Source organism: Rhinopithecus bieti, unplaced genomic scaffold, assembly GCF_001698545.2.
Source record: "Rhinopithecus bieti isolate Rb0 unplaced genomic scaffold, ASM169854v2 scaffold_16559, whole genome shotgun sequence".
Taxonomy (NCBI): domain Eukaryota; kingdom Metazoa; phylum Chordata; class Mammalia; order Primates; family Cercopithecidae; genus Rhinopithecus; species Rhinopithecus bieti.
The window spans coordinates 25,732-97,820 of NW_016808724.1; the positions used below are offsets into that span (position 1 = coordinate 25,732).

The 72,089-nt window shown below is 49.1% G+C and overlaps 1 protein-coding gene across 1 annotated transcript; it reads right to left on the reverse strand.

The window, feature by feature from the left end:
• Window positions 1-3,210: 3,210 nt before the first annotated feature.
• Window positions 3,211-20,413, reverse strand: LOC108538779 (disks large-associated protein 2-like). The gene is made up of 2 exons (XM_017887055.1): window positions 19,409-20,413; window positions 3,211-3,463 (listed from the first exon to the last, which is right to left on the reverse strand). The coding sequence occupies exons 1-2, from the start codon at window positions 20,396-20,398 to the stop codon at window positions 3,248-3,250; spliced, it is 1,206 nt and encodes a 401-aa protein (XP_017742544.1). The 5' UTR covers window positions 20,399-20,413; the 3' UTR covers window positions 3,211-3,247.
• Between the last annotated feature and the right edge of the window lie 51,676 nt (window positions 20,414-72,089).

The window sequence follows — 72,089 nt, forward strand, 5'->3', positions numbered from 1 at the left end:
AATGTGCCCAGATGGAAAGAGCTCCCAGGAGTGAACGTTGTGAAAGGGCTGTGCGTAATGGAACAGGATGCAGAGACGACATCACGGTGCCAGCTACAGTCATGGGTGGTGCTGGGAGTTCACGTGGGTGAAACCCAAGTCGTTCCCAGCACAGTTAACACACTCTGGAGGCCAGCAGAATGAAGACAGCACATGGATGTGTATGTGCCTCCCCGGTCTTGTCTTTCCTGCTTCATTTGAGGTCCCTGTGATGTGCTTCTGACATCTCCACTGTTAAAATCCTTCAAGGGAATTTTGTCCACACTCACTACAACTTAGTGTGCCCGTGCTTCCTGGAAACACAGGGTTACAGAGTGGTAACTATGGGAGTTCTCCCAGTCCTGGCCGTTTTCTTCCTTTTTCTCCTCTCCCCATGGTATCTACTCTGGCCTCAGCCACTGCCCTCCACAGAGCAGTGCCGTGGGGTGAAGGCCATGGGGCTTGCAGCTGAGTTACTTTCAGCTGAGAGCCTTGGTGGCTTGTGCAGCCTCCAGCACCTCACCTCCCTGAGCCATGTTTCTGTCCATAAAACAGGCATCATCAGAGCTTCCCTGAGTTCCGTGGCTGAGCTGCGGCAATGTCATTTAAAATGTGTAAATGAATTGCATTGGAATCCATAAAACGTAAAAGAATATAAGATAAACTAAGGTGCTAACAGGCAATAGCAAAAATGTGTTGATACCTCCTGGTAACATAATTTTTTTTTTGCAGAAATTTTCATTACATTAACCCCAAAGAGTGACCCATGGGAGTTTCGGGGACTTTCAGGTTAGTTCCCGGCAGGCAGGGCGCTATCCAGACCCATCACACGGCTGCTGTCTGTGCTTTGTCATCCATACCACGGTGTCAGATTTAAGGAAAAAGAATGATTGGGGCATGCATAAATCGAGTTTGGCAGAATGCCTGACATTTGTTGGACTGATCAATGAAGCAATAAATCCTGGATAAATGGAAGAATGGACCCAACTGTTGCACCATCTCTGCTGAGTGGACAGCGGCATGGGTGCCACGGGCAGAGACGAACCTGGGTCTGCCGAGTGGACGGTGGCATGGGGGCCACGGGCAGAGATGGATTTGTGTTTAGAACAGGAGTAACTTAGGCAGCACGTCTCACCCGTTTTCCCCACATCTGATCAGATTTGAGGCTGTGGAATGCTTTTTGGTCAGGTGTTAAGGGTTGTTGGTGGGTGAACTCCCAGAGGGTTTTGCACTTGGGTCTGGCCAGAGTTTACATGATGCTGGTCAAGGGGCCTTGGGCTCACATCCCTCTGCTGGCTTTTCGAAGAGTTTCAACTACATTGGGTGATGGTGTGAGTTTTGCAAATGTAAAGTTCTGAGACTGTCCTCTGAACAACGTTAGTACAGGAGCCTTGTACAGGACTCTGGTCCAGTCCCTGATGTGAAGAAAGGAGGGAGACACCATCTCTACCACTGAAGAATGAGGTGATAATGATCCTGGGGGACCCACAGCAGTGATGGTGAATGAGTGGGAGAAGGAACCCATTAACATGAAAATGCCTTTCATAATTTTTAAAATTATGAAATAATTCTTAAAATTCTTAGTCCCTGCCCATGGTCTAAAAAAGGCTTTTTTTTTTTCCCTTTTTTTCATTCTTTGCTTTCAAATGTATAGAATCATGAGTAAATCACAAACATTTAAAGTGTGAAGTTATCAATGGCTGTTTAGTTGGGGGTCCAAAACCCCAGGACTGAGGCTGGCCTGGGAGCCCTGGACCCATGAAGCATAGCTTCTGCATGTGTGTGCTTTTCCCCTGGAAGAGGTCTCAGATAATTCATAATTTTCCTAATGTCTTTAAGTGCCCCAAATAAAAGGTAGGTGAGGGCCGACATCCAGTCCAATCCTTCACTTTCCTGCTGGAGCAGATGGGTCAGACAACTTGGCTCTGCTCCCAGTCCGTCCAGCTCCCCAGCCCCTTCCTGGTAATCATGTTTCCTGGTTGTTTCTTGGCTTACAAACACCTCCTCCCCATTTCCTTCCAACAAGTCTAAGAGCTTCTGCAGGGTAAGACTTTGGCTTTGTTCTCAGCCACTCGTCCCACAAGCTGGCACCGACCACCCTCTGTGGAAGAAGAGGAGATGGATGGGCCTGGGCTGGGCAGACATAGGGCCTGGTCTCAGGGCATGTCTTGTCTGGCATTCCAACACCATAGCTCTTGAATTTAGTTGAACTAAGCAATTATGATAGAGTTCAGATTTGTTAAGTTCTAATTTGTAAGATTTGGTTGCAATTTAAAATTTCACTTTTTCATCTTGTAAGCCAACGGTAATGAATAACTGGAAATATTGGAAGAGGTCACATGGTCACTGGTTCATTGCTGGGTGCACCTGGCGTGGAGAGAGACGATACAGGGAGGGCCCTGCGGCCCGGGGCTGCGTGTCTGACGTGTGGGTATGATTAATATCTCTTATGTGGCACTGGCCAAGGCTGAGAAGCAGCTCCGCCCTGGCTGTCCACTTGCCCAGGACCGCACAGCTGGCCGCGGGAGGGGGCGTGGAGGGGCTTCCAGGCAGTTCTTGGCATTACCACCTGAACTAACCTGTAGGACTCAGGATTCACAGCAGCTGGCTGTTAAGAGTAACAGTCATATTTTCATGGTTCGTAGGAACTGCTGATTTCCCAAAGAGTTTTATCTGTCTATATTTTCAAAATTAAGTTTATTAATAATAAATTTTGGGCAAATATGTAAAGTGTAGGGTTTTATCTTTATAAAGCTAGTCCACTTCCTCCCTCCTCTACAAAAAATGTGTTGCCTAGAAATGCACTTATAAAGTTATCGTCAACAACAAAATTCCCTGTTAACGATTTTTACTCACAAAGACATTCAAACACACACCCATATGCACACATTCATACAAACAGAGACGTGTGCTTGTCCTGAGGATAATCTGAATGATCAGAAAGATACAACAGATCACATTGGCTTTAAAATTTGAAATGGAAGTTGCCCAAGCATACTTCCTTAATTACTATGTAATTAATACATAGCCAAAGCTCTGGTTGTTCTAAACCAAACCAAACCAAACCAACCAAACAAAAAAACTTGAAAATTGATGGCCATGGGGTCTAATATTTCCGGCTTGGGATTTAGTTTAAATGGATGGCACTCAGCTCACGGCGAAGTGGTTTTGGAGAGGGAGCTCGCAGACAGTGGGAAAGTGCTTGGAGTGGGAAGGTAGCTGGTCTCACTTACGTCTGGTGCTCTCCAAGCGGTCTCTGTCCAATGGACTTCAGCAGCGGCTCCGGTCGGATCGCCGACTTTGGTGATGTCTTGGGGCTGGAGTCTGACTCTCCGCTCTCCTCGTCCCCCATGGCTTTAATGTAACTCCCGCTTCTCATTCTCCTGCAGGGAATCTCTTCATCTTTGCCACCGGTGGGGTACCCTCCCCACTCGTCCTGAGGCACCTGGGAGCAGACAGACATGAAACACGCGTCAACTTTATCACTGAGAACGGTGGCATCAGCTCCGTTTTGGAAACAAATCCTCTACAATTCCATCAAAATATAGCTCTTTACGGTCATTTATCGGTTAAAGTCAGATGCATAAAAATGCATGCCCTAAAAGGATATGAATAAAAATATTGGTTTTTCTTCATTATAAGTGATAGGTAAACATATGGATAAAGTGAGAACATGTGAGAAAAGTAAGGGAAGAAGAAAACTTGCGATCTTAGCAGCTGGGAGAAAGCACTGGCTAAAATTTAGTTCATTTCCCTCTGGTATAAGAAGAAACTGAAACTTGAGAAACTGAACAAAGAAAAAAAGGAAGAAAAAAAAAGAAAACAAGGGAGAAAATGCCTATCTTATTGTCCATTTATATCTTATTTGCAAGCAAATAAAGGAGGACAGTTTTAACTCCAGAAGCCAAGTTCTATCACATATGCAAATTCTCAGCACTCAGAGTTGCAAAAGAATCTTGTCCAGCCACATCACATGCCAGTTGATATACAACTAAGCACCTGTGCATGGAATATGTCTGCCTGTTACAGAACTCAGCACCCGTTCATGTTCTATACCTGTGTGGTACAGAGCTGAGCGTCCGTGCATGTTAGATATCTGCCTGGTGCAGACCTGAGCAACCATGAATGTTATATATCTGTGTGGTGCAGAACTCAGCACCTGCCTGTGCATGTTATATATCTGTGTGGTACAGAGCTGAGCACCTGTGCGTGTTACACATCTGCCTGGTACAGAGCTGAGCACCCATGGATGTTATATATCTGCTGGTGCAGAACTCAGCACCTGTTCATGTTATGTATCTGTGTGGTACACAGTTGAGCATGTTATATGCCCGCCTGGTGCAGACTTGAGCAACCATGAATGTTGCATATCTGTGTGGTATAGAACTCAGCACCCGTTCATGTTATATATCTGCATGGTACCAAACTGAGCAACTGTGCATGTTATACATCTGCCTGGCACAGAACTGGGTCCATGTACATGCTATATACCTGCCTTGCATGGAGCTGAGAGCACACACATATAATATGTCCACCTGGTTCACAGCTGGGCATGTGCACATGTTACATGCCTGCCTGGCACACCACTGGGCACCGGCACTATATGCGTCTGCCTTGTTCAGAGCTGGACGGGTGTGCATATTTTATCCTGCCAGGCATGGGGCTGAGCAGCCCCCTGTGCTGTGTATCTGACTGGCCCAGAACTGAACCCACGTGCATTTTATATCTCACCCACAACGGCCCCACAGGCTGCCTGCTGTGTGTTTGTGTTAAGTGTCTCTCTGAGGGGAGGGTAAGCCATGAAGACGACATTGCGGGCCAATATTCCGTTTCCATCCACCATCTGTGAAACTGGAAACCCAACACGGCAATGAGCAAAACGTCACGGAACTGGAACGCAGTGATTTGCGCTGCGGGAGCCGCTCCGTGCGGCTCAGGACATGGTTTCTTTTCCCCACGGTTCATTAGCTTTGAACAGCTCCCCAGAGGCTCTGGATAAAGTTCACTCCATAGGTCAAATTCACATTTACAAAAGCAAAAGAACACAGCATGCAATCGCTGAGTGTAGAGAACTCCAAAGCTTTCCATAGCAACCGGATCATCACACACCGTCGGTAGTCAGGGAACTAACGCAGTGTGTTCTTCATGTTGGAGAAGAGAATCTCCCCAAATGCTGTTTACAGAGAAAGAAAATAAAAAATTTCCATATTTAAAAAGTCTTCAGACAGGGTATTTTTTCCCCCTGCTGTAAAATATGTAGATTCTGAGGTATATTCTTTATATCATCGTAAAAGGAACCTGCTATCTTTCCAGTGTCCATATTGCCTGTGAGTCGATCGATAGGACTACCAGCAGGAATCTGCGTGGCTGGTGGTAAAGGCAGGTCTTTTGGCTGAAGGCCCTTTATTCATTCCTCAATGCCGTGCCACACCAGCGCTCTGCAGATCTGACATCTTCCACATTGCAGCCCAGGACAGGAGCCAAGGGAGAGGGAAAGCCGTGCTCATTTCTATCACTCACATATCCTGGACTTCCAGCCTGGACGAGCAGGAGCTCCCCTTACCATGGACCCCGTGTGGCAAGGGATCCTGAACACCACACAGTCCCACAGCAACAAGGCACAGACACCCCAACACCACACAGTCCCACAGCCACAAGGCGCAGACACCCGAACAATACACAGTCCCGCAGCAACAAGGCACAGACACCCGAACAACACACAGTCCCGCAGCAACAATGCGCAGGCACCCGAACAACACACAGTCCCACAGCAACAAGGTGCAGACACCCGAACAACACGCAGTCCCACAGCAATAAGGCGCAGACACCCAAACAACACACAGATACCCGAACACAACAGAGTCCCACAGTAACAAGGCACAGACACCCGAACACCACACCGTCCTGCATTAACAAGGTGCAGACACCCAAACACCATACAGATACCCGAACACAACAGAGTCACACAGTAACAAGGCACAGACACCCGAACACCACATAGTCCCGCAGCCACAAGGCGCAGACACCTGAACAACATACAGTCCCGCAGCAACAAGGCGCAGACACCCGAACAACACACAGTCCTGCAGCAACAAGGTATAGACACCCGAACAACACACAGTCCCGCAGTAACAAGGCGCAGACACCCGAACAACACACAGTCCCGCAGTAACAAGGGGCAGACACCCGAACAACACAGTCCCACAGTAACAAGGTGCAGACACCCGAACAACACAGTCCCGCAGCAACAAGACACAGACACCTGAACAACACACAGTCCCGCAGCAACAAGGCGCAGACACCCGAATACCACACAGTCCCGCAGCAGCAAGACGCAGACACCCGAACAACACACAGTACCGCAGCAGCAAGGCGCAGACACCCGAACAACACACAGTCCCGCAGGAACAAGGCGCAGACACCTGAACACCACACAGTCCAGCAGCAACAAGGTGCAGACACCCCAACACCACACAGTCCTGCAGCAATAAGGCACAGACACCCAAACACCACACAGACACCCGAACACAACAGAGTCCCACAGTAACAAGGCACAGACACCCGAACACCACACCATCCTGCAGTAACAAGGCACAGACACCCGAACAACACACAGTCCCGCAGCAGCAAGGCGCAGACACCCAAACACCACAGTCCCACAGCAACAAGGCGCAGACACCTGAACAACACGCAGTCCTGCAGCAATAAGGCACAGACACCCAAACACCAGACACCCGAACACAACAGAGTCCCACCGTAACAAGGCACAGACACCTGAACACCACACCGTCCTGCAGTAACAAGGTGCAGACACGCGAACACCACACAGTCCTGCAGCAACAAGGTGCAGACACCCCAACACAACACAGTCCCGCAGCAATAAGGCACAGACACCCAAACACCACACAGACACCCAAACACAACAGCGTCCCACAGTAACAAGGCACAGACACCTGAACACCACACTGCCCTGCAGTAACAAGGTGCAGACACCCAAACAACACACAGTCCTGCAGTAACAAGGTGCAGACACTGGAACACCACAGTCATGTAGTAACAAAGTGCAGACACCCAAACACACAGTCCCGCAGTAACAAGAAGCAGACACCCGAACAACACACAGTCCCTCAGTAACAAGGGGCAGATGCCCAAACAACACACAGTCCCTCAGTAACAAGGGGCAGACACCCGAACACCACACAGTCCCGCAGTAACAAGGGGCAGAAACCTGAACACCCTCAGGCCCCTGTGGGTCACAGTGCAGGTAGATCACAGCTGTAGCACCCCCAAGGTGGCCCAGACATACGGCAGCTCACAGTGACACCCCAGCACCATGCACACTAGAAGATCCAGATGCTGTGATGAGGAGAGGGTTGGACAGGATGGAAAGTTCCAGATTCTCTTTCCACCCAGACTCCAAGAGGCCAAAAGGCTCAGAGAAAGGATCCTGGCCTGTGACTGTGAGCTGGACAGGCAGTGTCTGCGGTCCTCTCCAGCTGGGTTCCTCTAAAGCCTTTATGACCTGGTGCCTTGTGCCCAGGTCTGCACGGTTCAAAGAGGAATACAGACCACGCTGAAAGGGAATTGGAGGTATTGTATGTGTCTGTTCTCACACTGCTAATAAAGGCATACCCGAGACTGGGCAATTTAAAAGGAAAGAGGTTTAATGGACTCACAGTTCCACATGGCTGGGGAGACCTTACAATCATGGCAGAAGGTGAATGAGGAGCAAAGTCATGTTTTACATAGTGGCAGGCAAAAGAGTGCGTGCAGGGGAACTCCCCTTTATAAAACCATCAGATCTCAGGAGACTTAGTCACTATCATGAAAACAGCAAGGAAAGACGCACCCCCACGATTCAATAACCTCCCACCAGGTCCCTCTCACGACACATGACGATTATGGAAGCTGCAATTCAAAACGAGATTTCGGCGGGGACACAAACCATATCAGGTATTAATGACCTGGTCAAGGTAAAACTCCCACAGATGACACCGCAGAGCTGCAGAGCTGTAGGTCGGGTAAGAGAGACGCCTGGGGCCTCAGCCACAGCAGGTTCTCCCAGCAAGAAATCAGCAATGAGGAAAACAGGCATACATTTGCCCATGTTTTGTTCAAATTTTGTCCATGTGAATTTTGGTTTCACATTTCCTGACAGCGAGGAAGTTGGAGCACTGAAAACAAGTGACTAAGGAAGAATCAAACATCCACAACTTCGGGGATTTGACAATTCTTATCTACGTGTCCTCAGGCCAGGTGGTGGGCGGTAAAGCTCCCAGTCTTTCTGGAGATGACTGGAGGCCTTCGGACTGGTCATGTCCTTAGACCGGGCAACTTTCTTTCCATGAAGGTTCCTCAAGACAGTGCGACCCAGGGCCAAGGACTGGGGAATTGCTAATCAGGGAGAAAGGAGAAACAACAATACTGCATCGCAGGGAATGACTTATAATATTTATTACAACCACAGGATGGATACTACCCAGCTATCAAAAATAATATTGCAGAATGTGTATTTGGTGATGAAAAGATGCTCATGAGGGGGAAAAGCAATTTTAAAGCACAGTGTCCACTTGACGTTTTTATGCCTTTTAAAGATGTAACTGTGTTATGTGCAGAAACAGCCAGAAGATGTGAAACAGGGGCCGTCACTAGGAGATGAGGGTTACGGGCTTTTCAATGACTTTTCCTTATATTTTCTAAATTGTCTACATGAACCCTTATGACTTTTGTAATCAACACCCTTATTTTTCATTTAAGAAAAGCCACAGTCCTCAATGACATTACAATTCGGTACAGGAGATGGACAAGAAATGAGTGATAGCATCATTAGGGCGGAGAAGCCAGTATGGAGGGGACACGTGTTGAAGGTCACTGTTGGCCGACGGGAGGGGCCAGGATCAGGGAAGGTCCTGGGGTGAGGTCCGGGTTCTCTTTTGTCTGAGCCGGACCAGCAGAAGGTGCAGGCAGAGGCGACGGGGCAGAGGGAGGCCCGGCCGCCAGGCTCCTGGGCACAGGGGAGCTCGCACTGCCATTCTCCCGGGAACGCATGAAGAGCTGGGTTCGGGAAGGGAGGCTGAGGCTGGCTGGCGGCAGATGGAAGAGCAGCTCATCTGCCATCAAAGAAGAGATTCACTTTGGCAGGTTTATGTGATTTTTTTTTTTGTGAATTAAAAACATGTTTCCACAAAAAACAAAGTAAAGATTTTTTTTTCAGCAGCCTGCAAATTAACTAACAAATGAGACCAGCTTGTACGTTTCTGTTTCTGATTTAAGAAGCCAATTTCGCAGGCTTTGACAGAAGAAATTTCAATACAGAAAGAATGTCAACCAGAGTCAATTTCAAAGCATGAATTCAAGTACCAAATCCCCATTCCAAAGCATATGTCTGGAGACTATCAAAAGAACAGAAGAGCAATACTAAAATGCCAGCCTGCCTCAGCAAACAAATCTCTCTCCGTTACATTACAGCGTTCGAACCCTGCAGCCCTCAGCCCAGGGTGGCCAAGTGCAAGGTCTGAAACCCAAATGGCTTTATGGCCTTCAGTGAAGGAATGAATAAATTTCTTTTCACGACAGCTACCAGACTCTGCAAATCCAGTTTGCAGTCCTTGCTGCATTTCACGGCAATCAATTACCCTAATTACCTCCTTGCACCTCGTGATGGGTGATGTTCATAATTTCTAACAAAAAGGCATTTTCATAAGGGTGACATCAGCATACATTTCGACATCTCCTGTTTCTTGCTTTAGGGATAGTTCAACACTGCACAAACTGAAATATCCTTTCTTTCTTCCAAGCTGCAAAGCCCAGGTGAAAGAGGCCAGGATTCTATCATCATATTCTCTTTGAGGCGCTGGAACCGAGGAAGAACATTATCGTCCATTGCTGCGCATTCCCGCAGGGAAATGTCTTCTGCATTCCTTCAAGACTTGTGTGTGTGTTTGTATGTGTGTATGTGTCATGTGCGTATATGTGTGTGTGTGCAGGTACATGGGTGTGCATGCACGCCTATGTGTGTGTGTGTGCATGTGTGTATGTGTCTCCCTCCTTCCAGGAGACCGTGGCAAAGGCTCCGGCCCATGCTTCCCTCCTCCCCTGCCTCCTGACCCATAGGTGCGTCCCCGGGGCCTGGGGTGTGGCCTCACCCTCCTCTGGGGCTGTGAGTTGTGAACTGTCTTTCCTATGGCTGTCTCCAAACCTGTGGGCCGCACCACAGCTGAGTCTACAAAACCCCCATCTAACCCGCCTGTGACCGGGCACACGTGACTGGGGCCCTTGGCCCCATCGTCCAGCTCCTCTCGCCTTGTGCTGATACTAGGAATGGAAGCCACGGGCTCATGGACACCAGGAGGCCACCAACGGAGGCGCTGCATGCCCAGCACGACCCCACCCACACAGGAGTCCCAGGATGCGTGGATGCCACACTCACCCCTCCAGGACCAAGGTGCCCACTGCAAGCTGCTGGGAGGTGCCGGCCGATGGCTAAGTCTCTCTAGGGCGTGCCCTCAGCCCCTCAGCGGGAGAATGCTGCCCCCCCACGTCCCTCCCTGGGAAGAACACACAGGTTATGGCCTGAATGGTGTTCCCCCAAATTCCTATGCTGAACCCTAACCCTTGGGACCTCAGAATGTGATTATTTGGAGATGAGACCTTGACAGAGGTGATGAAGGTAAGATGAGGTCCCCAGGGTGGGCACTGATCCCATCTGCCTGGCATCCTCCTAAGGAGGGGAGATGAGGTCACAGACAGGCAGAGAGGGGGCACCCCTGTGGGGATGCGGGGAGAGGACGGCGTCTGCACACCCAGGAGAGGCTCAGCAGGAGCTGGCCTTGGGACTCCATGGTCTTGGGCGCCGGGACCCTGCAGAATGAATGTGCCTTTAGACCACCCGGGTGTGGATGCCCGTCATGGCACCTGAGCTATCTCATGTACCACCCAGGCTGGCGGTACGAAGGCAGGACGCCCACTCCTTGCCTCGGTGCGGGGACCCCTGGGTTCACACAGCACCTGAGTTCTCTCAGAATTGGCTGCGACCCCTCCCCGCTGCTCACCCCTGCCCTCTGCCCCATCCTGCGTCCTCGCCCCTCTGTCACCATCTCCTTGTTGAGAGGACACCCGTGGCCATTGAGACGTCCATCTCACCAGGTCTCTTTCCGGGACCTGAGGGAGGTCAGGCAGCCATAGTCATAGCCATTTATTTCCATGGAAAGCCCCTTTGGAGAGCCCCCCAGCTGCACAGCTTGCAAGAAGAATTCCACGCGTCTGTCTTGTTCTAAAGCTCATGCTCTTTGGATGACACCAGCGGGTCCCAATCTGGTAATTCTGCCCCCAGGGGACACTTGGTGACATCTGGAGACGTGTTTGGTTGTCACTAAATGGAGGTGCTTCTGGCGGGTAGTGGGTGGAGCCCAGAAATGCTGCTCAACATCTCCCAGTGCATAAGACGGACCCCACAAACATCGCCCAGCCCCCATCCCACCGTGCTGAGCTTAAGAAACACTGGGTGAGTGGCTGCGCCTCCCGGGGTGCATATCTCAGCGGAAGAGATCTTTGCAACGCTGTTCAAATCCACCCTGGGGTCCCTACAACAACTTAGCTTGGGCGGGAAGTCTTTCCTTTCCTGTTTGTTTGTTGTGGTTTTTCCTCTGAGCAATTGAAATCAAGTCAGGATTATGTTTGGTTCAGCTGCCCACTTCATTTTCTTAAGGACAAACTTGATTCCATTTCACTCCCTAACACCCAGACAGACAAGGGATGACTTAAATTGTAGCTCACTGGCCTGAGCTCCAACAGCTCCCAGTCCTGCTGCACTTCGGGCTGGGCCAGCCCTTCCAGGATCACTCATGGACCAGCACTGTGTGTGGACCACCAAGTCCATGACAAGAGACACAGACTCAATGGGGACAGAGAACCCTGGGGCATCCACTGCCCTAGGAAGGAGGGAACATAGCCAGACTCTGCCAAAGCTGCACGCCCACAGGAGCAGACCCTTTAGCTGCCCTGGGAGGGAGAGGTCAGAGCCGGACCCCATCTACCTGCACTCCTGCAGGAGCACAGCCTCAGCTGTCCTGGGTGGGAGAGGACAGAACGGGACCCCATCCACCTGCACTCCTGCAGGAGCAGAGCCTCAGCTGTCCTGGGTGAGAGAGGACAGAGCCGGACCCATCCACCTGTACTCCTGCAGGAGCAGAGCCTCAGCTGTCCTGGGTGGGAGAGGACAGAATGGGACCCACCCCATTCCACCTGACCCTTGCAGGACAAGCCTCAGCTGCCTGGGGTGGGAGGAGGGACAGAGGACCCCACCCACCGGCACTCATGGAGGGACAGAGCCTCACGTCCTGGGGGAGAGGAATAGAACGGACCACCCGTCTACCTGCACTCCCGCAGGAGCAGAGCCTCAGCTGTCCTGGGTGGGAGAGGATAGAGCTGGACCCCATCCATCTGCACTCCTGCAGGAGCAGAGCCTCAGCTGTCCTGGGTGGGAGAGGACAAAGCCGGACCCCACCCACTTGCACTCCTGCAGGAGCAGAGCCTCAGCTGCCAAGTCGAGGGCACCATGCCCAGAACAAGGTGACCACTTGGTGACCCTCGCGGCATAAATGCAGCTGGTTCCTCAGGGTCTTAGATCACTGAATCCAAGGACCCAGTCACAGATCACAGGGTCTTTGCACCCAGTCCCCACGAGGTCTCTGCATCCACGACCATCTTAAGTTACATGGAGGCCGTGTCATTCTCACCTGGTAAACCTGGATAAAACAGCGCATGTGCTCACTCAGTGTTCCATGTTCACAAGAGTTATGATTTCCAATGTGCTTTTCGGAACACTGTCTTGCATCTCACCACGAACTGAGGCACGCAGGATCGATGAGGCAGAAAGATTTACCAGACACAAGGCTGGTCAAAAACCCGAAACCAGACACCCTTCAACATCCATCAGCGTTTCCACAAACATTGCTGGAATTTCCATCACGGGGATGAGAACGTGGTGGGTCCTAAGATGATGTCACTGAAATGTGACACAGCCCAGTGATCTCCCTGCCTGCCCAGCACCAAGCTGCTCCCAGCAGGGACATGCCGAGTCCCAGGACAACCGGCGGGTGATGGGAGGAGTCCAGCCGGGGAGACAGTGAGTGGCCTCATGTAATCCCAGAGGCTCGAAGGCACAGGCCCAGCTCCTGCACTCCTGCAGATGGTCCCTGATTACATGAATGGGCTCAGTGAGTGCCAGCGTGATCCTGCCAAGCCCCGTGTGACGTTTCTCAAGGTGGGAGAGGATTCGGTGGCAGTCAGGGCTCGGGGGAAGGAAGGGGTGGCCCAGAGGCAGGGCCGTTGTAGAGAAGCCCCTCACAACACGGGCTTTGCAGTTAGGAAATGGTGTGGCCTGGGCCACAGGATGGGGAACATAGAGCGTGGGGGGCAGGCACACGTGGCTCCTGGTGCTGGAAGCAGAGGCCACTGCTTTGTCTAAAGGAGGCGTTTTAGGACTCACAGTGGATGGAGGGGGCAGCTGGTGGCCAGGTGTTAGTGCCGGACAGATCCAGACGAGGAACTCAAGGGGCTGCAGAAGGAGTGCAGGGTTGTGCGTTTGTGTCCAGAGCAGCTTAAAAGGGGATAAGAAGCTCCTCCCAGCCCTGGTGTTCCACTACAGGATTGGAAGTGAGGTGTGACCACACCCCAACTCTCTATCTATTCACGGCCCAAGATCTATACCACGAGCCACTTAAAACAAAAGCCCTCCTTTCAAATTGCAAACGTGTGTTAGAGTGGAGCACGGCCCGACTGGCCGGTTTTTCCGTTCCGCTGAGCACTGGTATGGCTAAGGACAGGAACTGACCACAGCCATCTCCTCTCTCACTCTTTTGCCCCTAAAACTACAAATACAAAGAAGTTTTCTGAGAAGCATGTCAGAACTATTGGTTTTCTGGAGTTGAAAGCACTCCATAAGCCACAACTCCAGCCTTCCTGAACAGGTGGGGACCTTCTTGAACAGGCAGGGACACTGTGAGGGTGGCGGGGCGGGGGACTGGTACACCTGGCTCCTTCCTGCTTGCCAAGTTCTGGAACATGGGACACCTAGGTGCCCAGAAAGACCCTTATGCTCGAGCCAGCATCCTCTGGAACATTGCGGGACACAGGTGCCCCTTTGCGAATCGTTACCGAGTGTGTTGGACCCTCCTAGATACAGAGGTAAAGCGGAAAAAGACAGCACCCGGGCCCAGGAGACAGATGGCAAGCAGAGGGACCCTCAGTGAAGGCCAAGGTGGAGGCCAAGCTGAGCTGAGGGTGTGAAGGAAACAAGCAGGGAGGGGTCACCCAGTACGTGGAGGTGGCCCTGTGGCAGGAGGGCCAGAGGTGGCCCAGGCTGTCCCAACTCTGATGAAACTCAGGTTCCACCCCAGACCGGGCAGAAAGAAGCAAATGGCCAGCATTGTGCATTCCATGACAAACCACTTACTTATTTATTTTATTTTATTTTATTTAGAGATGGAGTCTTGCTCTGTCACCCAGGCTGGAGTGCAGTGGCGCGATCTTGGCTCACTGCAACCTCCACCTCCCAAGTTCAAGCAATTCTCAGGCCTCAGCCTCTTGAGTAGCGGACATTACAGGCACTTTTCACCATGCCTGGCTAGTTTTTGTATTTTTAGTAGAGACAGGGTTTTGCTATTTTGGCCAGGTTGGTCTTGAACTCCTGACCTCAGGTGATCCCCCTGCCTTGGCCAAAGTGCTAGGATGACAGGTGTGAGCCACCGTGCCTGGCCCCGTGACAAGCCTTTTAAATGCTTATTGTAGAGACAAGAAACAGGGGAGCCTGGCTCCGTTTTGTAAAAGATGGATGATTTTTCTAAACTACACCACAGGGATGACCTGGTGACTGGGGAGATGGATTTTAAGACATGGTTTTGTGCCTGACCGAAAACTTCACCAATGTAGTAGCTGAGCCCGGAAGGCAGGGACCTGCACAGCCTACAAAACAGACATGGCCTTCAGAGGAACGGCTGCGAGGAAGGGTTAGTACTCGGTGCTGGGACCCGCTGCAGAGGGCGGCAGCAGGGAGAGGCTCTGAAACACTTTACACGCGGGCGGGAAACGCGCACGGCTCCGGGTTTTCATTCCACCCCCTCCCCTCTGTGTTCTTTTCTGCTGTTTGCTTCCAACACGTGAACGGGTAAAAAGCCTGACAGGTAAAACCCAAAGCCGAACTGGCTGCTGCCTGCGAACACGCCAAATAAAACGGGGGGTCCGAACCTCTTCAAGTCAAATAAAACCTAGGGTCTGAACCTCTTCCCCAGGAGGGCCAGGGCTGTAGCCGGGCGATGCCAGGTGGGGAGGACACTGGAAGAGGAGAAAACCAGGAGTGCAGGAGGGGGTGGGAGACTGGGATGCCGCAGAGAGGAGGCCTGAGGACAGCAGGGAAGGAGGCGGGGACAGAGGCCAAGGGCTGGAGGAGCTGCCGGGTCTTCTGTGGGAGGCAGCAGGGACCCCTCTATCCCTCCATCTGACACCGCCGGGAGCCTTCCCGGGGAGGTGGCGTCTCTCCCTCGCTGCATGTCCTTGGGACTTTCTGTGGACTGTGGCATAGAGAGTCTTTTGCATCCTGAGCTAAGCCGTAAATCCCTTCTGCATTCCTACAATGCTCATTAAAAGTTTGACCTTAGATGCTTCGTCTGCTGATGCAGAAAAGGTGAAAATAAGAGCTTTGTGAAAGAATAACGTGAGGTCAGAATTGCCTTTCAATTCCACTTAGTCTCTGTCTTGACCTACTTAAGAACAAGAAAAAAATCTTCCTCTAATATGAACCACATACTCTGTACAAACCAAGGGTGAAAATAAAAAGTTATCCTGTCATTCAGCTGCAAGTCTTCCCAGTAAAAAAAGGAATGTAATTTATAAACATGACTTCTCTCTTCTAATTCTTTTAAATCTTATCCACACACTAGGACCCACAGACAAATTCCTTTAGTTTCACTATTTCCTGGCTATGAAGTAAAATCTGGGTTTGTGAGGACCCAGAAACCTAAAGTTTTCCACCAGAAAGTTTAATGCAACCGACAGGAAGGGACAGTCCTGCACAGGCATCTTTGAAAATGCCAGATGTCAGTGCAGCTGGGTCCTAGGACAGAAACAGTCTGAGGAGGTTGCACACAGCTCCTGATATTCAGCTTCATAGATCATTCCACGAGGGTCCAGCGGTGACAACTGGGGGACAGTGAGGAGGGGAGAGAAGTCACCGAGCTGCATCCCCAAAAGAGGTGGTTTCACCGGGAGGTGGATGTGGGGATGGGGGGAGCTTGCTACTGCAAGAAAGTGCCCTTGTGAACGAGCACCGTGAAAGCCGTGGCTGCAGATGTCCTCCCATCCTCCAGGCAGTGCTTCCCAATGTCGGCACGATAACGCTCTGGGTTTAGTTTCCGAGGATGTTCACCTGAGTGGACATGAGAGGAAGGCCGGTGGCCATGGCAGGTGTGCTGCACGCAGGGCCGCCGTCCCCCATGGAGAAGCAGACGGAGCTGTTTGCAGGGAAGCCCTGGTGGGTGTGAGGCCTAGTGGCTGCTTTCTCCTCTCTTTCTTGTCTCTGTCTTATGGCCACATCATTGAATTCCAGGGGGATTTCACCTCAATGTTGTGTCCCCAGAATCACAACTTTTCCTGGGGTCAAATCACAGCCTGCCATTCTTTACATGTTACTATAAAAATACATCACATTTTGAAGTCTGGAAAATGTGTTTTGCTGGGACAGCATCTCGGCCCAACCCATGTCGCTCCCTGCCCTGCCGGCTCTCCAGCGCTTGGCGGAGTTGTGGGGGGACCCCAGAAAAAGGGAGGTTTGACCTGGCCTCTGCCCTCAAGGCTCTTAGAGTCTTGCCAGGAAACCTGACTGATGAACGTAAAGGTACCTGGTGACCCACACACGTACGGTGAGAGGCCTCGGGGCAGGGAAGTCCAGCAGTGGGTGGCCGGCTGCAGAACAACAGGACCAGAGTGTCTGAAATGACCCCATGGCACGAACTCAGACTGACAGACACAATCAGACCAACCAGCTGGTTCCAAACAAAGAAAATCCAGGAGAAGGAAGAGTGGACAGACAGGAGAAGCCTCAGCCTGAACGAGATGAAGAAGCTCATCACCAGCTGCCAGGTGGGCCCCTTCTCTGGATCCTGATCCAAATAAAAGCCAACAAGAGACAGTGAGCCCTCAGGGGAATGTGACCACTGACCAGGCTGATATTGTTTTCAATATCTCATAATGCAGGTGGTTATGCTTCAAAAGAAAGCATCCTCATCGTTTCGTGTGGATCTTTTGGAGATCAACACAGGCATATTTACAGTTGTATCTGTCTGCCGTATGGGATTTGTTGCAGTGAAGCCTGGGTGGGAAGGCGTGAGTGCAGAGGGAACGAGGTCACTCTCGGAGGGATGGTGTTTGAAAGGGACTGACGGTGTGCGGGTTCATTCTGTCTCACTTCACCTTTGTGAATGATTGGTATTCCCTGCACCTACACCATGGAGTAGCTGTTGGAGGTGGAGAGAAGCGTGTTCCTGGGAGGAAGTACGTGGGAGAAACTCCTGGGAGAAGGCAGGTCCAAGGGGCACAGGACCTAAGGAGAAGGCGCGGCTAGAAGGGCTGGGGGAGAGTGGCAGGCTTTGGAGGCAGGTGACCCTGGGGCAAAACCTGGAGGCTCTGACAGCGTCCTGAAGTGTTCACTCAGGGAACAGACTATACACCCCAGTTACAGACAAAAACAAGAGAGCTGTGTGTCTGTGAAAATGAGGAGACAGATCAGAGTGAACCCCAATTCTTTATAGCAGGTTTCTCTAAACAAGCAGACACAACTTTTACATTTGGATATGATTAGGGTTTGCCAACAGCAAACAAAATTTATGCCTCTTCCATTGCTATAAAATAATATTTTATGCAAATACCAATTTGTCTCTGAATAAACCTGCCTGCAAAGGCAATTTGGTTAGCATTTCCTTTCAAAACAGAGCTGTTGAGACGTGGACGCTGGACCTGACGGCTATGGTGCCGCTGGAAGGATTTGCCACCACGACTCCCAGAAAGCATCACGGCTGCTGGTTCTCCCTGCCCCGTTAGTTGACTGCCTGTTGGCTCAGCCATCAATGTCCCGTTACTTCATGAAGACATCTCTAACCCGACGTGCGACCCACAGCTGCTGCTCTAGGCAAGCAGGAGAGATTTGTGAGTCGGGACACACAAGTTATGTTTTGTTAACAGCACTATTGACTGAGGGGAGTCATTTAGCGGCATCCTCAGAAATAGTGTGTGCCTCCCAGAGGGCTTCCCCAGAAAACTCCAGCATGGCACAATTCAGAGACAGAGAGGGAAATCACATAAAACAGACAATTCCGCAATATGCCAGATCTAGGGATCTACCGTCTTTAATTTGTTTTTGCCTTTGGTAAATTCATTTAATCCACACCCCAGAGATACAGAGGCCCTTTCCATAATCAGGCTTTTTGTGGTGGTGGGGCTTAGAGAGGCTGCGGCCAGGTGCAGGGAGTGAACTCACAAATGTCGCAGGCCCATTTCCATTAGGCCGGTCCATCAGCTTTCACGTGGAAAACATCCACATGGGCTAGTCTGTGTTTGCTGTGGTTGTTAAACCCTCCAGCCTTAGAGGCATTAAAGAAATGGCCCACTGTGTTTAGAGTGATGGTTCCCAGGAGGAATTGGGATCTCCAGAGGCCCTCCCAGAGAAGGCCAGAGTCACACGTGAGAGCTGCCTGTAAATAACGTCTTGCCATTCCTGCAGCCCCACACACAAAGCCATAGCGCGCAGTCAACCCTTGAGTCTACCAGCAAATGATGGATAAAGAAGACGCAGTACATACACAGGGGACACTATTTAACCTTTGAAAGAGGGAGACCTGCCATTCTCCACAACATGGGGGAGCTGGAAGAAACTGCAAAGCAGGATGAGCCTGGCGCACACAGAGGCCACATGGTTGCTCTCACAGGTGGCATCTGAAACAGCTGAACTCATAGAAGCAGAGAGTGGCACTGTGGTTACCAGAGGGACTGGGGATGGGGAGGAACTGGGAGATGTTGGTCAATGGACATTTCAGTGAGGAGGGGTCAGCTCAAGAGACCTGTTGGCCAGCAGTAGCATCAGTTAACAACCATGTATTGAATACTTGGAAATCACCCAGAGTAGATTTTAAGTGTTCCCACCACAAAAGAAAAAACGTGTGTAAGGTCATGTGTGTTTTAACAGCTCAGTGGAGCCGTCCCAGAACATGTTCGTATATCAGAACATCCTGTTGCACACCCTAAATATGTATGCAGTTGTTATCTGTCAATGAAAAACGGAATAACGACAAAACCACCTGCTGTGCAGAGTCGGCCTCCACAGGGCCGTGCGCCTGCTTACCTGGAGGTAGTGGCATGGCCTCAGGGCGGGCTTGGTGTCCTGGTGCAGCAGCGGCTTGTCCAGGTTCAGCGAGCTCTTGCGGTAGGCCTCCTTGGCCTGGCTGACCGTCAGCGTGGACCAGGAGCTGCGCTTCAGGTACTTGGCGTCGGGCGTCAGCGCCAAACCCTCGCAGGCTGAGCATTTGACGTCGTTGTTGCTTTTGGAGGTCTTGAGGGACAGGTCCCCGAACGGGCTCTGCAGCGCATCGGGGTAGCAGTGGGCCACCGGGCCCAGGTGGTGCCGGTTGAGCACGCTGGGCGTCCGGTAGGTGCTGTCGCTGTCCAGGTTGTCGTCCGAGCTCCACCAGCTGCTCATGCCGGGCCGGGGTTTGCCCTCGGGCTTGCGCTCCTTGCTCTTGCTCCTCTTGCTGTGCTTGGCGTGGTGGGCGTGGTGATGGTCGTCCGCCCGGCCGTCCGCCTTGGTGCCGTTGGCATTGCTCTTGGAGGAGCCCTCCAGCGAGTGCGACTTGGTGAAGAGCTTCTGCACGGAGTGTACCAAGTGGCGGATCCGCCCGGGGCTCTCGCTGCGCTGCTCGGCGGCCGCGGACGTCCTCTGGTACTGCAGAGTGTGGAAGCCGTCCCGGTGCAGCGGTAGCTGCTTCTCGAACTGGTCCAGCAGGTTGGCCGGGATGCGGTTGATCTTGGCGCCCGCGTGGGCCACGGCGCAGTCGTCGCGCGTGTCGTAGTGCGAGCTGTAGTGCATCCGCGGGAAGGTGCTGCTGGACACGTGGTCGCCCAGCACCACGGGCATCATCACGCACTCCGAGTGCACCGAGCTGCGCGGCGAGCAGCGGTGGCGCCCCCCGGGGCAGCTGTCTGCGGGGCTCAGCAGGTAGGGCGGCCGCACGTCGGGCCCGTGGTGCAGGTGCTCGCAGTCCTCGGGGGGCGCCAGACCGCACGTGTGCCCGGAACACAGCGGCTGCTGGGTCCGACTTCCGGAGAGGCCCTTCATGCTCCTGGGCGCGGGCGAGTAGCGCTCCTCATTGAAGTGCTGCGTGGGCGACCATGAGTACTGCGGGTCTGTGGGGAAACAGAAACGGCATTCAACACCCGGAAGCGCGGCGGAAACCCCCAGGTGCGGGGAAGGGGAATATGTGACCCCCAGCGTGGGCTGTTTGTTCAGCAATCAGTGTCCGTGTCTGGCCTGGGCACTCGAGAGGGCAGGTTTGTGGTTTTTGGTTTATTTCTTTCTTTCTCTCTCTTTTTTTTTTTTTTTTTTTTTTTTTTGCGACAGAGCCTTGCTCTGTGGCCCAGGCTGGAGGATAAGGGCGCGATCTCGGCTCACTGCAACCTCCGCCTCCCGGGTTCAAGCGGTTCTCCTGTCTCAGCCTCCCAAGTAGCGGGGATGACAGGCGCCCGCCACTGCCCCGGCTAATTTTTTTTTTTTTTTTTTTGAGACGGAGTCTCGCCCCGTCGCCCAGGGTGGAGTGCAATCGCACGATCTCGGCTCATTGAAACCTCTGCCTACCGGGTTCAAGCCATTCTCCTGCCTCAGCCTCCTGAGTAGTTGGGACTACAGGCATGCATCACCACGCCCAGCTAATTTTGTAATTTTAGTAGAGACGAGGTTTCGCCATGTTGGTCAGGCTAGTTTCAAAGTTCTGACCTCAGGTGATCCACTGGCCTCCCAAAGTGCTGGGATTACAGGTGTGAGCCACAGCACTCGGCCAGGCAGTTGTTTTTATATCACAAAGTGTGAGGAGTGGAGAGGGAACACTGATGTTCCCAAATGGTTAATGACCAAGATTTAGCATCTAGTAGATTCAACAGGTCTCTTGACAGCTGGATTTTGTGGTATTAAAGGAAATTAACAATTTGGGGGAAAAGCATAGTTATATTTCACTTAGATTTCAGTTGTGTGGTACAGCTTAAGAAGTTTTAAAAATAGCATCTGGTATTTGATGGGTGATATTGTCTGGTAAGCTCATGTATCACATACACACATATTAATCGTGAAATCATTTGTTCAGTTCACATTCTTATAGGCCAGTGAGGATGGGAGGGGCTTTCTCGAGGCCCCATCTGTGTGGGGGCAGCTTTGCCTCCTTCCCCAGAGGCCAGGCTGCATCCCCGCCCACCCGACTCCTCCCAGAGGCCAGGCTGCATCCCCTCCTGCCAGACTCCTCCCTGTGCCCTTCTGTGAGCTTTCCCTGAGTGCCTGGAGGACCGAGGCTGTGGCTACAACACAGCACAGCCTGTCTTACGGCCACTGAGCCACCAAGGGGCAGGTCGCTTGCTCTCTCCTCTCTCCCTAGGAAGGCAGCTGGGCGCCGGGGTGACCTACAGAGAAGGAGGATCTGCCAGCTCCACGGCCTGTTGCTCCTCCTGGTCTCTGCACCCACATCTTCCTCCTCCTGGCAGGCCCCCCTCAACCCCACACCTGACTCCTCCATCCCAGGCCCCTCCTTCCCAGACCCTCCTCCTTGTCACCAGGACCATCACGATGGCCTCCTCCTCTGTCCCCCTCTCCCCGGCCTCCACCCAGACATAGCTGTGGGGCTGCCCCCCTCAAATGCACCCCAGCCCACCCACCAACTTTTAGGGGAGCCCTGTCTTCTTGGCCTGTAACCAAGGCCACGGCTAGGACAGCAAGCTCCCTGCAGGCTCAGCTGCCTGCCTTGTGACAGCCACGGGCCACCCTGGAGCAGTGCCAGGCCCAGACCAGACGTCCGAGCTCTGTGATGACCAGAGGAGCTGCTGAGCCTCCCTCTGCCTCATGGTCCACACGTCCCTGTGAGTCTGCTGGGCCTTAGGCACACTGGGCTGCCATCATTTGTAGATGTCGCTGCCTGGGTTCTGCCGCCTCTGCTCCCAGGCCTGGAATGCATCCCCTGCATTCACTCCAAGACCCGGCTCCACACCACTCAGCCTTGCTGTGTGCTGTCCTCGAGGCCAAAGACCCAGACAGGAGCAAGAAGTGGCCTCCTCAAGGGCTGAGCATGGCCATCTCCTCAGGAAGGGAACTATCCCCCACACGTTTGTCCAACACCTGCCTCCTCTGGGCCATCTCCGTGCCTCAGATCCTGGAACGCATTCCTGCCTGCCAGCTCCCCCATCACCATAAGCGTCTCTCCCACTTGCTCCTCTCTCCCCACCACCCTCCACAGCCTGAGACGCACCCCTGCCTGCAGTCCTGGGGTGAGTCCGTCATGCCCTGCACTCACAGAGCCACCCACTCTGACTCCCTGAGCAACGTGGATGCCAGGGAAAGCAAGCGGAGTGATGGGGAGTGAGAGTTTTCCCATCGCATCCAACCCCAACCCTCCAGGTAACCAAGGCAAAAAAAGAAAAATAAATAAATAAATAAATCTCCTGCTGAGAAAGTTTACCAAATGACTAGTCCTAGGTATGGCCTCAAAACGTCCCGTTTCACGATCCAGGGCTGCCAGCCGTCCAGGCCAGCATGGCCATGGAAACATGGGATAAGGAAAGGGATTTCATGGGTCCTTGGGAAGTCAGGGACCAGCTTCTCACATCCAGGTGTGAAAGCAGAAGGGAATATAAAGATTTCCTGAAGGATCCCAAGACTGACAGCAAGGTGTGGGGTTGTTTCTCCCACTGAGGCCAGCAAAGGGATTTCTCCTGCATCCTCTCACAGTCAACAGTCTCCAGTTCAAGGAAAAACAGATCCTTTAACTTCAAAGTGAGCCTCACTGTGTTATATTTCAGGTGTCCACACTGTCTCACAGGAGCACCTGCTGTAATGGCCCGGCTGCGTCTTCCTTTCTCAAATAGTCAAATTATTAACGAGAGCACTTTAATATATTGGGGGAATATTTAGATATTATTTTAATATAATTAAAAGCAAGTTTTCAAATGAAATTCAACATTCAACTGCTAAATAGCAAAACTATGTGCTGTAATCTAGACTTTACAGCAGCATAAAGTTGTCATCCTATTATATTTTACTTTGTTTTTCCATTAACATGTAATTTAATACAATTCTAATCTCCCTTCATATTGAAAAGTGAGTCCATTACAGCCCCACTCACGTATCCTATTTCTGCCTAATGTTTAGCCTAGAAGCTATCTTATGAATGTGGCTCCATAAAAGAACGGCATAAAAGATAAAATTTAACTGAAATGAATTAAATTTGATTATGCCACATGTTGATACCACATCCTCATTTCCACTGTAGAGGACTGGATTTCCTGATGGATGCATGGAAACATGTACTTTAAAATATTATCACAACAATGACAATGGCAGCATGCTGTAAACAATGGCAACACTAGAACGTGTAATGAGCACTGAGCTAGGTTTTTGGGTTTTTTAGATGTACACGATGTATATAATAAATACTTAGGGGTGGTAATTTCTTTTGTGAAAACAAGGTCGCAAACACAAAAGGCAGAAAGCATCTTAGTTTCCTAATTTCCAGCTCTTCACGACACCATTTTGTCATTAAGAGAAAAACCAGCAATTACAGTCATTATTCATGAACGTACAACCATCTCCCCAAATTCAGAATAGAATGTAAATGCAAGTCTTACTGTTGCACTTATAGGGCGGCTGGCCTACCCAATCTAAACAGCATATTGTGAGTGTAGGAATAAAAACAGGAAGAACGCAGCGAACGTTTACAGAGTGCACACCATGCTTGTGGGACTGTTCCCAGGAGGTCCCCTCCAACCCTCCATCCCTTCATGGAGCATTTACAGGGTGCACGTAATGCTTGGGAGGCTCTTCCCAGGAGGTCCCCTCCGACCCTCCGACAGTCTTCACGGAGCAGCGCTTACCCTGTTGCAGGCTGAGGAAACTGAGGGTGGATGGGCAGCATTCCCACATCTTACGCTTGGCCGTTGATGGATGAGAAGGTAGTGTTTGGAGCCCTACTCTCCTACTTTCTTGTCCAAACCCAGCGAGTAGTTCCACACGGGGCTGACCTGAGCCAGCCAGCTGCCTGCACACCTCAGTGATAATCTCAACCCAGGGCTTTGGGGAAAGCATGCAGCTTACGCAAGGCAGCCACCAATGTGAGAGCAGAGAGGAAGAGGCCATGCACAGGGGTCCTCCCCAGTCTTCCCCTGACTACAGGCAATGGGGGGCCCTTCCCACTAGGAATGCCAGTTCCTCCTCCCTGCCTGAAGCTCATCTGACCCAGCCTTAACTGCCTGCATTTTCTTCTGCTTAGGAAAGGGAGGGGGAGACCCTCAGCATGTATCTCTCCTGCCCTCCATCCTAGAAAGAATTACCCTGCTGGAAGTGGAAGCCTGCTGAACTTAAAGCAAAAACCAAACAAACCAAGACAAAACAGAACAACAAAAGCTTTATAAAGTAGACCATGGAGTGAGTTTCTAAATAAAAACTGATATACTCTACCATAGTGTATTTTTCCCAAACTAGTTAAACATAAGCAACATTTCCTCAGAAACTGTAATTGGAGTTGTTGAAAATGGTGAGACAGCCCTGGTGGTGCTGGAATCACACTGACTCTCTCGGCCATCCTGGTCTTTTCATCTGCTCTGGTGTCCCTTTCTCTGTCCCCCAAGTGACACCTGCTCATCCTGGTTCTCTTAAAGCCCCCCAGGCCCTGGAGCCCACCCTGTCATTGGTCAAAACATTGGTCAAACACAAGTGCAAACATAGGCCAAGGATCATAGTAAGAAACAGAGATTGAACCTATTCCTGTATTTACTGTATGATGGTATGAAAGGCATAGTCCACCATATGGCAAAAGGAACCTATCTGAAGCTTCATTTTTAAAAAGTTCCTTAAAATGTTAACAAAAAGTATGAGATTTGAATGCCGACAGCTGTCAAGCATTGTTGACAGAAATTGTGACAATCTAGATAAATGGAAAGACATACCATATTCATGGATTGGAATGCTTAATCCAATGGTTAAGATGTGGTTAAGACAGAAAGAATCCCCAAATTAATGTACAGATTCTACACAATCCCTATCAAATTCCAGATGGTTACTGCTTAGAAATTCAAAAGCTGATCTTAAAATTCACATAAACAGAAAAGGAAAACTATAGCCAAAGTTAGCAGAAGGAAAGAAAGAAGATCAGCACAGAGATAAATAAAGAAAAGAAACAATAGAGAATCAATGAAATCAAAATTTTGTTTTTAAAAAATATCAACAAAACTGGCAAACCTTTACCTAGACTAAAATTCAAAATGTGAGAAAACTCAAATTATTAAAATCAGAAATAAAAGTGAGGGCTTGCCACTGACTTCTAAAAAATAAAAAGGATTATAAGAGAATGTTACAAAAAATACATGATAAAAATTAGATAACCTAGATGAAATAAATAAATTCATAAAAAACACAAATTACTTCAAGAAGAAACAGAAAATCCCAACAGACCAACAGCAAGCAAAGAGATTGAATCAATAATTGAAAAGCTCCTGACAAAGAAAAGTCCAGGACCAGATGGTGACACAAGTTAATTCTATCAATATTTAAAAAAGAATTAACACCAATCCCTCTCAAAGTCTCCCAGGACTAGAATAGGCAGGAATGCGTCCAAGCCCATTCTATGGTAATTCTATCAGGGCCAGAATTACCCTGCTAGCAGAGCCAGATAAAGACAAGAAAAGAAAACTATAGATAAATATCCCTTATAAATACAGATGCAAAAATCCTCAAAAATAGGCCAGGTACGGTGGCTCATGCCTTTAATCCCAGCACTTCGGGAGGCCGAGGTGGGTGAATCACAACGACATCAAGAGGTCAAGACCATCCTGGCCAACCTGGTGAAACCCTATCTCTACTAAAAATACAAAAGTAAGCCGGGCATGGTGGTTCGCGCCTGTAGTCCCAGCTACTCAGGAGGCTGAGGCAGGAGAATCGCTTGAACCCGGGAAGTGGAGGTTGCAATGAGCCAAGATCACACCACTGCACTCCAGCCTGGTGACAAAAGCGAGACTCTGTCTCAAAAAAAAAAAAAAAAAAAAAAAAAATCCCAAAATACGAGCAGATCAAATATAGCAGCACATGAGAATTACACATCGTGACTACATAGAATTTATCCCATCTGTGCAAGGGTGGTTCAACATAGGAAAATCAATAAATGTAATAAATCACTTTAATAGAACAAAGGGGAAAAGGCCACATACTCAACACAGTTGATACAGAAAAGGCATTTGACAAAGTACACCACCATTTTATGATAAAAACACTCAGAGAACTAGGACTAGAGGGAACTTTCCCAACATGATAATGGGCATTTATGGGAAACCCACAGCTAACATCATACTTAATGATGAAGGACTGAAAGTGCTCCCTGTGAGAAGAGAACAAGACAAGGATGCACACTTTCACTGCTGCTCAGCAAAGGAGCAGGTTACAAGAGCAAAATAAAAAATCGATTGTATTTCTATACATTAGCAATGAGAAACCCCAAAAGGAAATTAAAAAAGCAATTCCACTTAAAATAACATCTAAAATAATAAAATCCCTGGGACCACCTAACCAAGGATGTAAAAGAGGGCCAGACACAGTCACTCACACCTGTAATCCCAGCACTTTGGGATGCTGAGATGGGGGCATCACTTGAGCCCAGGAGTTTGAGACCAGCCTGGACAACATGGCAAAACCCCATCTTTACAAAAAACACAAAAATTAGCCAGGCATAATGGTAGGCACATGTAGTCCCAGTTACTTGGGACTTAAGTCTGGGATTTCAAGGCTGCAGTGAGCCAAGCTTGCATCACTGCACTCCAACCTGAGTGTCAGAGTGAGATTTTGTCTCTTATAAAGAGATATAGACCAATGGAACAGAACAGAGCCCTCAGAAATAATACCACACATCTACAACCATCTGATCTTTGACAAACCTGACAAAACAAGAAATGGGGAAAGGATTCCCTATTTAATAAATGGTGCTGGGAAAACTGGCTAGCCATATGTAGAAAGCTTAAACTGGATCCCTTCCTTACACTTTATATGAAAATTAATTCAAGATGGATTGGAGAGGAGACTTAAGATGTTTAGGCTAAAGCCATAAAATCCTGAAGAAAACCTAGGCAATACCATTCAGGACATAGGCGCATGGGCAAGGATTTCATTTCTAAACACAAAAGCAATGGCAACAAAAGCCAAATTGACAAATGGCAATCTAATTAAACTAAGAGCTTCTGCCAGCAAAAGAACAAACTAACTCATCCGAGTAGGGCACCTACAGATGGGAAAATTTTATGCAATCTACTCATCTGACCAAAGGGCTAATATCCAGAACCTTACAAAAAATCAACAATTTACAGGAAAAACGAAAAACACCCCATCAAAAGTGGCAAAGGATATTGAAGCCACTTCTCAAAAGAAGACATTTATGCCAGCCAACGCACACCATGAAAAAATTGCTGATCATCACTTGCGCCGATCAGAGAAATGCCAAATCGACCCAATGAGGATACCATCTCACAACCAGTTGAATGATCTTAAACAGTCAGGAACAACGGTGCCTGGAGAAGATGTGGAGAAAAGCGAACACTTCTATACCTGTTGGTGGGACTGTAAATAGTTCACATTGTGGAAGACGTTGTGGTTGATTCCTCAAAGGGATCTAGAACTAGAAATACAATTTGACCCAGCCATCCCATTACTGGGTATATTTACCAAAAGGGCGATATAATCATGCTGCTATAAACACTGCACACGTATGTTATTGTGGCCTATTCACATAGCAAAGATTTGAATCACCAAATCGTTCTCATGCAGACGGTCGATTAAGAAATGTGGCACATATACCCATGGAATACTATGCGGCCTAAAAAGGATGGCTTTGCTGTCCTTGTGTAGGGACAGGATGCAGCTAGAACCATCACTTCTCGCAAACTATCACAAGAACAGAAAACAACCACCGCATGTTCTCACTCAACAGGTGGAAATGAACAATGAGAAAACTTGGACACAGGAAGGGGATCATCACACACTGGAGCCTGTTGTGGGGTTGGGGGGGGGGAGGGATAGCATTAGGAGATACACCTAATGTAAATGACGAGTTAATGGGTGCAGCACACCAAGATGGCACACGTATACATATGTAACAAACCTGCACATTGTGCACATGTACCCTAGAACTTAAAGTATAATAAAAAATAAATAAATTTAAAAAAAGGAGGTGAAAGATTCATACACTGAAAACTAGAAAACATTACTACTGAAAGAAATTAAGCAAGACTTACACAAATGAAAAGACATCCTATGTTCATGGATTGGCAGACTTAATATTATTAAGATGAGGTAGGTCCTACACCAAGTGACCTACAGATTCCCTGAAATTCCTGTCAAAACCTCAGATGGCATTGTTTGCAGAAGTGCAAAAGCCAATCCTCAAATTCATATAGAAATGCAATGGGTCCTGAGAAGTGAAAACAATCTTGAGAGAGAAGAACCAGGTTGGAAGACTCACACTTACGGATCCCAAGAGTCACAAAGTGATAGTAATCAAAAGGGTGGGGCCCCACACAAGGGTGCACACACAGACCCATGGAAATGAACTGGAGTTCAGACATGCACCTGCACATGTGATACTTTTGATAAGGGAGACAAGGTCACCCAGAGGGGAAAGAATAGTCTCTCCTACAAATAATGCTAGGATAACCCAGTTTCTACACACCGAACAATGAATTTAACCCCCCATCTTACACAATCTGCAAAAATGAACTCAAAATGGCTTAAAGACAGAAAAGGGCTCAAACTATAAAGCTATTTGAAGAAAACACAGATGCATTCCTTTGTGACTGTGAACCAGGCAATGGTTTCTTAGACATGTCACCAAAGCACAGGAAAAAATATAGATAAAATGAACTACCTAAAATTAAAAACTTTTATGCTTTAAAAGATGGCATCCAGAAAATGCAAAGGTCATCCACAGAATGGGAAACATTTTTGTAAATCACATATTTGAGAAGGAACCTGAATCTAGAATATATAAATCTGACAACTCCATTATAAGACAAATAATCCAAATAAAAATGGGCATCCAAAAAAAAAGGAGCTGAATATTTCTCCAAAGAAGATGTCCTAACGGCCAAAGAGCACACAGAAAGGTGTTCAGCATCATTCACCAGTAGGGAAATGAAATCAAAACCACAGTGCGGTACCACTCAAGCCCCCTGGGGTGGACAGAGGGAAAAGGACACAGTTCCAAACCTTGATGACGATGCAGAGAAACTGGAACCTCGCACGCTGCTGGGGAAGGGAGAACAGGTTGGCGGGTCCTCAAAAGGCTGAACATAGAGTCACCAAATGCCCCAGTGAGTCCACTCCGAGGTGCACATCCAGGAGAAACACATCCAGGCAAAAGCCTGTGTAAGAATGCTCACAGCGACATCATTCACAGTTGCCAAAAAGTGGAGACAACCTGAATGCCGCCCAACGGACGACTGGACAAACATGGGGGCTGCACCGCACGATGGAATTGTTTTCAGCAATGAAAACCTGTTAAGCCCAGAAACGTGCTGCGCCAGGGAAGCGCCTTCAAAACCTTATGCCACGGGAAAGAAGCCAGTCACAAGGGACCACCAATGTACGATTTCATTTGTATAAAGTGTCCACAACAGGCAGATCTCGAAACAGAAAACAGATTGTTGATTCCCAGCATCGCCCGGCGGGTGAGAGGGCAGGCGGCTGCTAAGGCACGAGGTTGCTTTTTGGGGTGAAGATGTTTTAAATTTATTAGAGTGATGGTTGCACATACCTGTAAATCTACTGAATGCTACCGAATTGTACATCCTAAAGCATGACTTGTATGGTGTGTTACTTATATCCCCGTAAAGCTCGAATAAAATAAATACATGTGATGGAGGAAGACATACACAGAAACTCAAAATCGAATATGGACACACTTCACTTAAAATTTTTCTTCACTTGCTTTAGAACTCAGTAAAAGCTCTGTTTTGTAAAATTTAGGAAAACAGGTATGTTTATTTTTTGCTTCTAAATCTCCTCCTTCTCCACAGAACAAAGAATGTGGCTGAAGCTGTTTCCTGTGTTGCTCTGATCACCATATGGCTCAGAGAAACATCTGAGGCTCTTAAATCAATAATCAAAGATCCTGTGACAGTCACATGTGTCTTTTTTCTTTGCCCTTCATTCCCACTTAACGTTCCTTGACCATGACTGTGGATTCAGTGGACATTCCATGATTCCATTGTACATGTTTCTGTTCTCACTTTAGTTCCTCATGAAATGAGGCAAGGTATAAATTAGTAAATCCGTTAACTGACCCGATAATGTGAGTTTGAGTTACACACGAATGGCTGATGGTTCTTAATCCCCCGCCCAGATAACTGCTGAGGAAAGCTTAAGGGAAATCCTTAGATCCCATCTGGGTGAGCTGGCAGAGGGTCCGGAACCCAGTGGGCTCTGCTGTTTCCCATTCATGGGATCCAAGATCTGGTCCTGGGACAGCTCGCTGAGGTCTTGCATTTCCTTATCTGTTTGAGGGTTTGCCTTTATTTTCCCATAGTTCAAAGGGCTTTAAACCGAGGCTATACCTCAGCATCACCCAGGAAGTGTGTAAAGGACAAATTTCTGGACATCATCCCAGGCGCAGTAAGACCATACCTCTGGGGTGCAGCTCAGGAGTCTGTAATATCAGTAAATATCAGTAGCTACCAGGTTTATGCTCTGCATTGTCTTACATTAATTTTTATGTTTGATATTGTGTGTCCCAATTGGCCTCTTTAATCTGAGTCATGCTGTATACTTAGTAGAATTTCTTAAACTACCAACAGAGGTCTCAATGAATGTTTGATAATGGAATGAATAAATAAATGGATTAAACGTAAAGAGGAAGTATGCATTAGGGGCTCAGTGGAGGTAAGAATTTGGGTGAAGCTCTCCTCTAGGTTAGTTGGCAAAGTTTTCATCCTCTGTAAATTTCCAAGGCTGGAATTGCTGCGAATAACACATGGTTAATATTTTCAAGCACTCTGACGCTCTTGAGAGGAAGGGCTCCGTAGAAAATCTTGGGCTCCGTAGAAAATCCCGTCTCAGTTACCGAACTGTGGATCCCTGGGCTGAATTCTGCGGAAACAATTCTGCTGCTGTACTCACAGGCGCTTCTTTGTACTTTTTTATTTAAATGTTTTTGTAAGAAAAATTCTACTGCTTCTAAAATCTTAGCCCTAAATAGATGAGACCTGGATGTTTGTGTAGTTTCAAACCATTTTCAAAGGTAGAACTGTATTATCCAGCAATGGTTGTATGGTTGCCGTATTTCCTATTTCCAGAAGGTACAGGCAGTTTCTGAGAGGAAGCCCTGCTGGTCACGGCCGCCCCCACTGGGCTCTGGCTGCAGCGATGCCCTCTCCGTGAGGTGAGACACCAGCGTGTGTCCAGCTCCCTAGAGTGGTCTGCAAGGCAGCAGAGCTGTGCAGCTGCACCCAACTCCAGCGCCCAGCCTAGGAGGAAGTTTGTTACATCATGGTCACTAGGTGGGTGTTTTTGATTTTTGGGGTTTTGTTTTGCTTTTTTTTGTTTTGTTTTGTTTTATTTCTCATGAGGTCATAGAATTACAGAATTGGAGAGGTTTTAGATAGATCTTCTGTGGTATTAGTTTTAAAAGTGTTTTCCTGCTTTCCTTTCTCTCTCTTTCATTAATGACTCAACCCAGCCATTCAAACAAAATTTACAAAGCACCTGCTGCAAACAAGGCACTGTGGTGGACAGTTAGTGAAACAGCCCCTGCTCCACAGTCTTCAGCTGGGAGGTGGTACTGGCAATAAACAGATAAACAGGCACACGTCAGGCAGTGACAAACACTCTAAAAAATGCTGGGCAAGGGGCTGATCACCATGTGTGTCCAGGCTTTACCCCCTGGGACAGGTGTGGCGGGGAGGGTTTGACTGGGGCAGAGACCTAAGGAAGTAGGACGGCTCTCTGAGGGTCCTGGGTGGAGGGTTCCGGGCACGGTGTGTCCACAGCTCTGAGTTGGTGCCTGGGGCGGCACTGCTAGGGAGGAGGACCACAGGGAGAGCAGGCAAGAGGAGGCCCTGTCTGGGTCCTGAAGGGTGGTGCTGGCAATCACAGGACTTTGCTGGGCTTCTGAGTCTGGAGGCCATAGGAGCAGGGAAGAGATGGGAAGCCACTGACACTTGAAGGGGTCTCTCCAGCTGCTGAGGATGGACTAAGGGGCCTCAGGGGCACAGGAAGAAGACAGGGAAGGGAGGTCCCACAGGACGTGGGCCGTGGTGCTCATGGCACACTGTGTCCCACCTGCCAGCTCTGAGGCGTGTCACACATCCACACAAAAGGTCTTCTGTATCAAGCACAGCTAGACATGCAAAGCAATGCAATGTGGGCAGGTCTTGCTGTCGGCATCCTCCAAACAGGAAAGTGGGGCCTGGAGAGGGAAGTGGCGGCCCCATCACAGCTCTTGGTAAGGACAGGCATCCTCCAACAGGAAAGTGGGGTCTGCAGAGGGAGAAGGTGGTCCCATCACAGCTCCTGGTGAGAGCGCAGGACCCTGGCAAGGCTCAACGGACTCCCGTCCACTCTGTGTCATGCTTCTGGCTCCAGGCACAAGTTAAATTCTCACTCAGCTCATGGGGATGGGCTTGTTATCCCCACGGGCACCGAGATTAGAGCTGTCCATCACAGCAACAGTCGCCAGTGTTTTAATGGTGTGGCTAGTTGTGTCACGTGGTAACCTGTTTTCCTCTTCAGAGTCCTTACCCAGATGGACTTGACAACTTATCTGTGGGTTGAATCTCAATGTGGAAGGCATCCGGCCAACAGCAGTGATTACGCCCCAGAGAATATGTGCTGCCTGAGCTTTCTCAGAGTCTGTTGGTGGACATGCTGTTAGTTATGAAAACAAATGAAAAAGGATGAGTGACAGGTCAGGTGCCGTGGCTCAAGCTTGGAATCCCAGCACTTTGGGGGGCCGAGGCAGGTGGATCAGTTGAGGTTGGGAGTTCAAGATCAGCCTGGGCGACTGGGTGAAACCCCATCTCTACTAAAAATACAAATATTAGCCAGGCATGGTGGTGTGCACCTGTAATCGCAGCTACTCAGGAGGCTGAGGCACGAGAATCACTTAAGCCATCACTTAAGCCTGGGAGGTGGAGGTTGCAGTGAGTGGAGATCGCACCACTGCACTCCAGCCTGGGCAACAGCAAGACTCTGTCTCAAAAAGAAAATAAAAAAAAGATGAGTGACAGCTGTCATGACATGAGGGGCTGTGCCTCAGGGTGGAGATCTGAGGGCACTGCGCTGATGGATTCACACACACGTGCACGGTGGGGGTGGGGGGCGTGACTCTCTGGATTTCTGAGTGACTGTGGCCACCCTGTGGGGAGGGCTGCACTCTGGGGCTTTGCCTCTGATAAAAGAGGTTGGAATGACAATGGTAAAATCCAATGCCTAGGAAAGAGGGCCAGGGCATTCTAGACACTCTCAACAGAAAACAAGTGGTGAGATGGGAGCGGGGGAGGAAGGATGGAGACATAAGCGCCTCCCTATCTGTACTGTACCTGCACAGAGTCGGCCTGCCCAGAGCAGCTTTCATCTTTTCACAAAGTGGTTATCTTATCATGCAGCCTGAGCACTGAGCCTTAAAGAAATCAGCCTGGGGATCTAAGAGGAATTTAATATGCTTTTCATTTCCTCTCTATTCAATTCTGCTTAGGTGCTCAGGGAATTCTGTGTTTGTGGAGAGAACATGTTTTAAAACGTGCACAGCCTTTTGCGGGCATAATGAAATGGGGGGAATGGACAGCCTGGAGGTCAAGGGAGTACTGCAGGTGAGAAATAACTTTTGAACACACTACAGAGATTTTAATTAGTTAAGAAGTGTATTTGGGTGGATGTAGATAGTGATAAAAAGAAGAGAGAACTGAGAATGAATGAGAGAGAAAACAGGAAGGAAAAGGAAGAAAAGGCAGGGAATGCAGGGAGGACTAAGGCCATGGTGTGTAGGACATGCAGCCCCAAGCCCTGCAGATGTCCCAGGCCAGCTTCTCATCCTCAAATGCAGGCACTCTGCATGAGGCTACAGCTGCCCTCACCATGGACAGCTCTCTGTTCCCCTGGTAGTGTCTTGCTCTGATTCACCTCCTTACTTACGGCCACTCCATCCATCTTTAAGACCCATATGTAAGAGCTTTCTTCTCCTATGAGCATCTTCCTAAACTCTCCTACCTAAATTTAGTTCTCTTTTCTCTGAACATTAGAATTTTATCTGCACTTTTCCTATGATATTTATTCTATCCATCCATCCATTAATCTATCTGTCCATCTATCCTTCCTTCTTTCTTTCCATCCATCTATCCTTTCATCCATCCATCCTTTCATCAATCCATCCTTCCATCTATCCTTTCATCCTTGCATCCATGAAGCCACAGGCATCATGAGTCCCAGGCTCCACAGCAGATGTTGGGGATAGAGAGATGAGTAGGACAGTCCCTGTCCTACAGAAGCAAGGTGTGGTGTTCATAGTCTAACAGGAGAAACGGGTGAGTAAGACAATCTTTGGAATAGGGTTTCTCCTGCAGACAAAGGGGTACAGCTGAGAGACTGGGGCAGGGTGGTGGTGGCAGGCATCGGAGAATCAGGGAAGGCTTTGGCAGATATCATTTGGAACTCAAGGATAGGAAATCATTTCAATGACATAAAAACTGTCATGGCCTCCCCCTTTTCCTGCCTTGTTCACCTCCACCCCAACACACACTCACACACACACAAAGGCATACACAACTATGTGCACATGTGTAGCCACACATGCATGATTATGCACATGCACAAACTTGCATGCGCATGCAAACACATAGTTATACATGCTTTTGTACACACATATGCACACATGCACACCCATTAGGTCATAAGCTCCAGGAGAACCCGGAGGCTTGAAAGCCAGACTGGAGAGCAGCAGTGGTCCACCACATACCAGCGGTGCTGCCTTGGGAGACTTCCTGACTCCTCCTAGGTGTGAAGGGCCCCTGCCTTGGAGGGTCATGGTGGGCATTAAATGAGCCAACACAGGGAAACATCCTAGACCATGCCAGGCCTGCAGCAAGCAGATCACATGTTAGCCACTGCGAGCACTGACTGCCCTCATGTCTCCTCCTGGGCCTGGCCAGTGCCTCCTACAGGGAGAAATTAGTTCAGTGGTGTCAAAATGAAATATTAGAATGGAAATAAAAATAAAGAGGTGGGAAAACTTGGGAGAGAAGTGGCAGAAAAGGAATGCGATGCTTTGGGCAAAAGGGAGAGGAAATGAATATGAGACCAAACACGGGTTCAGATTAAGATTTGCTGACTGCATCTGAGGACAGGGCTGTTCTTGACATCTTTCTCTAGAGAGCCCTTGGGGATGGTCGGGACGCAGGCCTGGCCCTGTGGGAATTTATACCACACTTCAGCAGAAGTGCAAAGTCCATTATGCCAGGCTCAAAATGCTTCCAGATCAAGGTGGTACTCTGGTTTACGGAACGGAAAAAGGAAGATCTTTTAGTTCACTTGAAAATTCAGAATTTTAATGCATCTGCCTCTGTATGGCTAATCTGACCCCATGGATGTTAGATAATTCTTTTTTAGGAATGAATAAGATATTGGTTCTCAGGTATGAAATGAGAGGCAGTTTTCATGGTCATCAGCATGGTGCTGATTTCATGTGATTCTGCTAACAATCCCAGGAAGTCATCAGTCACTACCCATGACTGGCAGATGGCAACATTACTGCTCCAAGGTGACTTTCTCAAGTTTGGATGGCTTGTAGGTGCCCAAGTTTCAGCCAGAACCACGGTGCCCTGGCTTCTGTCTCTTCCACTCCATCAACCAACAGTTCTCCTGAATACTCTAGGTGCCCCCACTTGCCCCAGGTGCTTGTCTTACTACACCGAGTTGACTCTCACAAAAGGTTTAACTCCTTTAATGGAGAAACTGGGGCTAACGCTACTCACGTGTCATGACTGTTACATTATAGCAGACACAACAGACTCTCAGGTCGAGCCTCGAAGAGGATGGCAACGTGTCTGCCACGCAAGGGATGTAAGAGCAGTGCTTACGCTGGCTGACCACCAACACTGTCCATCCACATCACCGTCCATGCCCAAGTCATCCAGGCTTGGGCCCCAAGAGCCAGCACGGGGCAGCCCATTGTCTGTCTTCAATGCCCTGCAAGTCTCTGGCACACGTCGACGCTCAACACTGTGTCCTAAGTGGAGATACGTGAGAATTCTGCTCAGAACTCACCTCTTCTTGCAACACCATGGCCATTGCGCCAAGGTGGATGAAAACAACACTGTCTGATAAAACCACATCAAGAAGTAGCACACGAAGTATGCCTTAAAAATAACTCCACATTCGCCATTTTTGGTAAAACCAAATCCATCACACATCTTACCAACAACACAAGAGTTCAAAACATGTGTGCCAGGCACACCCATCTGACTGCGTGAGCAATACGTGTGTGTTCCAGGCACACCCACCCAACCGCATGGTGAATACACGTGTCGCCACACTCAGACCCCTAACATCCTGCCCTCCTGGCCATCATTCCTGACCCATCACGGAGTGAGGCCAGGCAAGCGCGTTTCATGTTGGTGGGTGATGGAGAGGATAAATCACATCCTCTTTCTCAGGGTGTTTGAAATCCAGACACTCAGGGCAGGAGTTTGTCAGTGGGGTCACAGCAACATGGAGAACAATTCAGCTGCCAGGCTCAATTCAGCTGTCCAGGGCTGAGGCCGTGATGACCAGGGCTGCAGCCCAGTAATCTGCCTAAGTGTCCTCACAGAGGCGGCCACTACCCCTGGGGGGACTTCTGGGCGTCTGTCAGGGAGCGGCCAGCACTTGCTGAGACCGGGCCTGCCTCCATCGATTCCTCCTGTGGCTCCACAGGACCTTGCCCTACAGAAGGTGGCTCCGGGTGCCTGCCCTTTGCAACCAGAAAGAGCTTAATCAAATGAACACCTGGGACACAAAAACAGTGCGCTCTGGCAAATGGAGTGAAAAGGCCACCTTGGAAATGGAGTTGGCCAAGAAGATTTCATCCATTCAACACAATCTCAGCTAATATTTAGGATTTCATTAACTGTTTTTTTTTGAGATGGAGTCTCGCTCTGTCGCCCAGGCTAGAGTGAGTGGTGTGATCTCGGCTCACGGCAAGCTCCGCCTCCCAGGTTCCCGCCATTCTCCGGCCTCAGCCTCCGGAGTAGCTGGGACCACAGGTGCCGCCACCTCGCCCGGCTATTTTTTTGTATTTTTAGTAGAGACGGGGTTTCACCTGTTAGCCCGGATGGTCTCGATCTCCTGACCTTGTGATCCGCCCGCCTCCGCCTCCCAAAGTGCTAGGATTACAGGTGTGAGCCACCGCATTAACTCTTCTAATATGTTCCAGAGTAGGTCATGCAAAGTCTGATTTCACACACACACGCACATTCACAGATGCATGCACATGCACACACACACACACACACACGCACGTGTGCGCACACACACACAGCCTTGTGATTCATCTTTGACCAGCAGGTTCTCAGACCAGCAGGTTCAATAGCGAGATGGATAAAAAAATCCATCTTTAAAAAAAACTTTAAAAAAATCTTTAAAACAAAAATCTTCACTGATTCCACATATACCAAAGTTCTAATTTTAAAGAAAAACTGCTCATAGATGTCTTTTGATTGGTACAAGGTGAACATAAGGAGTTTTGTGATTCTAAACTCAGGTGTTCAACTCTTCAACTCTTTTTCAGAATTTCATTACATTTTCGATTAAGCATTATATAATGGTGAGCACATTTGCAAGTTAATTGCACTTAATTACCAAGTGACATCTTATTTATAGGCTAAATAAGTAGCTTTTAAACAGATCTTTATTGTAACATTTGAAAACAATGACTTCCAAAGCACAAAAGAAAGCTGCTATCAGTTGTAAACCTAATCTCATTATTCCTCAAGCCAAAAGGTCATAACCTTACTCTCTGTGATAGAGAATTTGCTTTGTGAAACACACTTTTCGCTTCACAAAAGTAATTATAATTGTTCCCCAAACATCTTTGAGTTTCCTTTGAAACAAAATCAAGGGCTCCTTAATTTAAACCAACCAATCAATCTTTCTCTTTTACCTTTTATATGGTTTTGGGTGATTATATTTTTGCTTTGACACAAATTTATAACCTGCTGACAATTTCCAAATGTATATACCAGAATACAGCAAAAGAAGAATGCTTGTTTTAAAACATTTGACTTTTAAGAATTATTTCATAAGCAAATGTAATTTTGAAATATGTATTAATAGTATTTTTTAAAAATAGGGTCTTGCTTTGCTACCCAGTCTGGAGTGCAGTGGTGTGATCAGAGCTCACTGTAGCTGAAAGAGATCAAATGAAAAGACTAAAAGGCAGAAATGAAGTCCACAGGCAAACAGCCCGGGCGGCGCCCTGAGCCTAGTTAAAGATCGACCCCGGACCTAACCGATTAGGTTATCTATAGATTCCAGACGTTGTAAGGACAAGCGTTGTGAAAGTCCCTGTCCTGCTCTGTTCTGTTCTAATTACCGGTGTCTGCCATATATCTCAGTCCTGGGCCCAGTACAAACACATTCCTCTATTTGTCCCAACTTCCTGAGCCCAACACAAACACATCCCCCCATATATCTCAGAAACACCACCTAGAGAGCCCCCGATAAGGTCACAACCGTTTGTAGTTTTACTAAATGCGCGGGAACAAATAAAAAACTGTTAAATGTATAACTCAAAATATTAACCAATTGTGATGCTGCGACCAAAATAATTCCTTTGTTCCTCTGTAACCTTACATATCCTGTATACATCGGGCTATAAAAAGCGGGCACATGCATCGTTCGGGGCCCTCTTGTATGTTGTGGAACGGAGGGACCAAGTTCGAACTTGCAGTAAAGATCCTTGCAGCTTGGCTTTGACTCTGGACTCTGGTGGTCTTCTTTGGGGAATAAACGGTCTGGGCATAACATAGCCTCAAACTCCTGCTCAAGCAATCCTCCCACCTCAGCCTCCTGAGGAGCTGGGACAACAGGCTCATGCTGCTATGCCAGGTTATTTTTTAATTTTTGTAGAGACAGGGTCTCTCCACGTTGCCTAGGCTGATTCACAGTATTTTTAAGGTATTGTTGATGACCTTCTCAGTTTATCAACTTGAAGTTTTATGAAAATTAAGTTAATTTTAAGTTTTAAGATGACAGAAACTCATAATCCTTGGTATAAACATTGCAACTTAAAATCCAAATTTAAAATTTAAATAAAATTTAAAATTTAAATTTAAACCCTGAAAATGGTCAGACAGTATTTGTTCATTGCCATCAGTGCACAGAACATTTTTAGGAAAAACATATTCTTTTACTAAATGAAATGATAAATAGGCAACATCAATATGAATGTATGCCATTAATCTTTCCCTCCCCTAGAATCAGTGACTAACAACTGCACATTTTTTAACATGACAAATTTCTTTGGGGGAGAATATCTCATTTAGGAATCTATAGATCAGGTCTATGAATTTGAAAGAATCATCTGGAAATAACGTATATGCAAGGAGAGTAGACAGAAGTGCAGGTGAATGCATCTCAGAGCCCAACAAAGGTGTGATTTCACTGGGGACATGCGCCGTGCTGGGCCGGTGGAAAGGCAGCCTCGCTCCTGAGGACTTTAGAAAGTTACACTGGACTTGTATTCCTCTCCTAGGAAGAGCCTTTTTGTGAGTTCAATTCCTTAAAATTGTTTCAAAACATTTGACTATAACAGAACCTCCTAACTGATGTCAGTAGAAAGCAGAGAAAGGGTATTTTCACAAACCCAATCTTTCCTTTCTACCTATTTTAAAAAGTAACTCTATTGTAAATTAAAGTAAAAGTTTTTGCACATTCTTTGAATCAAATAGCTACATTAAAAATTAAAATATGCTGTTATGATTAGGATGCAGTAAAGCAAGAATTGATTATTTGAGGGCATTTATCAGTTAGTGTGACCTTCTGAGAAATAAATTGAGCCAAATCTTAAGAGCCAGAAAAATGTTTCTACCCTTTGGCTAGGTAATTATAGTATTCCATATGAAAATACTCTTGAAGGAAGACACTGTCCCTGCAGAAGGATGTTTCTGTAGTATTAGAAAACCAATCTCGTACTGCTTATTTATTAACTCCTTGATGCATTCTAAAAAGGAGTTAATTTGATTTTGCAAATACAAGTGAGAAAGTCAGGTACATTTATAATGCATTCAGATATGAAGCAAGAGAGAGAAGGATCGGAATGGCAGTGGCACGGGAGGGAGGCTTCCACACAGAGTGTGTTCCAGGACCTCTCCCATATTACGTGAAAGGAGAATCCTGGGGCCCCAAAATCACTAAGCTAAAAGGAAAAATCAAGCTGGGAACTGCTCAGGGCAAACCTGCCTCCCATTCTATTCAAAGTCATCCCTCTGCTCACTGAGATAGACGCATATTCTGATCGCCTCTTTCAAAGGGCTTATCAGAAACTCAAAAGAATGCAACCATGTGTCTCTCACCTTCCTGTGACCTGGAACCCCCTCTAGACTGAACCAATGTACTTGTTACATATATTAATGTCTCATGTCTCCCTAAAATGTATAAAACCAAGCTGTGCCCCAACCACCTTGGGCACATGTCCTCAGGACCTCTTGAGGCTGTGTCTCGGGTGTAGGTCATCAACCTTGGCAAAACAAACTTTCTAAATACTGAGACCTGTCTCAAATTTTCAGGGTTCACAGTTAGCTATGGGCATGATTTACATGTAGCTCTAACTTTCTGCCAGTCAATGCAAGGAGAGGAACAAAATTTAGTTATGCACACACCAAGACCACACGAGTTGGTCAGAAAAATACATTTCAAAATCAAAAGAGAATTTTCCTCTTAGAGAATATTAAAATATAAAAAAGGAAATATACATCCTAAACACTAACATACCTAATTTTTTTTTGAGACAGAGTTTCGTTCTTGTTACCCAGGCTGGAGTGAAATAACATACTTAATATTTTAAAAATTCCTATAAATAAGAAAACACTTCCTTCAAACAATTATCAATATAAAATAATTTCATAGACATGAAAATACAAATTAATAACAAATAGCTGAAAAAAATTCTAACCTCACTAACATTCAAATCACTGAACTAAATGAAGAGAACAGCTTTTGAAATATAGGTCCATTTAGCAAATAATTTCACTTGGAAACTTATTCTAGGAAAACTAGGAGAAAAGAGAAGGAAGGTTGTCCTTATCTCATTATTATCTTTTATGAAATTTGTCCCAGGTTAAGAATATGAACACACACACACACACACACTCTCTCTCTCTCTCTCTCTCTCTCTCTCTCTCTAATAATATCTTACTATTTAATAAATGTGCCATACTTAACCAGTTGCCTGCTTTTTTAGGGGGGAGGGGAGGAACATAAGTTGCTTCAAAAATAAACTTTAAAAGAAAAAAACACAAAGTTTCAGCACATTCAAGGAAATGTGGAATAAATTTGGAAACTTTATGGTTTCTTAATATTTATTAAACACAAAACATTGGAATGAACTTTCAAAGTGATGAATGTTAGAAAACAAATTTTTGTACCTAACCATTTATATGTTAAATCCAAAAACGTTCTTTACAGTTGGAATTTCAGCCTACTGAATTTCTGATAGACCAGATCACATCACTGGCTGATATTCACACATAGGAAACAGTCTCTTCCGGCCCAAGTCTTCACCTACCTCTGCTGGAAGTGGGGAAGGTGTGCACGTGGAATTGTTATAATCATCACAACAATTTGAGTGTCTGTTCAAAGAGCAATTATTTGCCATTTTCCCACATTTTCAAGCTTCACTTCTGTAATTTTTTAATGTTCACCATATCAGCAGTTGTCTGGAATTTTTGACAACTCAGGTCCCTGCCTTGGGTTTGACAGCACTTGGTGGATCACTCTCTTTGGGTAACAAATATCTTTGGATTTAGTGCTTTCTATAAACCTGAATTTTTTCTCAGTATTTGATGAACACTCCAACCTCTCAGCTCTCCTGTGGCTTCTGAAGTCTTTGGTCCATCTCGTCGGCCACCACTGAGAGAATCCGTGGTGTGAAAGACATCATGAGAAGGTGAGATGGCCAGGCTTTGTGTCTCCATCCAAACCTCATATTGAATGACAATCCCTATAATCCCCATGTTTCAAGGGAGAGACCAGGTGGAGGTCATTGAATCCTGGGGGCCATATCCCCCACGCTGTTCTCATGATAGTGAGTTCTCACAAGATCTGATGGTTTTACAAGGGGCTCTTCCCCTTCTCCTTCCTGCCACCTTGTGAAGAAGGTACCTTGCTTCCCCTTCACCTTCCACCATGACTGTAAGTTTCCTGAGGCCTCCCCAGCCATGCTGAACTGTGAGTCGATTAAACCCCTTTCCTTTATAAATTACCCAGTCTCAGGCAGTTCTTTATATAAAGCAGTATGAAAACAGACTAATACAGAAGGATTTTTAGCCACTATAATTTTATAAACATGAGGAAGGTTAAATATCACGAGTATTTTAGGAAATGCTAGGAATCAATAAGTGAGGAGAGAATGATTTTTTTAAAATTGTGGAAAGGCTTTTACCGTTTCCTGAGCACCACTATTTTCTGCCTGGAAGTCACCTACAAAATCAAGCATTTGTTTGCTTTCTGTAAAAGGGGAGCTCCCAGCCCTTCCTTAAGACGGCAGGACGTTCCTTTCCCATTTTTCCTCCTTGGCTCATCCTCCTGTTTCCAAACAGGAAGGCCAGGCTCCTTACTGCCAGGGCCTCTGTTTCAGCTCAGTCATCTGGTCATCCACTCACCTGTCCCTACAGCTGGAATGGCAAATCCAATGCTGACTGAGGATGGCTCCAGGCTGAAGGTGGTGACAGGAGACAGAGCCAGCATCACATTTATTCTCAGCATCAGAATCACCTGGGGCATCGCAGGCCAGCCCCCTGGGTGGGCCCTGAGAATCTACATTTCTGTCAAGTTCCTAGCTGCTGCTGCTCCTGGTAGAGGCACCGCCCTTTGGGAAGTTTTCAAGGCTGTGAGATCTCCCAGTGCTCTGGGCTTGGGAGTTTATGTCTTCTGTTCTGCTTTACTTTCTTCCTCTGCCCTACTCCCTGGCACTGGGGTGGGAACAACACCCTGTTCACTCCAGGCCTGGGCAGTGAGCCAGGAGTGTTCTTGGGCTCAGGGCTTCCTGGGGTACTTGTCCTCCTGCCTGGGGTGGGATCCTGCTTGGGCCTAGACGCGGCCAGTGGCCTGAGGAGGAAAGCTAGAAAGCCTCGGGGCAGGTGTTCCAGCGGTGGAACCCAGCAACCCAGGAGGAGGTGCTCTTTTCAGCAGGTATCACTGCATCTGCTGGGGTGGAGGCCTGGACCCCACAGCAGTCACTGCCATGGTGTGGCTGGAAGCCACGTTATTGCTGGTTCCTCCAGGAGAGGCAATGCTTTCTGTATTTTAAGTCTCTTTCAGTAAGGACTTTTTTCTTTTAGCTGAAGTGTCATCACTGTACAAAAAATGTCCATGAAAATTGTATGTAATACAATCAATTCAATGAACTTTTTTTTTCCCCGCAAATACTTAAAAGCATAGTTGAACGTAAAGATGAGCTGTGTATTTTTTTCAAACAGAAAACATTAAAAATGGGTGGACTTTCCCTTGGGCTCCAGGTAGCACATGTCCTGGGAGATGCTAAATGCATGCACCGTGTGCCCCCGAGGGGCGTGGCAGCTGACAGCGAGGAAGTAACTGCTGTGTGCAATACACGTGTGCCATGGGAAGAGCTTTCTGAGGAAGGAAATGAAGAATACCAACATGAAAAACTTACAGATTTGTTTTTAAGAACCACCAAGGAATATTAGGGAGAAAGAAAATTACCGATCAGATTACAACAATATCCTTCTGCATAGGTTTGAAAAATAGGAATTATGATTTAGGATGATGCGTTCTTGCATTTGAGTCACATAACTGTGTGAGACATCTCTTTATGCCACCTACTAAATAAACAATCTAAATAAGCTAAACTTAGAACAAGAGCTTGGGCTTCTCATAAACAGCTAAAGCTGAGATTTTCAAACATAATTAGCATCTGTAATTCTATGTTCTCAGGTAGTCAGATTTTACAGCAAAAGTGAATATCTTTGTATTATTGACAAATAAAAATTTTAAATTATCATACATTATTTATTAATTTATCTTTAACTCATCTTTTAAAATACTCTATTGGGATGTTTATTATATATACAGCATCAGTAAAGTGGCAGATATACGTGGATTGTAAATGAATCAATACAGATATCAATGCTGCACTTGCAGATGCATTTCTAGTGAGAAGAGTGTGAGGTCACAACAACGCAGACACCACTGCACCAAGACACCTGTGTGTGTTCCGCTCAGAGTTCATCTGGTACCTCCCTCATGTTCCTTCTTGGTCTGTGCCTGGAACAGACAGTAGTGGTAGCTTAGTAGGGAAAGCCCGCTGCCCGCTTGCCAGGTGACCAGGTCCTCCTCTGCCCGCTTGCCAGGTGACCGGGTCCTCACCCTCACACTTGCGGTACACACCTGAGATGCCCTTGCACTCTATTTCCTGCAAGGACCCAGCCATTGGTTCAGACTCCCAAATTAGTATAAGGAGCTAATATGTTAAATACAGTGGTGACTTTACCTATGGTTTGAAATAATACAGTTACCTGGAATGAAAGAATAAGTACATAAAATACATACCCACAGTGCTTAAATACGTAAGCCATATTTGGCTGATGGATTCCAAGCCAGACACTTGATAGCAGGGAGAGTCCTGCCCGTCCTTGACCCCTCAAGCCAGCCCCACTCAAGCCGTGCGTGCTGCACAGACACAGGCAGGAGTGTTTTACATTCTGGGTATTTCCGTTCCATTCCCACATAGATAGGTTATAATAGGAAGCATATTTCACTTCTCTTCTTTCCTTAGGAAAAATAGAAACTTTTCTCACTCTCAGAAATGCACTGAAATTTACCTATTTTACTTCCCTCTCCATGGCAATGAATCTGTGCTGATCCCAATTAAAGTCTGACAAAGACCAGAGCTGCTGTGAGACACTAATTTCATGTTTGAACTTATTCTGGCTTTCCACTGACATCCTCTTCCTGGCGCCATCTGTCCTGCACGTGAGAAGCGAGAGCTTGCTTGTGACGGTGACTTGACTCAGAGATGTATCAGGCGGCCCCGCCCGGAAGGGAGCAGCGGGAGAGGAGGGGGCCTCTGGCTGGAGCCCGGGTGGATGGTGGTGTCACTCAGGCATGGGGCAGCAAAGGCTCTGGTGAGAAGACTTGAAAGCTGGGGTGGGATGTGTTATTTGTAAGAAGCCTGGATAAGAGGATGAGGGGCACATCATGTCAATCACGGATTTATGAACTCACAGGAGAGGGTTGGATAGGATGTGTGAACATGAGCCTGTGGTGGAGACGATGTGAAGTCCTGGGAATGGGTGGGCTTGTGATGGCACCTGCTGCTCGCAGCCTAACTCAAGGCCACACCACTTTTCCTTCCCTCTTGCCCTGCTCTGTCCCCTCCAAGGTGATAAAGTCACTGCCCCCCTTTCTAGGCTCTGATGCAGGAGGGCTGCCCAGAGAGACCCCTGGGCCTGAGATGTAAATGGAAGTTATGTAGGGGAGTCCTTGGGAAGCTCTGGGTTTCCAATAACAGGGACAGATGTAGCTCACACCACTGTAGCTCCCTCCTTCCTCTCTTGATGTGGAGTTAGTAGCTGGATATCTAGCAACCTCCTTGCAACCAAGAGGACTTAAAGTCATCCCAATAAGGATGGCAGAGTGAAAAGATGAAGAAAGCCTTTGTCCTTGGTGGCAGGCCTCAGCAGTCAGCCAGGACTCACAGCTGTCCTCCTTGGGAAGTCTCGCTATGAGAACAAACCAGCTTTGCTTGTTCAAATGATTGTAATTCAGGTGTTTCATTATCTGCTTCCAAAATAAAGAGGCATCACTGCCCATGGTTATAGTCCTGGGCTCTGGAGTCTAAGATGAATGAGTCTAAATCCAGCTTCACCACTGACTGCCCTGGGACCCACATGCATTCCCACCCTCTGAGCCCCTGATTCCTCCCCTGTGAGGTGGGGAGACTCAGCCCTGCCCGGTAGGTGTGCAGGTAAAAGGTAGGAAGGTTAATGCAGGTGAGGCGCTGCCACAGAGCAGGGCTATGGACCTGTGAGTGTAAAAACACAGTCGCCACCACAATGTCCACCTGGGGAGTCAACGTGGGAGGCTCCAGCAGAGGAAGGAACAGCGTTCAGGAACTGAAGCCCATTGGGAACACCATGGGAACTGAGAGGTGCTCACAGCATTGTCAAAACATCATTACTCCCAAATCTGAAACTTACTGGCTGCTGCAGTGATGCTCAAAGGAAATGCTCACTGGAGTGTTTTGGAGTTCAGATTTTTGGATTAGGGATGTTCACGTGGTAAGTATATAATGCAAACGTCCCCCATTCCAAAAAAATTCCAAATCTGAAAATGTCTCATGCCAAACATTTCAGAAGAGGGATACTCGGCCTGCAGCATAAATCCACTTTACAGACAAAGCCAAGACACGCCGAGGTCCCATCACTGCCCAACATCACACCAAGGTCCCATCACTGTGCAATGTCACACGGGAGATGAGGCCAAGACACACTGAGGTTCCATCACTGCCCAACATCACACAGGAGACGAGACCAAGACATGCCGAGGTCCTATCACCACCCAACGTCACATCAAGGTCCCATCACCGCCCAACATCACACCAAGGTCCCCTCACTGCGCAATACCACATGGGAGATGAGGCTAAGACACGCTGAGGTCCCATCACCGCCCAACATCACATCAAGGTTCCATCACTGCCCAATGTCACATGGGAGATAAGCCAAGACCCACCAAGGTCCCATCACTGCCCAGCATCACTACGGGTAGGCTAATGAGGCCAAGACATGCCGGAGGGTCCATCGAGGTCAGACTGCCCAATGTCACATCAAGCTTCCATCACCCCCAGTGTCACATGGGAGACGGAGGCAAGACACACTGGAGCGTTCCATCACTGGCCCCAACATCACACAGGGGAGACGAGGACAAGACACCGCCTGAGGTCCCATCACTACCCAATGTCACACAGGAAGAATGAGGCAAAGATACACTAAGGCTCCATCACACCAGCATCACACAGCGATTTGGGGGAGTATTTTGCCTAAGAGTTGCAGGGTAAGCATATGCCTGTATAGTAGAGGCTGAAGATCAGGAAGAACCCTCCCAGCTCTAGCATCTAAGTGGACTTTTTAAAATCTACTATTCTTTCTGGATCGCACATGGTGGGATCCGGGGGAATTTCACTAATCGGTTTAGAAATGTGCCGAGCTTCTGCTGTGTAAGTCCTGATTCTTCCATTTCCTGGGGACCGCAAGGCTTTGGCGTCTGGGCCCACCTCCTGTGTCCGCCCCGTCGCCAGCGACTGAACACTGGGACTCCGATGGTCGCAAACTAACTGTGTAGCTCAGAAAAAATGGATGGAAAATGCTCCTGTAATTCCACCAGCTAACAGCAATCAATTTCATCCAGAAAAATCCAACTAAAATAAAAAGCAATTAACCAAAAACGATGGTAGATAGTGTACTTAGTGGTAGTGAATGTGTCAGATCCCTGGTGTCTTGAGTTTTTGAACTCATGACTTTTAGCGTAAGTTCACTCCCCAAAAGTTTCAACAATGTCACTATATTAAAAAAAAAAAAAAAAAAAAAGGGACATTCAGAGGTCCTAGAGCACACACGGGGTTGCAATGCCTTTGAAGCTTGTTGCCTGGGAGGCCTAAAAACAGCTGAAATCCAGAAACTGGTTGATAAAAAGGACAAGGGCATTTGGCAGCACAACTAATACTTCTGAAACAGAAAGAAAACAATGGAAGCCAAAGTAAAGGCCAAATGGGAAAGCCAGGGAAGGATGCGTTGCTCGCCATGCACAAAATGACAATCTCCCCAACAAAAGCCACTGAGAAGTCAAGAAGAAACTGGACCAGACGCAAATGCACTTTGGACAAACGGCCAAGGGGCGTGCAGGAGGCGTTCACAGAAAACAGCACTCAAGGTCCCGGATCATGTGGAAGCATGCTGAACCACGGGTGGTAAGAGAATGCCAGGCAGAAAGCGACCCGAGCATGTTCACAGAAAGCCTAGGGTCAGGCTGGGCAAGGCGGCGGGAATACTACAGCCCTGGTCTCACGATGAAAGTGTGGACAAACCCGTCTGGATGTTCACAGAACGGCCCAGCGGTCTGTGCGAAGCGGCGGGAGACTAAGCTGGTCTGATGACGACAGAAGGACCTGAGATGTTCACAGAACGCCCCGGTCTGTGGCAAGGCGGTGGGAAGACTAAGCTGGTCCGATGACTGTGTCCATCTCACCATGTAATGTCACTTGCACCCTTGGAATGGCAATGAGAAAGTTTTTTATGTGATTATATGGAAATAGCTCCAGGATCTATTTTTTTGAGAAGATGAGATGGGAACGCAAAAACACATGGAGGGACGATGCTGTGAGGACACCGGGAGAAGACGGGGTTTGCATGCCAGGGAGAGAGGCCTGGGCGGGAAGCAGCCCTGCCATACCTTGGTCTTGAACTTCAGCCTCCAGGACATGAGAGAATCAATGCCTGTTGTTTAAGCTGCCCAGTCTGGGCTACTTAGTTAGGGCTGCCCCAGCTGACTCTACAGGGAGCATTTCAGTTCTGCACACAACGCTAAATGTGACTCACACTGCTTGGAATCACAGCTGGGGGGAGCCAGGCTCCTTCCTCCCGGTCAGCACCAGTGAGGCTCTACGTTGTCTCCTAAAGAGAACCTTCTAAGGAGATTGGTGGACCACAAACAGCAAGGATCAGGGTCCCTCGCCGCCTGCCGGCCTCTCCGATGGGCTCTGGGAACATGAGGCTGAGCCCGACGTGCGCCCTGAAGATGTTCAACTTTAAAATTCCACTCCGATCTCTGCTTGAAAGACAAGGCCAGCCCCGTCTGAGGCTCAGTTCTGCCGTCCAGAGTGGAGGCACCGCTGAACTCTTCCACGGGACGACGTCCTGCAGATCAGAAACGTCTTCGGAAGCGCGCACAGCCCAGCTGACCTGGTGCTGAACCCGGACCCGCGGCAGAGTCTCCAAACGAGTTCTGCTCCTCAGATGTTGGTTTTCCCCACAGATCCAACGGCTTAAGACTGTCTCAGGCCCTCAGCTTCTTAACTCACAGGGGAATTCCACGCGGTCACTGCATTGAAGCTAAATTGTTTTATTCACTGGATGTCTTTTAAATGCTACGACATGCAAGAACCGCTGGGAGGCCACCATGGACGGCCGTCGTCCAGAGCTCGCCTTTCAGGGATGCGACATGGGAGCAGAGACACTGCGGGATCTCTAGTAGAAGGACAGGACTAGTGCCGTCATTGACAAGAATAAAATGCAGACGGCTCCAGGAGTGTTCCTCGGGGGATGGGTATGGACCACCAAGGCCCTGCCCTGGAGATCCGGAGGCCCCCAGATGTGGGAGCAGCTGTCCTCCAAACAGGACTCTATTTTCCACCCAGGTTCCGTGCGGTGCCGGCCTGGGGCAGGGAGTCCTTCCCGCCGTCTGAGGCTCCACAGCCCGGTCCGGACCGAGACCTGGCCGCCTTGGGGCTCCGTGTGTCTGTGTGGGGCACGGCTGGGCCAGCGTGGGGTCAGCAAATCCCCGTCTGTGCTGTGAGGCGCGGGGTGGGAAGAGGGATAGTGACCCCGTGATGCTGTTCTCTGTCGAGTGTCTTGGTCCTTCCATCCCCACATCCTGCTCCCCAGCAGAAGCCAGAGAGCAAATCCAAATTCGACGTGTGCGTGAGGGAGCGACGTCTTCATGCTGTGGGACCCTGGAGGGACCATGGGCCCGGACCACCAGAGGGGGGCCTTTTCCTCATTCCCGTCCCCAAAACTTATTGTACATGTGGCGTGAAAGCTCCCAGGTCTCAGGGGAGGCCGCATGGGCAGTGCCGTCTGTGGATTCCCAGCCTGGGTGCGACCCCAGTGCTGCTGGTTCTGACCAGTGAACCTCCAGCTGCCCCCAGTCCTTAGTTTACCTGGCTGCCATGAAGAGCAAGGGGTAAGGCATTTAAATTACTTTAAAACATACACATCTGTCACCCACGTATAAAGCTGCATCTCTTTTAGCAATGGAGAGCTACTCCCTAATTTTCATTCCAAAATGCATGATATCATATGTTTTCCCATGAGGCTATTAAAGAGAATAAATGGCTGTTGCTTGCTAATTAACCTGATTTATTTATTTAGAACCACTTGGCGTGTATAATTCGAAAGTTTACACAGCAGGTCACTGCCGTCTCCTGATCCGGAAAACTCATTCTCCCTCTTTCTGCTGAAATAGAAGCTCCTCCACTCGGCTCCTACGTTCTGCTGGTGACTTTACAGGTGTCCCCTTAAATCCTTGCAATGGCCACACGGAAGCCTGTGGGTCCTGCTTCACTGATGAGAAAACCGACATGTAGGGAGTAAAGGATCTGCTGATGGCCGCAGGCCCATCCCCAGCCGTGGTGATGACCCAGCACCCATGTGTGAGGCTCTGACTGGCCTTCGCCCCAGCACTGTGGATCCCATGCGCTGAGCAAAGGGAGGTCCCCAGGCCCCCGTGGGTGTGAGGCCCCGGGACCCGCCTGCTCCACACCTGCCAGCTTCCCCATGCACTCAGCTGTGGGGAGGAAGGCAACGTTGGCCTGTCCCTCTCCTAGGAGGGCGACCTCCATCTCTGCATCTGTCTCCACAACAGGAGGACGCGGGGTGCTGCAAAGGGGCACTGTGTGCCGTCCCGGCAGGCCAGGACTCCCGCTCCCTTGAGATGTGCTTTCCATCCATGTCTGTGGGGCCACCTGCACTGTCATCGCGAGGTCTAAAGTGCACGGAGGGCCAAGAAGTCCTGTGCATTCTCCACGATGTCGCACATTGACCTGTCACTGGACTCAGGTCCTCGCTCCTCTCCTGGGCCAGGCGGCAGCTTCTGGTGGTCCCTGCAGCTGCATTCCTTGTCCGTCCCCTGATGATGGACATCAGTCCGGCTTTCTCTTCTGGAGGTGTGGCTCTGATTTGCTTCTCCTCTTCACAAAACAAACAAAACCTCGAGGTCTCTGCATTGCTTTGGTACACAATCCATGCCCTCCAGACAGCAAGGCCCCTGTCCTGGATCCACGCCAGAGCTCCGCTCATTCCCTGGATTTCTCCTACATGGTCTAACTGCCTCTAGACCCCTCGGTTTGGCCTGAACACTAAACAGAGTTCGTGGGGTGGGCTCTCTGTGTCCCTAGTCTGGTTGTTCGGTTGTTGCTTGTGTCTTCCTTCTGTCTGGAATTCCTTCACTGTCTCTCCACCTCCTTCCACGGCATCTGGGTAGCCAGGTCCTCCCATCTGTTGGACCTGGCTGTAACAAATTCCCACAACCCAGTGGCTTCAAACAACCTGTCAGACCCTCAGTTTCTGCTGCACACCTGAGGAGCTTGGCGGGCCTCATGCCATCCTGGCAGCAAGAAAAACCCCCAGCGAACTGAAAATCAATAACTCTCCTTCATTCTTCAGAGAACTAAGTCACAAGGCAAAGGACAGCCCCCAAAACTGGAGGCACAGACAAGCGGGTTCTGGGAACCTCAGCTAATGGGAGCAGAACCTCTGCAGGGCCAGCTCCAGGGACCTGTCCCTGATGAATTTCTGGAGATGCCACCTGGACAAGTGAGACAGAAAAACTCCAGGGGAACCCAGTTATGGGGGACCTGCGCTTGGTGAATTTTACCTCCGAAAGTTCAACCAGGTTCCCACAGTAAATATTGAGAAAAATGTCCCCACACTTCCAGCCAGCAGAGGGGAAGGGAACTATCTTGGAAAATGCCAGGGCACTGGGTCTTTCTAATGAGGTTTGCTCATTAGAGGGGAAACTTGCTAACCAGACCCCACCCTGCTGGGGTTTATCAGAGCCTGCCCACCTGTAGAAGGAAAACACTAACTCCAGCCCCCTGCAGCCACTGTGTGCCACCTACATTAGAGAAAGGGGCATCTGAGGAGCTCTGGGGAAGGCAGGGCCTGGGGCGCAGGCTGGCTGACAGAGGGGACTGGTCACTGGACCCAGGGACACCTGCCCAACCCACATCTTCACTCAGCAGCAGGGCTGCTGCATCCCAGGGGAGACACAGCCAAGAATGCAGAGCAGGTACTAGTCTCAGACACCCACAGGTGCAGTGAATCTGGGCTGATGTCTGGCAGGTAAAGACAAAGCCTCACATACCAGGCCAGTCTCCCCGCTCAGTTCCTTCCACCCAAAGCCAAAGTTTTTTGGCTTTCAGCAAAATCACCACAAGGCATACTTCAACACAGAACATGCAGTTTGAAGAAACAGAGCAAGCATCAGAACCAGACTGTTATATGACAGGATGCTGCCACATCAAACCCAACTGGGAAAAGTGGGCGAAAGGTCTAAGCGGACCCCACCAAAGAAGACACTCAGATGCCAAGTGTGCAAATCAAAGATGCCCCATGCCACCTGCCGCCCAAGTATTCCAACTTAAAACAAGACACCACCTCACCCCGACTAGAATGGCCAGAATCCGGACCTCAACAGCACCAGACGCCGGCGAGGATGGGCGCCACGGGAACTCGCATTCATTGCCCGTGGGAGTGCAAAGCGGTGCAGCCACTTTGAAAGAGAGTTTGGCGGTTTCTTGCAAAACTAGGCCCTCTCACCATGCAATCCAGCAGTCCCACCCCGAGGTATTCACCCAAATAAGCTCAAAACTGACATCCACACATAAACCTGCACACAGATGTGTATAGCAACGTTATTCCTAATTGTCCAGACTTGGACGATGTCCTTCAGGAGGTGAGTAAACTGTTACATCAGACAGTGGAATATTATTCAGTGCTAAAATGAAATGAGCTCCCAAGCCATGAGAAAGGCTATACCCTGTTTGAACTCATGGGATTTTCTGGAAAAGGCAGTGAAAGAGTCAGTGTTTGCCAGGGTTTGGGGTGGGGAGGGATGAACAGGGGGAGCACGCAGGATTTTTAGGGCAAGGAAACTGCTCCGTGTGACGCAGCAGTGGGGGGTCCACACCATTACACACTCGTCCAAACCCACAGGGTGGACAATGCCAAGTGTGAACCCTGACGTGAAGGATGAGGATGGCTTTGGTCACTAACGCATCGATCCTGGCTCATCAGTCGTGACAGATGCACCACGCCAGTGCGAGGGGTGAACCTCCTCCTGCTCCCCAAGCACACTCTGGATTCCCCAATCGCGGCGCTCCCCTCTGCGGGCCCGTGTTTTCCCATCTTCTTCCCTCTCTGAACCATGAGCTCCGGGGTTGGGGCCTGCAGCTGTTCTCCTCAGCCACTGTGGACACACCATCAATAGCCGATGAATCATTGATCTCGTCATATAATCACTAACACACCCATCAGGTGTACGGCCCATGGTGTGCCAGGAAGCAGAGACAGGGACGACGTGCCCAGCACTCCAGGGCAGAGAGAGCTCTCCGTGGAGAAGGCCTCTCCTTCACATGCAACCAACAGCGATGGCCCACACCTCCTGCTCCTGCGAAGCAGCTGGGAGCTCCTCCTCCTTCCGCAGACTGGAAACCCAGGCTCCCCGGGCAGGTGTGGGAAGATGGACCCAAACTCAGCCACGCCCCTTGGGTCTAGGATCCCCACCCCGCCCATGCTCCCCTGCTCTGTGCCCCCAAAGGAGGCCATGGGGGGCCCTGCCAAGGCCATCACCTGCTGAGCACAAAACCCACTGTGACAGGCAGTAGCCAGCTAAGTCCCCAGGATGCTGGCATCCCAGCTGGGCCGGGCCCACAGGCTGGCTTCTCGCAGGCAGGCAAATGCATATGGATCCCAGGCCCACAGTGAACTCTGGACTTTTCTTTTGGGGTCTGGAACATTTAATCTAGTTTAGGCAAGAGGCTGCATCCATGGGGAAAGTGCACGGGGAGAGCCAGGCTCAGGATCATCGGAACCGTTAAACAAGGGGATCAGGGCTTTTTCACTTTGACTTCAGAGAATGCAGCTTGTGCCTCTCTAACGAAAGTCTCTTATTGGAGAGGAAATAAAGTATTGAGTTGAAAAGAGAGCTTTATCGATTCTATATTTTATTTTCTGATGGGTCCAACCTTGAATTTCAAAGTCTCCTTCAGCAGCAGGTTAATGAAGTTGTCATGTAAAACACTGTGTTTCGGGCAGTAAGTGAACCTGGAGCTACAGTTTGATGCACAAAGCACATGTTTAGATTTTTTTTTGTTTTAAAGATTTCCAAGTAGACAAGGGTTCTATGCTTTTGGTTTTCAGGCGTAGGATGGGACATGCCGCTGCATAAAGCTGAGCTGACTTTGGTGTTCTTTACTTCCCAAACAGCGTCGTTAATTTTCCAGAAGACCCTTCTGTTGCCTCCCAATTGCAGCTGAAGTATTCTTCCCTTCTGACACCTTAGCACCTCAGATGTGGAAGCTAAGCCTTCGTATCCCTTCCTGGACTGCCAGCTCTGCCAGCTCCTTCACGGCAGGGACTGCAGGCTCCTGTCTATGGCTCGTTGTTGAGATCCTGGCACTCACAATTTTGGGATTAGCTGGAGGACGCAGGGTTGGGTGGGCCTGGGACGGACAGGATCCTCCAAGCAGAGCTGGTCTCATCTTAGCCATGCAGAGGGAGAAGCGTGGGCACTGGCGTGAGAATGTGTTTTACTAAATATCCAGATGCCATTCACTACCCGCTGAATGCTGATGTGCACGCACATACAATTATTTTCCAGTAGCCAAAGATGGTGACTAGAATGCAAATATCTAACATTGGTTTGATATGGTTTGCAGAATCACTGTACAATTTATATATTATCACAATATTTGGAACCTGAGAAAAACAAGTCTCAAAGACTCCATAATTTACTCAAGAACCATGGTCCATGGCAGGGAGAACCAAATTTATATGACTTGAGCTCAAATCTAGTAGGAACATAAGGGTGTCTGGGCCCAAATAACCACATGGTCATTTATTAGCTAATCAAGGTTGGATGAGACTCAATTTCTTCATCTAAAAATAGGATAATCACCACAACCATGCTCTTAGGAAACTTAAACATTATATAAATGTCAGCTCTGTTCTATGTGCCTTGTAAACGCACATGCATATACGAGGTGACTTGCTTTTTCCCTTCATAATTTGTATTTAAAAGTCCATTTTAAACCTCCACTTGGTTTGCCACAGCCACAGAATCGACAATTTGAAGACAAAAACAAACAACAAAACCCATAAGAGCTAATGTGCTGTGTCCTGGCAGATGAGGATGAAACAGACAGATTTCATTAGGGCCAGAATGCAATCTGGGAGCAGTCGCCATTCCAGTTAGGGCTGGACGCTAGCAAACTCGATTTTGTGTCCAATTGGAAGGCTAAATGGTACGGACAAGTCACATAACACAGAAGCGTAACACTCAATAACCTAGACATGCCCACAGACGGTTCCAAATGAGGGCTGTCTGAGACGCACCAGACTCCATCATCCGGCAGCAACCATCAGTTTTAATCACTTGTAAATTTTGCTACAGATGTCATTTCAACAAAATAGTCCACAAATCTGCCTTGAGTGAAATTCAGTTAGTCTTACTGACAATGGGCATTCGCTCCAGAAAGTTCCCAGGTACAAACCATAGACCGTGGGGAATGGTAATTTTGCGCAAGGCTCCCCAGTCCGTCTTGTTCCATGACCCTCTTATTCCAGGGTTACGCTACCAAAGCCAAGTGTGAGCCCTGATGTGAAGGATGAAGGATGGCTTTTGTTTTTGGAAAATAAACACGCATTTGTGATCCCTAGTCCAACAAGCAGCTGGACATCGACTTCTTGCCTATTTCCACAACACCAAAACCCCTAGCGTAACTGCAGAAAGGCTTGCAAATGCTGCCACCTGCCACAGGCAGGGCTCTCCTAGCCAGAGATGGGAGGCCCATCTGGTGCGCGGTGCATTTTAGCAGGTGTGTGCCTGCATTCAGATGGAGGGACCCCTTGCTGGTGGATGGGGAGAGCACTGACTCAGAGGAGAACAACTCAGTTTTCCAAAGAGGAGTGGCTCTTCTGCTCTCTCTCCCTGAAGATGCACAGCTCAGCTCAGTGGAGGAAAGGAGGCCGGGGTGGGAGGGTCTCGGTGGAGCAGGGGGTGGGGAAACACCCGGAGATTTAAGGTGGTGCAGGATCCCGCAATGGGCACCCAGGGGTGCCGCTTGCCACGGCCCCTCCCTCATGGCATGCCCTCTGCTCCTCCTGGGCTCCACACCCATTCTTCTACCCCTGCCTAGGTCCAGCCACTCCAAATCTAACTCTTCAGGGTTCTTTTTCCAAGCTCCCCACCCCACAGAGGTCTGGACTTCTTCCTCCCCATGGCTGCCAGAACTCACCTTGTAACATCACCCCTTCCAAAAGACAGAATGAAGCACTACATCCAGGACTCACCCTCCACCCATAGCCACGCAGGTCCCCAGCTCATGTCCTCAACCTGGGGAATGAAGACTTGGACCTTGAGGCTGCGGCCTTCAAGATGGGATGATTCTACCGAACCTCGATTCCTGGTGACCCCGGTGGTGACAAAGCCTTCCTCACCTCCGCACCCTGGGGCTGGTGGGGACTAGCAGGCCCTCGCTGCCTGAGACAGTGGATGAGGTGCTTCATTTTTTATGTATTTTATTGTTTCAAGCAAACAGAAGAAAATGCATCTACTCATCCTCTTGAAGTCGTAGGGAGTTTCACCTGCTTAAAAATAATTTCAGCACCAAAAGGCATAAGCCTGATTGTGCCTTTCACTCATTCTTGCACTCATTCACTCACTCATTCATGAACTCATTCACTCATTCATGTACTTTCACTCACTCACTCACCCACTCACTCATTCACTCACTCACTTATTTATACACTCATTCATTCACTCATTCACTCACTCATCCATTCACTCACCTGCATATTCAGTCACTCATTTGGTAACTCATGCATTCACTCATTCATGAACTCAATCACTCAATCACTTATTTATGAACACACTCACTCGTGTACTCTTTCACTCACTCACCCACTCAGTCATTCACGCACATACTCAGTCCCTCATTCAGTCACTTAGTCACTCACTCACTCATTCATGAACTCACTTGTGTACTCTTTCACTCACTCACCCACTCTGTCACTCATTCACTCACTCACAACTTATATACTCACTCACTCACTCACTCACCCAGTCACTCACCCATGTAGTCACTCACTCACTCACTCATTCATAAACTCATTCACTCACTCAGTCACTCATGAACTCATTTATACATTCACTCACTCATTCATTCGTGTACTCAGTCACTCATTCAGTAATTCATTCACTCACTCATTAATGAACTCAATCACTCATTCACGAACTCACTCAGTCACTCACCCACGTAGTCGGTCATTCATTCACAAACTCACTCACTCATGTACTCTTTCACTCCCCCACTCATTCACTCACTCATTCATGCACTCATTCACTCAATAAGTCAGACACTCATTCAGTCACTCACTCACTCATTGTTCACTCCCTCCCTCACTCATTCACTCACTTATTCACTCCCTCACTCATTTGTGTACTCTTTCACTCAGCCACTCATTCTCACTCAGCCACTCATTTACTCACTCACTCATTCATGCACTCATTGACCCAGTAACTCAGTCACTCATCTAGTCACTCATTGTTCACTCCCTCCCTCACTCATTCACTCCATGTACTCTTTCACTCAGTCATTCACTCATTCATGCATTCACTCACTCATTCACTCCCTCCCTCACTCACTCATTCATGCACCCATTCACTCACTCATTCATGTACCCTTTCACTCACTCACCCATTCAGTCACTCACTCACTCATGTACTTATTCACTCACTCATTCACTCCCTCCCTCCCTCATTCATGCACTCATTCATGCACTCATTCGTGTGCTCTTTCACTCATTTACTCAATAACTCACTTATTCACTCATTCATGCACTCATTCACTCATTCTCACTCAGTGATTCACTTGGTCACTCATCCACTCACTCACTCATTCCCTCCCTCTTTCCCTTCCTCACTCAGTCACTCACTCATTCACTCACTCATTCATGTACTCAGTCACTCATTCATGTACTCTTTCACTCATCCACTCACTTGTTCCCTCCGTCACTCACTCATTCACTCACTCACTCATTCATGCACTCACTCATTCTCACTCAGTAACTCAGTCACTCATCCAGTCACTCCCTCATCCAGTCATTCACTCACTCGATCATTCCCTCCCGCACTCACTCACTCACTCATCCATTCAGAGAACTGAACATTTTAATGAGCCCATCCCTCTGTGAGATGTGGGGGAAAAGGGAAAAGAAAGAGTCCATAGCACAGTACGGAGGGAATGGGAGCATCGAGCAGACTGGAGGGGCAGACAGGTCAGGTGTTTTGTATGTGTCTGCATGTTTATGCATGTGTGTGCATACATGTGAGTGTGCCTATCTGCATGTGCATGTGTTTGTGTGTCTGCATATTTGTGCATGTCTCTGCGTGTCAACATGTGCATGTCTGTATTTGTGTTTCCATGTCTGCATGTGTCTGTGTGCATGCACCTGTGTATGTGTGTGCATGTGTCTGCATATTTTTCATGTCTGCAATTGTTTTCATGTCTACACGTGTGTTTGTGTGCGTCTGCATGTGTGTCTGCATATTTTTGCATGTCTGTAATTGTTTTCATGTCTGCACATGTGTGCATGTGTCTGTGCTTGTGTCTGCATGTGCGTGTCTGTGTGCATGCCAGTTTATGCATGTGCATGTATGTTCATGTATGTGCATGTGTATGCTGACTGCCCTCTCTTCAGGAAGGGATAGGACTCCTTTCTCTGTGCCCCTCCCAGGATGCCTCCATGGTTTCTCTGGCCCAGGTCTTTTTTCCCCTCAAATGAAAAAAAGACACCTCAGCCCTGAGACTCAAGTGCAGGGTGGGCTCATCGGCTGCAGAACAGTCAATGCAACAACTCTCCATTGTTTCCAAGGCTGCCTTCCATGTCTCCTCCTTCCTTGTTTTCTCTTTGGTTGGATGCATCCATCCCATTTCAGGCCACACATGCGTTTTCTGCATGTTGGTCTCCCTGCAGGGATAGATATCCCTGCGCATCAGTCTCCCTCTGTGTTGTCTCCCTCCATGTCAGTCTCCCTCCGTGTCGTCTCCCTCTGTGTCGGTCTCCCTGTGTGTCGTCTCCCTCCGTGTCATCTCCCTGCGTGTCGTCTCCCTCCATGTTGGTCTCCCTGCGTGTCATCTCCCTCCATGTCGGTCTCCCTGCATGTCGTCTCCCTGCATGTTGGTCTCCCTCCGTGTCGGTCTCCCTGTGTGTCATCTCCCTGCGTGTCGTCTCCCTGCGTGTCATCTCCCTGCGTGTCGTCTCCCTCCATGTCAGTCTCCCTCCGTGTCGTCTCCCTCCGTGTCGTCTCTCTCTGTGTCATCTCCCTGCGTGTCGTCTCCCTCCATGTTGGTCTCCCTGCGTGTCGTCTCCCTCCGTGTCGGTCTCCCTGCGTGTCATCTCCCTGCGTGTCATCTCCCTGCGTGTCATCTCCCTGTGTGTCGTCTCCCTCCATGTCAGTCTCCCTGCGTGTTGTCTCCCTGCGTGTCAGTCTCCCTGCGTGTCGTCTCTCTGCGTGTCATCTCCCTCCATGTCGGTCTCCCTGCGTGTCGTCTCCCTCCGTGTCGTCTCCCTGCGTGTCAGTCACCCTGCGTGTCGTCTCCCTGCATGTCGGTCTCCCTCCGTGTCATCTCCCTGCGTGTCGTCTCCCTCCATGTCGGTCTCCCTGCGTGTCGTCTCCCTCCGTGTCGTCTCCCTGCATGTCATCTCCCTGCGTGTCATCTCCCTGCGTGTTGGTCTCCCTCCATGTCGGTCTCCCTCCGTGTCATCTCCCTGCGTGTCGTCTCCCTCCATGTCAGTCTCCCTGCGTGTCATCTCCCTGCGTGTCGTCTCCCTCCATGTCAGTCTCCCTGCGTGTCCTCTCCCTGCATGTCGTCTCCCTGCGTATCAGTCTCCCTGCGTGTCGTCTCCCTGCGTGTCGTCTCCCTCCGTGTCGGTCTCCCTGCGTGTCGTCTCCCTCCGTGTCGGTCTCCCTGCGTGTCGTCTCCCTGCGTGTCGTCTCCCTGCGTGTCGTCTCCCTCCGTGTCGTCTCCCTGCGTGTCATCTCCCTGCGTGTCATCTCCCTGCGTGTCGTCTCCCTCCATGTCAGTCTCCCTGCGTGTCATCTCCCTGCGTGTCGTCTCCCTCCATGTCAGTCTCCCTGCGTGTCCTCTCCCTGCATGTCGTCTCCCTGCGTATCAGTCTCCCTGCGTGTCGTCTCCCTGCGTGTCGTCTCCCTCCGTGTCGGTCTCCCTGCGTGTCGTCTCCCTCCGTGTCGGTCTCCCTGCGTGTCGTCTCCCTGCGTGTCGTCTCCCTGCGTGTCGTCTCCCTCCGTGTCGTCTCCCTGCGTGTCTTCTCCCTGCGCGTCGTCTCCCTCCGTGTCTTCTCCCTGCGTGCTCCCGCCCACTGGCTGTGCCATTGCAGGGGCTCTTCCCCTCGTGGGGCCGGCTTTCATCTCCCCTGGGTCCTGCCGTGTGGCTCCATCAGACTCTGGGTGGCATCACGCTGAGCGCCACCCTCCAGACCCAGGCCGGCCTCCTTTCCTGTCCTGCTGGGAGATGCAGCAGCTACACGGGCTAGGAGCTTGGGCCTCCACATGCAGCCACATGCCCATACTCACTGACTATGGGACTTGGTCTGTCATGTGCTGTCCCCTCCCTTAGGATGGGGTGACAGCAGAGTGAGAGGCCACACAGCTGTGGAGGGATGAATGACATCGGTGAGTACAAGCAAAGACCTCCAGCGGTGCCTGGAAGGTGAGAAACAACCATAAATGACTAATAGAAGTTTCACATTCGTGACCACATCTGTAGCTCTTAAAGATTAACGCTATTCAGATTAATTTCCTTCTATATTCTCCAACACCGTATTTTCTCGCTGTTCCTTGACACAGTCGCTGAATTTTATACAATTTCATCAAGTTTTAAAAGTGGAGCTTAAAATGTGCTCTCAGGTTCTGTGTTACGTGAAACAGAAAGTAGGAACCACGTGTGACGTTTAAAATTCCTGGGCTGTTCTGGGCTACCCTTCACTTTGCAGGATGCGGGATGCCTTCTGGGAATACTGGCATAAGCAAAAATGAGAGTTGCATTTAAATTCAGGCAGAAAGAGGACATTCGTACTGGGGAGAAAACATACCTCTGGCTAATTCTGTACAATTTCTCTTTCCCGTCACTGTGAATTCCTCAATGTCTAATTGGGTGCAGGCTTCACTTCACTCGGGCTCCTCACGTGGCCACGAGACACCACCCAATGCCTTCTCCAGAGTGGGGGGCGCTCAGAAGTCAACAGTTAAAGGAAAACTGTGACCCACATCACGTAAGATAACCCAGGAAGGGGAGGGGATGTGTGAGCTCCTGGTACCTTTCAGTTCAACATCTCAATCACAGCGTGTAGGCAGCAGAGTTTCAGTAAATGCTCAAATGGATGGATGAATGAAGGCACAGATGGATCGGAGAGTTCCACTGCCATCGTCTGGAAAAAGGATGTTTCCTGTTGGACCTTGCACTGTATGAATGTGCCCATGGGTGAAACTGGGGGAAGCGTGCCCGGGATTTCTCTGTATTATTTTGCAACTTCTTATGCATCTATATAATTGGTTATTAAAAAGTGCTTCTTTTAGTTTTGGGGAATTGCGTATGATTAGGAAACTTTTACTGAGAAAAATTGCAGTTCCCAAAGGGCTTACATGACCAGGAGGGCTTAGCAAGGTCTCACCTCAATTTTTAGGTTCAGAAATTCAATGCTGCGATTTTCCAGGCAGCATTTGTCTCTGGGAGATGGGCAGGTGCTATGCCACAGAGGCAAACCACTTGCCAGTGACGGGGTGATGGCCCCTCTGAGCTGGGCTGTGCTTGCACCTCTCCCACCAGCTGCTCCCAGGGAAAGGCAGAGCTTATCCCACTGAGTCTCCCTGGGGCTGGCCTGTGGCCTCTCCTGTCCTCCTCTGCTGTGGCCTGGGACACCAACACGTACACGCAGATGGTACAGGGTGGCGGTGCAACCAGGACCTGGGGCTTCATTTTCCAGGATCAGGGTCACTGGGAGACAATTAGAAACCTAGAGTGGGACCTTTCTTTAGAAAATCCTGGCAGTAGTCACCCCGTTTGTCTGATTAACCTTTAGATTGATAAGTCAAAGCTGTGAAGGTGAGATCTCTACTGCATGGGCACAGCGGGCTAGGGTACTCACGCATTTGCTGTCAGCTGAGCCTCCTGGAATTCTCAGCAAGGAGCATGCTTGGCTAGAGCAACTGCCATGGTGTTTGCTTTTAACAGACAGTCTCAGTGCAGGCATTTCGCTGCTGCCTCAGGCTGCTGTGAGTTGTTGGCGTCTCTCGAGAGCGTGCGTGAGTCACATGTGCAACCCGAGGGTCTCGTGGGTTGTGATTTTCCGATGCTAGACTCCAGAGCAGGCATGTACTGAGGTCAGGGCGGAACTGCCACACCCACAGCTGACACCCACGCTGGGCCCCGTCCCTATGCCGCTGACGACTTCCACCATTTGCCTGAACCGTGATCACTAGCTGGTGATTTCTGATTATGAAATCGTGTGAAATAAACAACTTTGATCATGTTGTCAAGGTAAGTGTAATAACATTCATGGGTTATTTTTTAAGTTTATGGGACATTTGTTTCTTTGAAATTTATGGTGGAGGAGCACACATTCTTCTACAATGGACGTTTGTTTGCTAGTAACAGGCTTTCTGCAACGTGAGTGTGTTCTAACCCAGCCGTTCCCAGCAGGGCTTCCCCTGCTGAACCGTGGACCAGATGTGTTAGGGAGGCCATCAGCCCTCAGCCCTGCCTACCTGGGCTGATACCTCACAGGGCTGAGGAACACCGTTCTCAGGGAGACTTCTGAAGATTGTTAGCCAAATGTCTAATTACTGCTAACTGCAGCTAGCATTCATCCCATACCAAATCCAAGTGGTGGTAGGAAGTGCACATAAAACATGCATGCTTTTGTCAGGCTCTCATAAGACTTGCAGCCTAATGTTTCTCTTTTCAATTCCTAAACAGATTTTGCGGTTCACCTTTGCTCCTATGGCCTATTGATTGTCCTGTATTAGACAGCCCTTACGTCCATGGAAGACGGTCATCTACTGACTGTCCTGCACTAGACAGCCCTTATGTTCACGAAAAATTGTCCTACACTAGACAGCCCTTACATCCATCGAAGACGGTCATCTGTTGATTGTCCTATATTAGACAGCCCTTACGTCCATGGAAGACGGTCATCTACTGACTGTCCTACACTAGACAGCCCTCACGTCCATGGAAGATGGTCATCTACTGATTGTCCTACACTAGATGCACTTACTTCCATGGAAGATGGTCATCTGATTGTCCTACACTAGATGCACTTACATCCATGGAAGATGGTCATCTGATTGTCCTACACTAGACAGCCCTTACGTCCATGGAAGATGGTCATCTACTGATTGTCCTTCACTAGACAGCCCTTACGTCCATGGAAGATGGTCATACACTAGGGAAATTTATTTTCGGCTCCACATTGCAGTGAAAATGAGGATGCTCGTATTATAAGAAAAGTTTTAAGCTGACCTAACTGATGCCCTGGGGAGAACAAATACTGTTTGAGAAGATGGAACATTCCCACAGATTTCTCTGGAGAAGCCACAGGGAGATGTGCCAGACTGATTCAGCAAATTATCATATGTGCAAGTTCCTTCTATGTTTACTCCAAACACATTTCCTTATTAATTACATAACACCCACCTCAGTGTCAGGTGTCAAATGCAAGGGTTGCCTTTTATTTGTAGAGTGGACCTCCTGGGCCTGGATATGTAATATTGTGGTTTCCCTGGGGAGGCAGTGTGGATAGTCAAAAGGTCCTACAGGCTGTGGCTTGGTTCAGACCTAGAGTGGCCACTCATTCACTAATGACCTCGGATAAGTCACTCACTCTCTCTGTGCCTCTGTTCCCTCACCTGCAGAATGAGAAAGGGAGTCCCGTGATCTTCCTGTTTGCTGTGGGGTTAAGCATATTGACCAAGGTACCCAGAATGCAGGGAGCCCACGCGCAGTGACAGGTGAGAGGCAGCTCCTTTCCATATCCCTTCTTTGTCGTGCTCGACCCTTGGACCTGCCACACAACTGGACTTTCTCATCCTTGACAGCACTTTCATGGAGTGGCCCAGGCATCACAAACTGGTGAAATTTCTCAGCTCTTCAGAGGATGCAGCAACATGTTCATCACGCACTGCAGAGTTCCTCTGGAAGCCTGACATCTGGGGTGATGATACTGGCACGGTCCCGACAGTGGACCTTCACTTCCTACAAGCCTCGAAGCCACGCCTCATAGCCACGGGCTCACCTCCAAACACATCAGCAGTTATCGTTGTTGTCCAGGGAAAACCAGCCTGTTTCTGTTTAATTCTCCACCTAAATCACAAATACCTCCCAGGGCCAAATTCCGACTCCTTTTTGAATGCCCACTTGCACAGGAGTGTGCTTGTGATTTCCAGGCAGTTAAAGGGGCAAACCCTTACAAAAAATCTTCAGAATCTAAAATTAATCTCAGAAGTCTGTGCTTTCAGGTATTGCAATATGCAAATAAATTAGTTGTCATGGGCCAGGTGCGGTGGCTCACGCCAGTAATCCCAGCACTTCGGGCAGATCACAAGGTCAGGAGATCAAGACTGTCCTGGCTAACACAGTGAAACCCCATCTTTACTAAAAATACAAAAAAATTAGCTGGGCGTGGTGGCTGGCACCTGTAGTCCCAGCTACTCGGGAGGCTGAGGCTGGGGAATGGTGTGAACCCGGGAGGCGGAGCTTGCAGTGAGCCGAGATCGCGCCACTCACTCCAGCCTGGGGGACAGAGCAAGACCCTGTCTCAAAAAAAAAAAAAAAGTTGTCATGGAAATCGTGTTCGAGAAACACATGAAGTTAAGGTGGACATCTGTCATCAGGAGTGTTACACTGTCTCCTCTCCGTGGCTGTGTCCTCCAGAGCTGCACTCCTGAAACCTCCTGAATGCACTGCTACACTTGGACAGGTGAGGCTGGGTTACCTGTCACAGCGTAAGAGCAATGACAGTGAGACTAATCATGGTAAACCCAGCGTTTACTGAACACCTGCTGTGAGCCACACCTTGTTCTGAGGCCTTATATTGCCGTATTTAATTATCTTAACAAAGAATGAGAAGAACAGGGGAGTTGGATGAACTGCTCAAGTTCCAGGGGAGGCTTTGCCTGCAGAACCTGCTTCTGAGAACCCACGACACGCACTGCTTCCTGTTTCAAACACCGAGATGGCACAAAAGCGATTTCCTTTCTCTCCACCAGCCCGATGGCTGCGAGGCATTGCTCCTGCCAAGGGCTTTCAAACTTTTTGGATTAGATTCCACAGTAAAACGTGTATTTTACATCAGAACCTAACACACCCACACACCCACACCCACACACCCACACCCCCCCACACACACCCACACCCACACACATACCCACACACACCCACACCCCCCCACACACCCACACACGCACACACCAAAAAATGTTTCATTAAACATGTGCCCTTATTATCCAGAGTGTACTTTGGTATTTTCTAGTCTATACTTTCTTTTTTTTTTCTTTAGGGAGTCTTGCTCTGTTGCCAGGCTGGAGCACAGTGGCGTAATATCAGCTCACTGCAATCTCTGCCTCCGGGGTTCATGCTATTCTCCTGCCTCAGCCTCTCGAGTAGCTGGGACTACAGGCGCGCACCACCACGCCTGGCTAAGTTTTTGTATTTAAGTTTCACAGATGTTAGATATGTGTAACTTAAAAAGTATCTGATGTGTTTGTGCGGATACAAATTTAAAAATGGGCTTGTTAAATGCAGTGCTTCCTGGCGAGCCTTCCTGCGATTAACTGACACTGACCTTCCACTGCACGTCATGGCCCCTTTCCTGTGCCACAGACCAGGCGTTTCACATGACCACATGTTTGATGTCACAGTGGAGAAGGAGCCTTCTCCTCCTGTGGTCACGATGCTCCCACTGGGCAGTGTAGAAGGGAAAAGGTTGAAGCCCGAACCTCCCAGGAAGTGGAGGCTACAGGATGCCTGGGAGGGAGGGTGGTGAGTGGAGGGAGGGTGGTGAGTGGAGGAGGAGGGTGGTGAGTGGAGGAGGAGGGTGGTGAGTGGAGGAGGAGGGTGGTGAGAGGAGGAGGAGGGTGGTGAGTGGAGGAGGGTGGTGAGTGGAGGAGGAGGGTGGTGAGTGGAGGAGGGTGGTGAGTGGAGGAGGAGGGTGGTGAGTGGAGGAGGAGGGTGGTGAGTGGAGGAGTTGTGGCTGATGGAGGCGAGGGTGGTCGAGTGGAGGAGGGAGGGTGCGTGAGTGCGAGGAGGTGGGCTGAGTGGAGGAGGAGGCGTGGTGGAGTGGAGGAGGAGGGTGGTGGAGTGGGGAGGGAGGGGGTGGTGAGTTGGGAAGGCCAGGAGGGTGGTGAGTGGAGGGAGGGTGGGGGTGAGTGGGGAGGAGGGTGGTGAGTGGAGAGGAGGGTGGTGAGTGGAGGAGGAGGGTTGGTGAGTTGGAGGACGGGCGTGGTGAAGTGGCATGGAGGAGGGTGGTCGAGTGGAGGACGGAGGGTGGTGAGTGGAGAGGAGGGTGGTGAGTGGAGGGGTGAGTGGAGGGAGGGTGAGTGGAGGAGGGGGTGGTAGTGGAGGAGGAGGTGTGAGAGAGGAGGAGGAGGGTGGTGAGTGGGAGGTCAGGAGGGGTGGTGACGTGGACGGAGGGTGGTCAGTGGACGGAGGGTGGTGAGTGAGAGGCGGAGGGTGGTGGATGGAGTGTGGAGGTGGTGAGTGGAGGGAGGGAGGGTGGGAGTAGGCGGAGCCGAGGGTGGTGAGTGGAGGAGGAAGGGTGGTGATGGAGGAGGAGGGTGGTGAGGTGAGGAGGGTGGTTGAGTGGAGGAGGGGTGGTGGAGTGAGGAGGGTGGTAGTGGAGGAGAGGGCTGCGGCTCGACCCTGGGGAGGTGGTGAGTCGGAGGAGCGAAGGCGCGTGGTGAGTGGCGGAGGCCCGAGGGCGAGGGGGTGAGTCGGAGGGAAGGCGTCAGTGGACTCCGGGAAGGGAGGAGGTGTCGAGTGGAGGAGGTGGGTGAGCTGGGAGGAGGGTGGTGAGTGGAGGAGGGTGGTGAGTGGAGGAGGGAGGGTGGTGAGTGGAGGAGGGGGTGAGTGGGAGGAGGGAGGGTGGTGAGTGGGAGGAGGAGAGGTGGTGAGTGGGAGGAGGAGGGGTGGGCTGAGTGGAGAGGGAGGGTGGTGAGTGGGAGGGAGGGTGGTGAGTGGAGGAGGAAGGTGGTGAGTGGAGGAGAGGGTTGGGTGAAGTGGAGGAGGAGTGGTGAGTGGAGGAGGAGGGTGGGTGAAGTGGAGGGAGGCTGGTGAGTGGAAGGGAGAGGCTGGTGGAGTGACGCGCGCGGAGGGTGGTGAGTGGAGGGGAAGGGTGGTGATGGAGGAGAGGGTGGTGGGAGTGGGGGGAGGGTGGGTTAGTGGGAGAGGGTGGTGAGTGGGAGGGAGGAGAAGGATGGTGGAAGTGGGAAAGGAAAGGGGGAGGCTGGGTGAGTGGGCGAAAAGGAAAGGAGTGTGAGTGGAGGAGGGTGGTCGAGTGGAGGAGGAGGGCGTGGGTGAAAGTGGGAAGGAGGGTAGTGAGTGGAGGAGGAGGGTGGTGAGTGGAGGAGGGTGGTGATGGAGGAGGGTGGTGAGTGAGGAGGGTGGTGAGTGAGGAGGAGGGTGGTGAGTGGGAGGAGGGTGGGTAGTGGAGGAGGGTGCGTGAGTGGAAGAGGAGGGTGGTGATGGAGGAGGGGTGGTGAGGTGGAGGAGGAGGGGTGGTGAGTGGAGGAGGAGGGCGTGGTGAGTGGAGGAGGAGGGGTGCGTGAGTGGACAGCCCCGTGGTGAGCGGGGCGTGGAGGAAGGCCGGTGGGTGAGTGGAGAGGGCGGTGGTGAGTGGAGGGAGGGGGGGTGAGTGGAGGAGGAGGGTGGTGAGTGGAGGAGGAGGGTGGTGAGTGGAGGGAGGGTGGTGAGTGGAGGAGGGTGGTGAGTGGAGGAGGATGGTGAGTGGAGGAGGAGGAGGATGGTGAGTGGAGGAGGAGGGTGGTGAGTGGAGGAGGGTGGTGAGTGGAGGAGGGTGGTCAGTGGAGGAGGAGGACTTGGTGGCTGAGGACCTGAGTGAACGTATGCCTGGGAGACCGGAGGGTGGATTGCTACCTTCTTCCTAGACAGAAACTCAGCACATCACTGCTTCCACTACTTCTAGACATTTCCCTGAAGGAAGTAAGTATGGACAATAAAGTGACAAGTATAGGTAGAGCCAGGTTTTTGTTTTATAAAAGAACACACAACAGTAAACAAACATCCCAAAGGGAATTCCTGTGAGACAAGATATGTCTCATCACTAGAATGAGACATTGGTACACTTAAATGCTGGGGAGATGATTAAAGCTATGCTGACGTCCTATTATATAAAATGTGTTCACAATCTGTGTGCCTGCCAGGTGGAAGGCTCTAAGTATTATTTCAATATTCAGGTATTTCAAAATTACACAGTGTGTACATTTTCTCAGTGTTATGCTGCATATATAATATGTACTTAATATTCTTTGATGATTTAATCTGTCTTTTTTTTCATTTCATTTTGCATTCATTTATCAATGCAAAATTTGGGTCAATATAACAATCTTCATAGATGCAAATAAATTACCAACTCTTTACAACTGATTTAAATATAACATTCAAGAAAATGAAAAAAAAATGCCATTCTTTGAAGTAACATCTATAATGAGCCAATGTTACAAACGTTACTAAGAGGGCAATTTAATTCTAGTGTGTCTGAAGGTCTTCCCTAGAAACATTTCTTCTGGAAAAGTGGGATTTTCTTTTCATTGTATTCATTTTGAATGTGCCACATTAGTCTATTTTATTGGTGACTTTAATTTTATAGAAAACTTCCTTATCCTCCTATATTTCACAGCCATTTTCCCCATCATAAAATTACTTTTCATACATTACACTCTATGAGCTTCAGAGAACGCACATGTTCTTAAGAGGTAATGGGTAATAACACAGGCATGGGCAGCTTTATTAATTCATCTGGCACTAATGGTATCTTAAGCTCTTCAGCCAATGCCATTCAGCTTTCCTTGGAGCTTTTGGAGACTGAGAGCAGTTGGAAAAAAAAAGATTGATGCTTTGAAATAGGACCAGAAGCAAATGTCACTTCATTGCTTTATGACTTTAACCTATACTGTGCTGTAAAATGTCCCACAGCATTTTGGAAATGATAGTTACTCATTCACTGTAATAGCATCAAGATCATTATGAAGTGTTTTTAATTTTAATTTGACCCAGTAGAATTATAGATCCATAAATTCATGACTTGGAAGATCCCTTAAAATCATCATTTAACTCTCTCAGTTTAAAGATGAGGAGATTGGAACACTCAATTCGGAAAAATAAATGTCTAAAATGATGCTATTTGCTCCCAATGTTATTATGATAGCGTTTGGAATGTAACTCAGATATCCTTCCCACCTTCCTTCCTTCCTTCTTCCTTTCTTCTTGTGTTTGCTTTTACTCTTAATTATCCTTTCCTATGTTTTACATCAGGATTCTCAATCCTAGGGGTACATTAGAATGATAAAGGAATAATCCAGGAATCCCACTTCTGGGTATTTATCTGAAGGAAATAAAATCGATGTGTGGAAGGGGAATCTGCTCTCCGGTGTTCGTTGAGGTGCTGTTCACCACAGCCAACACGCAGAACCAGCCTCAGCCAACACGCAGAACCAGCCTCAGCCAACACGCAGAACCAGCCTCAGCCAACACGCAGAACCAGCCTCAGCCAACACGCAGAACCAGCCTCAAGCCCATCAGCAGAGGCACAGATGAAGAAAATGTGGAATACCGACTCAGTCTTAAAAACTGAGAAATCCTGGCATTTCCAACAACATAGATGAACCTGGAGGACATCATGCTAAGTGGAACAAGCCAGGCACAGAAAGACAGAGGCCATGTGACCTCACTTGCACGTGGAATCTGAAAGCACAGAACTCAGAAGCAGAGGGTAGAACAGTGGTCACCAGAGGGAGGGTTGGTGGGAACCGGGAGCATGTTGGTGGAAGGCTGCAGCATTTCAGTTAGACGAGAGGAGTAAGTGAGGAGGTCTAGGTACCACATGGTAAATGGTTTGTATACTTGAAAATTGCTAAGAGATGAGATCTTAAGTGTTCTCACAAGCACAGATGTGAGGTGGCGAGATGTTAATTAGATGTTAATTAGCTTTGTCGACTTGTCTTACAGCGTATACCTATATCGAGACATCATGTTGTACACCGTAAATATACACAATTTACATCTGTGAATATAACTTAATGAACCTAGAAAAAAATATTTTTAAAGTAAAACAAGAAGCGTTTCTTCCACTTAAAAAAAAGCATCAGGTAAAGAACTTTAAAGATGACAGTAGCCAAGTCCTTCCTCAGACAAATACATCAGATGGAGCCTGGGCATTGGTATGTTTTTAAACTTTCCCCAGGGTAATCCTGACTGACATAGAACCAGGGTCAAGACCTAATATTTCCGTGAACAGGCTAAACGGACTCACTGGAACCAGTGTGCCCACCTTCCTCACCAGGTGCACTTCTGCACAAATCTTCGACTCCAGGTCACCGCACATCTGCACCCGGTTGTTTCAGCTTCCTGGGCTCACCAGACGGCTACAGTGGCTCCTCCCTCTCCCTCCACCCACGCGCCACCCCAAGAGGGGAAAGCCAGGCACGTATTTGAGGGTCCTCTCAGCCAACTGTCACCAAATCCTCTCATTTCCTTCTTTCCAAAGCTTCTAACATCTGACCCTTCTCATTCTTACAACCACCAACCCTCACCCCATGGCAAGGCCATAGAGGCAGCTCGCAAAGCACACCTGGTCTCTAAGCAGTGTGGAGGTTCCTCAAAAGGAGGAAGCATCGGTTCACCACGGATCCACCAATTCCACTTCTGGACGTTTACCCAAACGAACCAAAAGCAGCAACATGGAGAGAGAGCTGCACGCCGTGTTCACAGCAGCGCCATTCACAACAGTCAAGGGTAAGTAACCTGGGATCTGTCCACAGAGGAATGGAAACCAGCGTGGTCCATCCACACAGTGCAGTGTGGCTCAGCCTCCAAAAGAAACGGCGTCTGACACATTGACATGTGCAGTAACAAGAAGACATTATGCCGTGTGAAATGAGTCGGTCACTAAATGACAAATCCCGTGTGGTTCCACTTCTAGGATGGCCCTGGAGCAGTCAGATTCAGAGTCAGAAAGCAGGATGGGGGTGCCAGGGCTGGGGAGGGGAATGGGAGTAAGTGTTTCATGGGGACAGAGTTTTACTTGCCGAAGAGGAAAAAGTTCTAGAGACGGAGGTGCTGATGGCTATACAGCAACGTGAATGCATTTAATGCTGCTGAACTTACTTACAAAGGACTAAGATGAAGAAATGCTTTCTGTTCCTACAATCCTGCCTGCACCAAGCC

Bases quoted from the DNA above. Each gene is read 5' to 3' on its own strand.
- LOC108538779 (XM_017887055.1), bottom strand. From the start codon at position 20,398: ATGAAGGGCCTCTCCGGAAGTCGGACCCAGCAGCCGCTGTGTTCCGGG. The intron at 3,464-19,408 runs GTAAGCAGGCGC...GTCTGCTCCCAG, and splicing joins GGCCATGCCACTACCTCCAG to GTGCCTCAGGACGAGTGGGG.